At 39.7% G+C, this 72,089-nt stretch overlaps 2 protein-coding genes across 5 annotated transcripts in view; both read left to right on the forward strand.

Moving 5' to 3' along the window:
- The first annotated feature begins 6,187 nt into the window (after positions 1–6,187).
- LOC145443620 (uncharacterized) lies at positions 6,188–55,046 on the forward strand. 2 transcript variants are annotated; one of them, XM_080321557.1, is made up of 3 exons: positions 6,188–6,337; positions 54,042–54,166; positions 54,283–55,046. In XM_080321557.1, the coding sequence occupies exons 1-3, from the start codon at positions 6,222–6,224 to the stop codon at positions 54,363–54,365; spliced, it is 324 nt and encodes a 107-aa protein (XP_080177683.1). In that variant the 5' UTR covers positions 6,188–6,221; the 3' UTR covers positions 54,366–55,046. The 2 variants fall into 2 exon arrangements, with proteins under 2 accessions (XP_080177683.1, XP_080177684.1); XM_080321558.1 differs by lacking the exon at positions 6,188–6,337 and adding an exon at positions 53,220–53,742.
- Positions 55,047–71,513: 16,467 nt separating this feature from the next.
- Positions 71,514–72,089, forward strand: part of LOC145443316 (uncharacterized) — a 19,711-nt gene continuing 19,135 nt past the window's right edge. For all 3 annotated transcript variants that reach the window (XM_080321296.1, XM_080321295.1, XM_080321297.1), the window contains exon 1: positions 71,514–72,089. This exon is cut by the window's right edge and continues 217 nt beyond it. In XM_080321296.1, coding sequence (XP_080177422.1) covers positions 71,993–72,089 — 97 coding nt within the window. In that variant the 5' untranslated portion in view covers positions 71,514–71,992.

The following is a 72,089-nucleotide window of genomic DNA, read 5'->3' on the forward strand; positions in this document are numbered from 1 at the left end:
TGTTATTGCTATGTATTTAGTCTGAATTACATATTTAAAAAGCTCTCATCCACAGTCGTAACCTTCCATGCCATCAAACTACCCGTTAGGTTTGCTACCATCCTGGTTGCGTTTTGTGATATGACGATAAGAGGCTGCGAAATATTTGACCATCATAAGGAGGGGGGCGTGTCTTAAAAAGTTGGAGAACCACTGATCTAAGGTAAATACTTAATATCACAGCGGGATAGCTGCAACAAGATTGACATAATTTGGATCACCAGTGAGATTTTAGATTGCCCACTTCATTTTTAATTATTTCAGTGATGTGCTTATAAAAAACCGATTCGGGCGTGTCTTAAGCACATTCGTTGTCTGTATGCGTGGAATGGGGGTATCTATATTTTATCTACACATAGTAGAAGCGTGTTTGAAGCTAACATGGTTATGATGCTGTTAGCATTGTGTGTCCTGGAACTGAGCCAAAAGTGGAATTAGTAAATCTATGAACAGATCACTGCTCACAGATTTATATTTCAATCCTATTCTAAGAATCGGGCAAACGGCCTTTTATCTTTATAGTTTTGACAAATTGGTTATTGAGGTCCGCCTGCCTATGAAATCTCGCCACTGTATGTTTCTGACGCGTGTACGATATCATCAAAGCAATATTTGGCTTGTTTTAAATAAGCACATATATTGTCTCCACGTCCTCACTATATAATCACATATCAATATTATGTTTTGGGTTATAATCCCAATTTTATATAGTGCGGCCCGCGAATGAATTCAGATGTTGAATGCGGCCCGCGAGCTCAAAAGTTTGCCCACCCCTGCACTATTCTAATTTTATTATGCTCGCGACGGGGCAGTGATCCTCTATGTACAATGCTTTGAGTCCGTCTATTTTGTGCATGTCGACTATGTAGGCTATGTCGCAGCTATATGTCTACAATGGTCGGGGAGATGGATATTAGGGTTGGAGAGGGAAGTATTAGGGTTGGGGAGGGGATATTAGGGTTGAATGGGAGGGTATTAGGTGTGGAGCTGGGGATATTAGGGTTGGGGTGGGGGATATTGGGGTTGGAGGCGGATTAGGGTCAAAGTTGAGGTTAGGGTATAACAATATTAGGGGATGGAGTACCGTAATATTAGGGTTGGAGTGGGGGTCACGATACTCTCAACCCTAATATCCGTAACCCCCAACCATTATCTAGGGAGACCCTCACCCCAACCCCCCTACTACCCTAATCTTGGGATACCCCTACCTTAACCTTGACCCAAACCCACCTCCGACCCTGTTATCCCCTTCTCCAACCCGAATACTCCCTCCCCAACCCTAATATCCCTCTCCCCCAACCCTAATATCCCTTTACCTCCACCCTAATATTCCCCTTCCCCAACCCGACCATAGTCGACATAACTGATACATAGCCGACATAACTGATACATAGCCGACATAGTCGACATGGCTGCGTCATAGCCGACATAGCCGACATAGCTGCGACATAGCCGACATAGTCGACATAGCCGACATAGTCGATATAGTCGACATAGTCGACATGCACAAAGTAGACGGACCCGAATTCTTTTCAGGAAATAACCGAATGAAATTAGGGGGTTGTGAATACTTCATTGCTCCCCAATACAAAATGAATTATGATTCAACCGCAGTTCACAAACTGGAATAACATTATGCTGTTCAATAAAGTAATAAAGTCCCTTTCGTCTCTCATCGGCAGCAAAGGAATGCATGTCGTTGTCCATGTCGAAATAGGGAATGTCGCCGACGTTCGTAGAACTGGCGTTAGTCATTCTTTTGCATCTCTAAGCATCCCATTATTGCGGCACCGTGAAAAGACAAGATGGCCTCAAAGGAATTTGGCGATGCTAAAAACACAGATACAACAGCAGGTTACAACATTGAACATTGAAGTATGGCGGAGAGGATGGCAAAATTTGTTACCACCGATATAATAACACAAAATTGGCGAACACAAGTATATCCAGGAGTGGGCAACACATCCACCCTGTCGCATTTCCAAAAGAGCCTTTTTTAAGCAAGACCAAGATGAACAGAATAACAGAAACACATCATACACACGGAGAAACAATACTTTTTCTGTCATAATAGAAACTGTCACACGCTCGACGATCGTGGTAAAATGAAATAACAAACAAATGTTTCAACTTGGTAAAATTTTGTGACATAACCAATTGAACTCTATTGTGAACTTGAAATCGTCACTTTTCTCGACGCGCGAAGAGAACAATAATATGAAGAGTTGCAGGCCTTTACATCGGCGGAGTCACGATACGAGGCTGTTGCCTTATACTAGTCGGTCAACACTCCGCAATGGAATTGAGTCGAGGTAGATCCCAAACCAAAAAGTTATCATAATAGGCCGAAGAATAAATATGTTTTCGATACCCGGTCTACGATGTTTGAAACGCTGTATAACGCCGAATTTGGGCTTATGGTATAATAAAGTTCTATACCCCCAAGAAGATCTTCTGTTTTGAGAATAACAACCAGAAGATACTGGCCATACCTAAATAAATGCTACAACTTTGTGTCGTGTCAGTGTTATCCGGCCACGGGGGCATCGTTCTTGCTATGCATATCAGACAAAGCAGCTGATGTACCCTTCAAAGTTGTTCCTCGACTCATGCACCCGTGTCAGGTCAAGCTATACATAAATTGCGTGTGTCAACTAAACAAAAAAGGTTATCAGTGTCATCTGCCTTTCAAATTATGAGAAAATTGTTCAGACTGATTAATATAATGTGTACTGACAAAAAAGCGGCCAAAAATTGGCCCATTACAGAGCCTGATTACTAAAATTAGCTCGACAAAATCACGAGTTTTATCCACAGGATGTTAACCACAGATGTCACCCTGTTCACCCTTTTGTACTGGTACACCCCATGTACATTTTTCTGCATCGTGGGGTGCACTGTGCGCACCGGTTGAAGAGCACTAGCCTAAAGAACTGGGCTAGGGACAGTACGGAGTGTGTTTTAAGTCTATAAATTTTAACGTCGCAATTTCTTGACGAATAGGAACATAGTTGCGTATTATCGGAAGTTGTACAGTTTCGAATCGTATGGAACGATCTTGCTCGTGGCTGATCTCGCTCCGTTCTAAGATTCCTGCTGATATGCGCTCGATGGTAACTCAAAATAGGCCGATTTGAACTCCGCGTCGGTGCCGTTGTTTTGCTTTGGACTCCTATCGCTGTTATACCAAAAACGAAATAGGCCAATAACAACGGGAAATGTGTACATACATGTACTTATTATAATTGAAGATAATTAATGCAATTGTTGAATTCCTCATTTTTATGATTGAATATTAGGCGTGAACCTTCGGGTAATTTCCATACCAGTTGGAACTTTTATTACAACATACCGAGAGGCAGACAATTTCGCTGACATATCAGGCAACTTGAAAAACGATAATAAAAAGAAGATTGATTGTTTTTACAACTTCTGATCAAGGTCGCAATCCTCCCTTGCGATGAAAATTCAATGTATTCTATCACAGTAAAAATATGATTATTAATAGTAGTAACATCTTGATAGTAGCGCTTATAAGATCACGGGTTTTGTGCGGCACGTCTGTAAAAGTATAGGTCGAAGTATTGATGTTTGACGAATAGACTGCACTAATTCTCTTCGACACCGCGTGAATTTACATAATTTCGCCATCTGTAAATGTTTTGAAACGATGGATGAATACAATCTAGGTGCTAGCCTACTGTTAACTCACAATTCCCCGATTCAGAGGGAATCTATTCAATAGTATCCGCTATTGAAATTCCCGAAGCATTGCGTTTAAGGAACATTAATTCCATCAAGCAGTGGCGGCTCGTGACAATATCGGGTGGTGGGGCAAGGGCTGCAAGCGACTTTTTATCAAGATGACGTCACAATGGCGTTTTCCAACGTAAACAAGTAACTTAATGATGGTACGGTAACATGAATTTCCCGGCAACAATGATTTTAACGTATGTGCCACGAGAGGTCCGCTGGTGAGCTGTGACTTGAAGTGTGGTAACTGCGTAAACGGCGTACGGAACAAAGATTCAACACGGTTCATGTTCGCATTAGACCTGACTAATTATCTGCAGAAATGGAAATGACTATAACTCGAGAGATAGCGTAAGCCTAATTGGAAAGGTCAACGAATTCGGACAGATACGCAATTGTTATCTCATAGATTGGGCCTGTCCTATTGAATCCAAAACATCATTCTAAAGAACTAAGAATAGCAGCCTCGGAAATTTGGTCTCGGTAGTCGGTACAGCATAAGAGATTTTGGCCTTGAAACTGCAGACTGTAACACGACACATACGTTTTTATTACTGTCTTATAGGTCTGCTGCGAAATCGCCTTTGGAAAATATATTACCGAATAAATACGTGGATGAAAGCCTTAAACTTGGTACACTGTTACATGACATTATCGAGAAGTGGCCTCATGGCCCTTTTCGGTATGGTACACTGTCAAAATTAATGCGAACAGACCAACACCGAATTCTGCGTAAAATTTACTGAGGAATAGGCTGATCAAGTGATCAGCTGTTAGCCGCCATCGAAAACCTAATAACTATCGCGCTTGACAGGGGGTTGTAAGCAAAGGGCTTGAAGACCACAATTTCACGGTGAAATTGACATTGGAGAATATAATATCAAAGTAAATATTTGAATGCAAACTGAGAATGATATCATCATCTCAGTTAACGTTACCGCAGATACACCGGCTTTTGGGTGAAATCCGCAATGTGTTGTAGGCTAAAGTGTCAGATCGGAGCACATCTTTACCATACTCGACCTTGATAACGAAATTACTGCCCTAATCATTGAGTGTCAACCTTGAGACTTGGCACAGCGTTCGATACTAAAATCAAGACATACCGTACAAAAGCTTATGACGGATCTAGGTAAGGAGCATCGTTAAAATCAATAGAGACCAATACCGGCTTTGCGTATAATCTGTTAGCGATAAATGACGAGTCTGCTCTCACTCGAATTAGGAAACGAAATTACCACTAACACAGTTCAGTGACAAACTTAAAACTTGGTACAGCGTTCGATACTAACATTAAGACTTACCGTGCCAAATGTCATAACCGATCTCAGTATTGAACATCGTCAAAACCAATGGATACCATTACCGGCTTTTGAGTAAAATCTGTTTGCGATGCATGACGGATCAGCACACACTCAACTTCGGAAACGGAATTACTACCCTAAACTTTAAGTAGAAACCCTGAAACTTGGGGCAGTGTTAAATACCACCATCACGACATGACATAACAAGTTTCAAGAGTTTTCATGGTGTGAAACCCCATTAAAATCGACCTATACCAGCAGAGGTCGACTAAACGCATATGACGGTAACAGAGTTTAGCTATAGATACGATTGTTACATCACACCTTAAGGGCACAGAGCTATCGTGCCCCGGTTGCTCGGTAATTTTATGAATAGGAGAGAGTAAATCACCGTTTCTTTATTGGGCGCGGCTTTGAGAGAATAGATAGTGAAAGCTTGTTATGAGCGCTACCGGGGCAAGCCCCGGCTAGGCATTCGCAAAGCGAAAACACAGAAGAGAATTCGATTTTCGCAGAGACTTCGCTATATATGGGCGTTTACAAGCGAAAGGACAAGAAGTATACGATTTTCGCTGTGATTTCGGTTTATATAGATAGGTGTGCGTCTATACATGGTAAAGAATTGTTATTTAACAGAATTTTAGGTGGGGCAATGCCCCAGTTGCCCTATAGGACGAGCCGCCACTGCCATCAAGTATACGGTTTTGATTGTAATTGTAAATGATTTCACGATGGCCACAATCGTGTCTTACAATGTTGCGATCCTATCCCATGAATATAACACTGAATTATTTTGTATCCTTTGGAGAATAGCCGATAGAGCAGTGTGAGTAAACGTAATAATATCGTGGTTACAGTTGACGGTAATAGCGACCTGCTCGCGGCAGTTCGTAGGAAAAATCAACCGTCCAAGGCTATTTTTCAACTTAATTTATCCTTCACAATGTCCTGCCTATATGTCTCGTATTGGAAATTTAATTTCCTTCTATACTTTCGTCAAGCGTGACATCGTAGGCTAAAGCTGTCTCAGTTTTGGAAATGCGCATAAAAACGTGGCGCACGGCGGCAGGTGAGCAGAATCGCTTCTGCGCAATAGCTGTATTCTTGGCTATATACTTGGACAATATGAAGTCTTTAATGTCATCAATCTTACTCGCGACATGTGTCGCAATGCTTCTACACTCATTAACACAATGCGAAGCAAGGGTTCGCAGGACGAACATCCAAAGGTTTTATGGAAGGTGAGTACTGGGTATACCAGAGATGTTCACACTTATGTTTGTAAATAAAATAGTCCTGAAACTGCTGATAATAACTATCGCCATACCGGTGACACTACGCAATGTAGCTCGTCAGAGATGGATATGCGGTATAGACTTCTTACAGACGTGTGAGGCAAACTATATTCTAATCACTTCATTATACATTACATGAAGTCATGTTGAAGCTATCTTATTTCGATCAATATGTTTATATGTAAATCATCACTTGATTTCATTACTGCATACTGTATATAATGTGTTCATTTTCTTATTTTAGCTTTGCAAACTCAGTGGTTCGCAATTGCCGACCTCTCATGCGAGCGTCGTGCCACAGAGTTATTTACAAATGCAAAATCGGCGTTTTCCGACGAAAAAGAAACATTAACTCGGGATATGGTCGAGGTGAGATTAAAATCGACTTTTGTGACTTAACTGAAAGAAGCTTTAAGCGTAACCTACCGTATAGAGAATATAGCGCACATTTTAACGTTTTAATGTAATGTTTCTACAATTTCAAAGGTTGGGCTGTGGTCAATAGAAGAAATGTCAAAAGAAGGAGACGAATCCATGCCAATTGCCTCACGTGCAGAAGCTGCATGTGAACACTGAATAACTCATCTACCATCGTATATTTTCATTTAAACCGGAAATATACGTGAATAATATTCACTGAATTTACACGAGAAGCAGAGGACTACTATACGCAGACCTGAAACGATTGACTTCTGAGGAAATCTTAAGTCGGTCAATGAATTCCATTTGGTCGAAGTCATGAAGACGGAAGCAATGGAAACCCCCTGTCCTTACAACTTATTCGATTGGGATCCTAATTTGGACGGCTGTTCGCAAATGATGACAACCAAGCTACTGCAGTAACGTGACGTAGGAGCTGTTCGCCACTTATAACATATATATATATATGTCCAGCTTGCAAAAGGCAGATATAGGATTGATTCGAAGTTATCGAAAGCCCAAGCTGACCATACCCGTGGAGCTATAAAGTCTGCTCCCTGACTTATACGGATTCAAGTGATCGCGAAAATAGTATATGGAAAGATGCATCCAAAAATAGAATGTCGAGAGACTTGTTAAATCTTAAAGATAGATGATAAATTCCTCTTTACCTATCCAACCGGACACTGTGACCATGAGTGTGGTGTTTAACACTCCTCTCTTATTTATTGTTCTTCAAATTGCATGTTTGATATTTGTCGATGTTCATATACAGTGTTACTACTCTCGGGGATTGCGATTCACGCGTATCGATAAGATGGCACCAGTTGTAATTGAAATATATGGCAATATTTATAAAGTAAGTGCGTGATTGTTTTTTACTAGGCCGTATAAAATCGTGACTATTTGAAATGTACCCAGATGTGATGAAATGTAAAAGTGGTGTGGGATGACAAGATTCCACGAAGGTAATATTCTCGAATATAGATTAGCATTCCAAGGTCGAATTTAAGAAAACGATCGCGAAAAATACGTGATAGTATTTTAGTTTTCCAGTATGAATTAGAGTTGATAAGGAAGATTTTTGTTGTTGTGACTCAGCAAAATTCAGAGGCTGCCCGAAAGCTTCCAGATCAGCCTAACCGTTCACCATGCAGGTTATGAAACGTTAAGAACGATTGCCCAATCCATCTTGAAAATTACATGGTATTTCTAATGTCGTAATGTTTCATTTTGAAGTACAACAGAATAGAGTAACATGTATTTAGATTGCGACTTGTGTGTTAATTGATTCTCGAGTTACTACCGAGATAGCTCAGACTTATTCAGTCGGTACAGTTTTCACTTGGTTGTTTTCTGCAACATCAATACTATACTGGACATATGTGGGCAAGTTCCTCAAGAAGTCGAGTGCTGGCCTTGAAAATTTAAATAAAAGGCAAGTACACTGAATTATAAGTAATAGACGATATCATATCGGAACAAGTGAGGAAAATGAAGGTTCAAGTGTCGATGGGCGAGGTCGATATGCTAAAGATCTTGATCCGGCAATATCAAGCTTTGATTGTTATGTATATGTTTTTGTTATGGGGTATTTTTTATATACTCTGCTTGTTGACGAAGCAATAAAATCTCTCTCTCTCTCTGACTAATTATTCAGCAACAGAATCCAGCAATTCCTAAACCTTGCAACCTTGCTCATCCTTATTCCGATTAGCATTGCTACGGATCCGGTGTATTATGTAGATTAGGGTACACCATAGTGCTGAGTAACCGTTAGAAGGGTGTACCATTCCGGAAAAGGTTGAAAAGCACTGGTTTCAATTATAAAATGGGTGTGGTAATCATAGTAGTCTTGAATAGTATATTCATATTGAAATCAACCCGGATATTTTCGGCTGACACCAAGGCCTACCAAAAACAGGCCATGCTGACACTCGTCAGGGGTAATCGTCAGCAACTAGTAGAGAATTCACAAGAACACCGTATATCAACAATCGTAGCACAAAATATGACATCACCAGCATGAAATCTCGAATACGAGAGCGTTCAATGTACTATTTTTAGATGATACGCGAACTCTTTTTGTTGACACAGCCTTGGCTGGTGTATTTTGATAAAAGTCGACTCCAAGGCACACAAATGAAAGTGTGAACGACCCTTTCCGAGTATGCAAAATCTGTCGTCTCGATAATTTTTCGCACCGGCGGGATTATCCAACAAGTGTTTGCCAATTGCAGAATTTATGGCCTTTGATTGTTTCGCATCAATCTTGAGCGGATGAGTTGCGGGCTTCGGTGAAAAGCTCACCCTTAACTCATCCACTCAAGATTGATGCGGAACAATCAAAGGCCATAAATTCTGCAATGGCCAAACACTTGTTTGATAATCCCGCCTGGTCGTTGTGAAGCACAATATGGTTTAAAAGTGATGGTGATATTTCCCGGTATTTACACACGTGTGTTATACATGTCCCAGATTTTCAAGGACAATGCATGTCCCGCAATTCCTTATACAATGTAATCCCCTCTTGGGAAGAAGATACGACGCAATCCCTACTGGAGTAGAAATAACCGATATTCTATGGGTCAACAAGCTTAAAATTACGCGAAACGCTCGGACAATGTGGCTGATAGGCGCAGTTATGTGTCGAGCACGAACTCGCCCGAGCATTCATTTGAGTAATGCTGTTTCGTCTGGATATCGTATGAATTGTGCGAATTGTACCAACAAAGTATATAAGTACATAATAAAACGAATGGTAATCCTATCCATTCCGAAACTGGAATGTGTATTTTCTAATGGCCCACCGCGTATAGTTTTGGAGATTATCTCGATACGAAACATTACCAAGGACAGTTACATACTTCTAAATATGAAAATGCCGGATTTTAATTTCCACTCTAATAATTTTTGGTAACAGATTAGAGAGTAATGGGGACAAGTATGCATGGGAGCCGAGACAAACACGAAATGAGATGGTGTAATCCTTATTGAATATCACTGTACAATGATTTCATGCGCTCTGTCGCTATAATATTTGGAATATTATAGAAACACACGGATAAATACGTGGATAACTTTTTTGATATAGACATCCATTAAAGGCCATCCAAGTCTTCTTGCAAATAACGTGGTATTTGAGGGTTAAACTCTACCAGCATCATATCCATGAATTAATATGGAACCCTCTGTCATACTAAAGACATGTGTTTCGAAACTGTATGTTCTTTGTTCGAGTTATTTCGCGGGACTTTCACACTTTACATGATGAGCAATGAAGTTCACGATGTAATAGTGTGTACTTCCACCTACCTACGGCACTCTTCAATATTCGTTAAAGTAGCATGTTGGGAAATGTAGTTTGTCAGGTGATTGTCATTATAGACACTACACCGACCGCTTGGTAAATAACGTACATATCGTCATTTTAATCAAAACTAATAGCCATTCAAATGCTGCATAATGAAGACAAACCGAATAATAGAAATACGAATGCCAAATGCCTGACGACCAGTGGCATTGGGACGAAATAAATTTCGAAATAGTTTTATAAAACCGTTCAATACCCAGGTCAACGTGTGTGATCTGATGGCGCGACATTTAGACTGGTCATAAAAGCTCGAAACAATTTTACGAAGAACCGATTTCATGTAAGCTCAATTTACCAACATTCATTTCGTCGTCAGTGAATCTATCGCCTTTTACCCGTAAGGCATTTCAATCAAGCTGTGATTGCACAGGGAATTGACAAAATTAAATACCGATATCCACTTGATGGGCGGATGTAAGAAAACAATAATGGAGTATACCGTCAATTGTTTCCATTCTTTGGTTCAAATAAAGACAACATCGCAGTCTCGTCTTGATCATATCTAAAAATTTGTTTTCAAGTCGGTATCGTTGTTTTTATGTCTTCTGTAACGCTCAAAGCTCTTTTTAGAGCAAATTTCATTTTTAGCGTTTCTTGTAGATAATTCGACCAAAATGTCGCTTCTGAAGCTTTCTGGCATTGATCAATGAAACGATGTTTCGCAAAATAGTGGGATGTGAATTCAGAGGTGGTCAAAGTAGTCAAGAAGGCTACTCAAGTAGAAGTAAAAGTGGCGACGAAAAAATCTACTCATGTACGGGTAGAAGTACTTCATTCCTAGGTAACCTGAAACTACTTGAAGTAGAAGTAGAATTGACTGATTTTAAATCTAGTCAAGTAAGTAGTTGTGAAAACGATCGTAATTCGTTCGCATGGACTGCCAAAAGCTGCAAATGGAGCTATGCGGAAGGTGTAGGGAGCTTGATTCATATTGATGCATCCCAGGAGATGTCAATTTTTGACAGAATAAGCAGTCGTCCACATCATGGGATGTAAATGATAGTATTAACATCTATACGCGATACTTATCCTTTGTTTACTCGAACACCCCATTTTAAAGAATATCATGGCATGGCGCCCTCCCCCATATTATAATGCCCCTAGTTCAGTCAAAGAGCAATACGGAGAAGTTGTATCGGATACGGCTTTAACACTTTGCGCGATTAGTATACGTTAATTAAAAATATGGCAGATCTTTAAAATGCCATATAGTGTATAGCTTTATTTTCGGAAAATATAAGGCATTACTACACTTGCTTTTATACTTTAACATGTATGATCTCCTGAGAAAAGAACTGAAACTTTATTTAGAACTCAACGTTTATACTAGTAATGGAAGGAAAAATACAATAACTACTTCTATAAAGCGTAAAATATATTTCATGTCTTTTGTCCATAAAGTTTCAACGGTGGTATACTAAAACAGGTCTGACGTTAAATAAAGTCAAAATCCACTTTTCCACATTAGGACACGTCATGGGCTGCTAGGTATAATAGGTAATTGCTAGTCGAATAGAAATAGAAGTAATGGGGTAAATTTCTAGAAGTAGCAATTTCAAAGACATTCCAAATTTACTGCAGGTAGGTGTAGAAAATAAATATGCGAAAGGTACTCATGTAATTAATTTCAAAAACTAGATTCGGTCGATGAGTCGCCTACTTTTAGCAGTCCATTGGGGGGGGGGGCAGTGCCCACTCTGTAAATTGCAGGGTGCATTTTCGCGAATAACACAGAATGAACAATGATACTTGGAATAGGCTCGATCTTCTAATATAGATTTAGGTACCGTGATATAAGTGTTTTTCCGTCCCTTTGCCATGGACAGTTTCACTCTTTTACGTGATGAAAGAATATCGGTAAAAGTGAAATTAAATACTGAACACCTCTGCTGATAATTTTTCGGCAGTTGTGTGGAAGTAAGTTAGTAAAAAAATGGAAGCACTGCTATTGGCTGCAATTAATTTTAATTTAATTTATTTAAGTTTAAATAAACCAACTTTTTCCCCGAAAAAATTTCTCTCTCTCTCAAATTTCAAGGCTGACCCTCAGGATGGCGTCAGAGAGAGAAATATGATGCTTCAGTGCGTAGTCACTGTTGCCTGGTTTCAAACGAGCCGTCAACCATGGTTGTAAATCGCGCGGTTCGTCAGATATGGAAAAATGGAAAATACATAGAAAATGTACAAATGGGCGTGGTCAGTGAGTGGTCGTCAAGGTCAAGTTCATGATCAAGACTCAATCGGCCCTTACCGTTCAGTTTATGCCATGAAACAACGCGATGTGCTTTCTTTCGTCGTATCCAACTATTTGCAGGCATAGTAAACCTGTTTATGACTCATATGCCGTCTGAATTTGCACTTGAACTTGACCTAGATCTTGAAAATCACTGAAGCGTGACCAAAATTAACAGATCCCTCTCAGAAAACTCTCCAGAACACGTTTTGAAAATTGAAACGGTGAAAATTTACACAGAATACCGTACATGTCGACTTCTGATGTTGTGGCAGATTTTCCGTCAATATTTCCCACTCGGAAAATATCTGGAAATTTCAGGTGATAACCATATTTTCATTTATTTTTTATTCATTTTTTATTTTTATGAACCCAAATTTTTGAGTAAGGTACCAAATGTATCGGAAAAGTCTTAGCTTTTCAGAACACGTAGTACCCGATGTCTATGTTTATGGTATGTGATGATTATTCTTTCTTCGTGATCTCATCATTTGTGTTGATTACCCGCATGTTACCCTACCTATATATTGTATGTTTTTATATATCGCGTTAAGTTGCTTGAGTCTTCATTTAGTTAATAAAAACCAAATTTGCGTAGAGGTCGTAGTACGTTTTCAGTACAATTTTATAAACTAAACGAACGGTGTCGTCTTTTCCGTAAAATACATGGCTGCATACAACGCGAAGCTCATCTGCGTACCAGTGTTGGAAGCGTAGTGCAGTGGTGGCCCGACGAACGGGGGGGGGGGGGGGTCTGGGCGAGACTTGCCGGGGGCCCCCTATAAGTATCTATCCGTAACTTCTGGAGGGCTCCGCCCCCCAGACCCCCCTCCGCATCGCTTATCATTATCTATCTTTCACCACCACAAAGGTTTGCTCAGGTGCTGAATTCGGCCATGTCTATTTTGCATGAAAACTAAGTAATTCTACCGCATGCAGAGACGTGATGATTATCGGGATACGGGACTTTTCTAACAAATGCAGTGATTGGATGATGATTGACACATCTGTACGGAATCATATTCTTGCTTGGTGGGTCGAAGGGGGGCCCCTTCGACCAGGGGGGGGGGGGGGGGTGGGGCGGGCGACCGCCCACCTCGCCGACCCCAAAAGCCACCACTGCACGTGCGGTGGATTCGCAGAAGGTTTTCAACCATTGGAAGCATATGTTGGAGAGCTATATTGAAGCCATTGAGCAATCAATAAATGCCGGCTCTGCATCGTGTGGGAGTGGATCGGATTCACCCGCCCTTGCTGCCATCAATAAGATCGCCATTATTGGTGGATACATGTCTGCTGAGATATTTTCGTATATCGAAGATAAGAAGGACTACCTTGATGCAATGGAGGTGCAGTACATACTGCTAAAATATAATCAAAAAAGCTAAAAACCTTGTCGATAGTCCGCGGCAATAATTATATAATCAAAAAATTTAACACAGTATACAAACTGTGTTTTGGTGGTTTGCAAAGACGATTTCAATATTTTGACGCTTGATGGAAAACTCCAATGTAAATCGGATAAAACATAAGCGGCTTAAGGCATTTTCACGCACTAAAATTTGCGGGTGGTTACCGCGTGTTTTAATTGTAATCCAAAACTTGTAGGACAAGGAAAACGCTTGTTTGCATCTCCTGAATATTCGCAGCCATGAGCGATATTGTTAACCAGGGCATGGTATGGTATGGAATGAAATGGGAATTTTCCATACTCCATACCCACCCCAATCGTTCCATACCATACTCAGAAAATTCCCATACAATAGCAACATTCTTCCACACCATATTTAATACTTTTTCCATACTTTCGCAAATTGCCCTACCTCTCATCTGATATGTGGAAATGTTCCGGCGTTTTAATTCTAATTATTTTGGATGAAATCATCCATTTGAACAGCCCTGATGCACCAATGATATCCCCAGCTCTTTATATCATATTTCGTCAGCAATGTATGTTACCTATAATCATTGAAGACGGAACGTATAATATATACACACGGGATTATTTGGAAGTAACAAGAGAATCTCATGACATGTGAATCTAGTGTCGTAACACACTGCTAGCAGTAACATATTTTACAAAATTACAGAAACCAAAAGTATTGCGAAATTAAAAGATTGGTCCCAAACCTTTTTTCTTTATTTCCCACAACCGGAAATATACATTTCCACCCTTTAAAATTGTTCCCTCCAATAAAATTTGGTAAGACTTCGTTATGTAAAGACTTGCTATTAGTGGAAGCTAAGACCCCCAGAATTGAGCAGCACACAATAAAATTAATGAGCAGTGAACTGGTAACCATAAACGTAATGTTGCGCCTCCGTAAAATGTATATATGTAAGCCGACAAAAAATAGAAAGGATTTGAAATATTTCCAAATGTAGCACGGTAGCATCAATTTATATGTGTAAATGTTAAATAATGCTGTGGTCAGATAAGCTTCCTGCTGTTGACGAACTTATGCGCATGGTAGATATAAGCCGCCATAAGCTACACTTTCGCACGCTACTATAACTCGAAAAGAAATATATCATTTCATTTGTAACGAGTCCGGCTATATGCTATCATTTAGCGAGTGCGCGCATCTCCCGTGAATACGTATTCATGTAGATATGAACTCCTACTGTAACGAATTACACCATTTCGCATACGACTGAATACCAACCTATATGCGGGAGATCGCGTGCCGCGATCCAGTCGATTCTCGATAATTCGAGGCACTGATGATACGAAATGCTGAATTGCAAATGAGCTAATAGGCCTAAATATTAGAGATACGATCGACATTTCACACAGAAGTGTAATAAACAGGTAAATACTGTAAAAAAAATAACAAGTGAGTCTATTCCCAACCAGAAACCCTTAAATTCCCCACACTGCATTAGAGTATATCTTAGGATATAAATTTACATCACTCCAATCATATTTGGACAGTGGTAACACATTAGCTTCATTAGCCAACATCAGGGTGTCCAGTGTCCAATGTCGATTCTTTTATTGGCGATAACCAGATTTCATGAAGTTTAATGCGTGTTGAAGGCCGGCATACCTTAACGTCGCTCCAAGATAAGGTACATATTTTTGAATAACAATTACAATTACATTCTCAGAGTCTACGATTTTAAAACTCCCCTGGTAGTTTACGGAGTAGAAGTTGCGATAAGCGAAATGCAAGTTGTAACGTGACAGCGGTCGAATATCATTCGTTTTTATGATATTTACATTGGAATAATTATTATTAATATTATTTTCCTTCATATGCGCGTAGAGCAATTTGTTTGTCTTCAAATAGATGTCGAGCGTGGTTGGCTATTCATGAATCGCAATATTAGATATGAACATAGACAGTGAGCGATTTTCTGATGTATGCAATCAATTTGACAAATCAAAAGTAGGATCATTGCCATGATTCTGACAAAACTGTCAAAGTATGGAAAAAGCATGGAAGTATGGAAAGAACATGCCATACCATACTTGGGAAATTTCCATACCATATACCATACTTGTACTTTTCCATATTCCATACCGAGATTTCGTTCCATATCAGACCATACTTCCATACCATACCATACCATACCATACCATACCATACCACACCCTGTTGTTAACCGTTAGATTAGAACGATTATTCGTTTAAGTTTGAGATAGTTTCCCATTTCACAAACGCGCAGGAGAGAGAACGCCGAAAATTACATTTTCACCGAGTCACCTTTATCAGGCCTTTTTCTGTATTGCCCTGGGTAATGTTTGCCGACCTATGGGGTTTGGGGTTGTTTGCTTGCTGTATTCATGGTCTTTGTCGACTGTGGTCATTCGCACCAGGCCGATATTCTTCATTTTTTATTCCTTAGCTACCTGACTTGTAGCGCGGTCCACGTCTAGGCTTTTACAAGACACCGCTTACACTGATGAGATGGCGAGGAGGAGCCGAGATAAACCTCCAAAACTTGGGTAGCAATTCTGAAGTCGACCTTGGTTGGACTCGAACCCATAATCCATTGGTGTTGCAGATGTAGATTGTACCACTACGTTGGGGGTGTGTTATTTGACTTGTTTTAGGGGGAGGGGTCATCGCTGTTCTGTTTGGTCTTTTGGGGGAAAATTATTCCCGCATTACGTAATTTTATTGCTCTGTACCGGGAAAATGCCGTTAAATGGCAAAGTAACGAATTTGACATCTCTGCAGGAACTAGGTTATACAACAGAACCTTTCGAGTATCTCATACCCTACTAATTCAACAAAAATTATAAATGAAACTTTTTACTGCAACTTTTGTGAAAATTGAATGAAACTTTTTCGCGATTTTAGTGCAACAAACACTTGCCCTACTAATATTACAAGATAGCAGATCTCATCAACGCAACTAAGGATACGTATTGAGGTGACTCATATACAATGGAAATGGACATATAAACTATCGACTGATTACATCTTCACATCAGCACGAACAACCCACCACAACGAAACGGATTGACACGTCAGTAAAGCTATGACGCTTCACTGTCTAAAAGGCGCAACGATGGCTCAATATAGAACCGCAAAGAAGGCATTCTCGTGCCTGGAATCTCAGATAAATGTACACACGGATGTAAACCGGGGCCATTCGGAGATAGGCAAGGCATAGGAAGCGATATTATTGATCCGAGCGAACTCCATAGGCTACGACTAAGAACGCAATGGGGATTCTATTCGTGCCGTCAAAATATGCAATTGTTCTGCTGGTGGTCGGGGTGGTGGTATTGGACTGCGCGTCAGTTAACGCCATAATTGGAATTAAATTTCGAAAAGGATTCAGAATGATGAACGGGTACGTATCTTACAGCGAAAAAAATGCTTCCAAATAATCAAGTTTGGCCGGGCGGGGTTGTGGATGTAGATATTTCTATCAAGAAAGATCTATTTTACATACTTGTAAAAATGTTCCGCGGGCATTGTGTGATGTAGGCCCTATTGCATATCTGGGATCACGGCGGTCGGTGGTAAATATGTGGTTGCCGACATGTCACTTGATTTAATGGTTAGAACGTTTTCCGATGCTTTTTATTCTTGAGAATATTATTATGTTCTTTATGTACAGTAAAACTGGTAAATACCCACATAATCCGGGAGGCAACCTGCCTCCAATACACGAAGAAGTTAGATCACAGAATTGCAATAGATGGAGAATTGGCAAGGGTTGCAGAAGTAAAGATGATTGAAAATGAAGAATCGAAATTACATAAATTATGTTGTGATATTCCAGTAGAAGTGTAGCTTAGTCCAGTGGCGCATTCAAGGTCTTTTGAAGGATCACCTATAAAGTGATTTTCTGGATCATGTCGAGTCGAACGATTCCCGGAATTTCGTGGATAGGTCTCATGAGTTCATGTTTAATGCTCGTAACAGCAGATGCATCGAGCATCATTACATCGTCATGATCACGCCAGATGCACTCAGTTATGTGTATTTAGTGTTAGGATAAAGTCACAAGTCATATCTAGTCACTGCAAACTCGAGTCAAATCGATTAATATTTTCTCAAAATTTTCGTCTCAAATTTCGAATCATCAAATATTTTCAGCTTATGCCGTTTTATTTCAATGTGCGGATGCAGATGCATAATTGCATCAAGGCTAGCGCTAGACCACGCCGAATCAGTCAAACTTGGTATCGTGCAATTTCTATACTACTAAAACGACATGAGTTTCCGCTGTCATTTATGTAAATTGATGAGAGGCTGCCCGCAGGACATGTTCCGTTCAATATAGTATGGGAGTATACCAACGTGTAAGTTATGTTTATTAATTGAAATGCTGCATGAGTGCTATAAAGGCAGCACCGATTGAAATAGGTGTGAAAGCGAAATCTGTTAGCGGAAAGTGCCGATGGCCTGATAGCAACCTGTATATAGTAGCTCATATATATGTTATGGCGAAAATCTGGTAAATACACCTATCTCCTATGCATGAATTTGCATTGCAAAATACGAAGTTGGTCATGGTGAGCTAATCAGATTAGTAAACATAGACTAAGTTTGGGCTATGTAATTAGCAGGATCTTCAACCAGCTCGTGACAAATTGTGTTCCTATCGTTCGGGATATCTGCAGTAGGATGATGCGCAGATGCATGCATAGTACGTGGCGTGGCAAGAGGAGTATTTTGGATGCTGATATCACGATCGACTTACAACGTGAGTTTATTACCGATAACATTAGAAATGTATCAGTCGATTTTAGTAGGCACAGTAGATTTCCTTATCAAATTACGTTTCGTGCTGATGGAATCGCATCATTGTAAATTTTATGTCTAGTAAACACAGCTTTACACGTTATCCTCACCGGCAGACAGTGGTGACGCTAATGGATTTATCAGACTCTTTAGACCTGGTGTGAAAAGCAATAGTGGCCGAACACCATAAATTACAATACTAACAACAACAGCTTGACACGAGCCCTTGTATATATTTTGGAAATTTACCGGAGTAGACTTATCGCATTCAAAAAAAAATCACGTGCTGACAAGAAAAAAGAATAGTCAGTAATTTAAACATCATTAACGTAAGTAGTTGTACATATATTGTCTGTCACCTTTTACCTAAAGCCCACTCAAATTTTCACATGCGAGACTCCTATTCCAAAATGTTCATGCTGCATTACTTAACCTCAGGTGTTTATTGAAATGATTTGAGAGGATCGTCACAAGGATTTCGGAAACTGTAATATTAAGAGTCACTCAAGCTATAATCTATCATTCTAATAAACACAAAACATTGACAGCGCATGGGTCATTATGATTGTCTTTGAGTGAAATGTCTTATTGTCTGCGAGCGACACAAACAATTCTTCTGCCAATACGCCGAATTCTTTGATAATAATGAAGTTAGAAATTTACACATTAGCCTCAAGAGTTGGATACAGCTATTTTATTCAGCGCTAAACACTCCTCAAACGAATATGAAACTCGACTTGCGACGAAAGAAACTCTGAACCTTACATGAGGTTGTTACTTTTCATTAGGGACCGGGATTCGAGTAAAGCGATCAGAGCGCAGGAGGCGACTTCGACCGAGCTGCAATAGCTGTTTTCGGTGTTTGGCCTAACGCATCAGGTATTGCGCAAGTCTATATGCGGAAATGATGAAGTGCATGCTGTGGATCCAGCAACATAAAGATCTCACATCGCCCCCGGAAAGAGCACTGTGTCAACCGGTCGACTATTATTTATCAAGAGCGGAGTTCGTAAATTTAAGTGGTGCACGGTCATTTCGAAACTTATTATTTGGACTGTGACGACGACCAGACAATGGACCAATCAGGACGACAGATACCGTATTGTTTATTCCAGAAAAATATTTAGGGTGTCTGAGATACAATTGTGTTACGACGAAATTCAATTTCGTTGAATTCCAGGAAACACTTTAAACATCTTGACTGTGTGAACACTGAACAGCCATGAGCATTGTAACGTAGTCTGTGTGATCACGTCACAACGAATCACAGTGCTGCTAGAAAAAATGGCGCCTTCCGCCAAAATCTTCATTATCCCAACGCTCTTCCCAAATATTCATCCTGACTACACCTATGTGTGCGTGAAGCATTGTTTATGTCAAAAATTTGGGGATTTAGCTCCGTTTCATTTGATATTCAGCTGTTTATATTCATACGCAGGCCTCTATTATATGTTCATGTAATTGGACGTTTGTACGAGTTCTTAGTGACTGTCCTGGCGATGTTGGTGTGGATTACCTTAATTTCATGCAACAGAGATCAATTTTGACGCAGATGGCTGTAAAATACATCTTCGATTATACTATGAACAGACAATGAAAGATGTCACTCTTCAGTTGTGCTGTTTTTCGTTTTCATCCATTTTCAATGGCACAGGGCAGGGGTGGGCAACATACGGCCCGCGGGCCGGATCCGGCCCACAAAGGGATTTTGTCCGGCCCGCGGACAGTTTTCCGTCTTACGTGATAATGTGGCCCGCGGCCCCAGTCTTCCGAGATTCCCCACTACTTGCTTACATACATCAAATTTTAGTGACTGTATGTTATTATACACATCAGTGGTGGCTTTTGGGTGGGCGAGGTGGACGGTCACCCGGGCCCCCCCTGGTCGAAGGGTCATCCTAATTGATCAATCATCAAATCTCTGCATTTGTTAGAAAGTCCCATATCCCGATAATCATCAAGTCTCTGCATGCGGTACTTAGTCTTAAAGGTACTTATCCACGCAATAATACAGCGCTTGGCTCAAACCTTGACGTAGTGTGCTGGCTCATTGATAATGCCAGTCGATAGCTTTCCAGATCAGTGTGGGCCTAACTAGCCTGCAGCAGTTGTATCGCTATTCTTTTATTTCACGCTGAATGCCACATAACTTCAACACGAAGGCATGAGCTATAAATTATAGTTAACTGGTTCACTTGTTTTATAATTTGACAATGTATGATAAAAGAAGGCCCAGCAGGAGCTAGAGCAACTCAACATTCCGGCCTCCTTCAAAGCCGTATTATTATAGTGTGGTATGCACATCACGGCCTAATCCCGTTACATATGGAGCATTAATACTACGTTAGTAACAATAGATGCGAAGGGGGGTCTGGTGGCGGAGCCCCCAGGAGCTGAGGTTACATACTTATAGCCCCCCCCCCCCCGGAAGTCTGGCCCAGGGCCCCCAATTGTAGGCCACCACCGATACACTTGTATGCGCACTGCGCAGCGAGCGAGGGTGAAGGCTACGTGTACGTTCGTCGAAGCAAGAAGACCTGCATTATCGGCATTTACGATGTACTCAACCCTAATGTCATTTGTGGAAATCATGGTGTTTGTCGCCTACAATGGTCATTTACACCAGGCCGATATTTCTTATTTTTGATACCGTAACCGTCGACTTGTAGCACGACACACTTCTAGGCTTTTGTAAGACACCGCTTATGCCAGGGGTCGCCAGCTCAAAACGGATCGCGGGTCACTTTTAAATTTCGAGGCCGCTGGCCGCATGAATTCAATAGGCCACACAGTTGAACAACCACGCTATTTCGTAACCTACTAAACCCTATACAATGAATTGATAATGTATCGATTCAGCAATCCGGCCCGCCAAATATTTAATTTTCCTCTATCCGGCCCGCCGACTGGAGAAGTTGCCCGCCCCTGGCACACGGCGTATCAATTCAATTTCAACAACCATTGACACATCTGTGTCCGATTGCCGGATATCAAAATATCTGTATATAATTTCCAAGAAAATGTTTTTCATGCACAATCGAGCATTGCATTTGCCTCAATCGCAAATAATCTAGAGTTTCTAGACAGTCATTGCGATTCGCCTGGTTTCATAAACCTGTTTCAGTGTTTGATATTTAAAAATACAAAAGTGTTTCATGTTTTATAACGAAGATGTTGGCAATCACAGCGGTAAAAACCGAGATTGACAGCAGCAGAGCAAAGAATATAAAGCAAAGTATATATAAAAACACACAATTAGTATTTGTGTAATCTCGGGTAAGTTTACCGCAATATTGCCACTATGAGAACATTCCTGAAATACAGATTATCATTGCGATTGCCACAGTGAGGAATATATCCTAAACATCGTGCCTTCATGCAGAATAATGAATAATATTGAAGGCATTGATTATGTTGGTGTGTGAGATGAAAGAGAGAATCGCCATCAATATGCCGTTGACATGCGGCGTCTTGTATGTAGTTTCTACGCTTAAACCTTTCTGCTTTGACAGTTTTCGAGAAATATGATTATTTATTTGATAACATTCGATGAAAACGAAAGCGATTTCGAAGCGATCAATTATAGAAATAAGGGCTTTTGATTTTAACGAGTCTCCGATCGGAATGCCTACAATGTTATAATTAAACGGTGAGCGCGATTTTAGATCCTGTTTACAATTGCTACCTATATATATCCGCGTCATTGGCGACGATACCTAAATTTCGTTTGATGACGCGGCAAGACAAAATATCATATGATAAAAATCACTAAATCATGTGTTCTATGGGCTTCGATCAAGCGCACACGTTATCACCAAATTGCATATTTGCAAGACTTCGGTCACGTGATTGGTTACGCATAGGAACAGACGACTGGTTTAACAAGCTACTCGCTCGCTCATGCGTCTTTATGGCCAATTTCTCATTTTAAACCTTCGTTTTAAAGTTGTAAAGGTATCAAAATATTGCTGCGATTGTAATTTGAGAGCTGGCTATATGTTCGGTTCGTGGGTCTTCTCCGGTAGTGGTTCTTATACTGTTATCGTCAAAAACACTCTGATTTACTTGGTGTTATATTGTCGTATTCTGGCATGTATAACATTACCACCATGGTCTTGTGTTCAGGTACCTGCTCATTTTATTGCTGCGTAAGTAGCAGTATAGATTAATTATAGAGTTAGTGTTCTTGTATATTCTGCTTGAAAATTATCGATATCTAGCGATTTTTTTTCTTGTAATATAAAATATTTAAACGGGGACACGATTTGGATGTGCTTTACATGGATGAACCCTGGATAAATGTTCCGTCTCGTCTATAGCGTGCATTGGTGACACCAGTGTTGGGATCAAGTCACCACCTTCGAGTCACGAGTCATTTCGAGTCATTGCAGATTTTGACTCGAGTCAAGTCAAGTCAATCGATTTTCGAAGGTGACTCGAGTCAAGACAAGTCACTTGATTTTTGGAGGTGACTCGAGTCAAGTAGAGTCAAGTCAAGTCAAGTCACGAGTCAAGTCACAATTCAAGTCAAGTTGCCTTTTCGAAGAATGAGGCATGATTACGTCATTACATTTTGCTAGCTGTCTGAAATACAGATTGAGTGATCATTGACTCGGAACCGATGAACGAATATAGAGCTAAATATACACGCAAGAAGGCGCTGTATCGCTCACATATGCGTAGAACTGTTATACTGCTAAGTAACTGCATAACCTCAGTTTAATGTTACCAGCCAAAATAGAGAAACGAATCGATATGAGACCCTTTGGACCCGCTGAATAGTATATAAACTATATTCAATTTCAAAACTACTTCAATTTCAATGAAACAAGAGGTTTGGCTAAGGTAAGAACAGAGAACAGACATAGATAATTTGCTATTCAATTACGTTACTACTAGTTAACGACAACGTAAGCTGTAAGCTTCGATCACTTCGTTTGTGGTGAATGTATTTGTGAGAGAACACCGGAGGCTCAGAAAACACACGATCATTGAATGATTCGGCGCTCTCACGGGTTACACCTGCGTATCGCGAACAATCCGAACATATGCAAGATACAGTGATTTCTATCGACACCGATTACTTGATGACTTGAAATTGACTCGTGAATTTTGGTCCGAGTCACGAGTCAATCCACATTTCTGAAACGCCGAGTCAAGTCAAGTTAAGTCATTTTAGGTAAGTGACTCGAGTCAAGTCAAGTCATACTAAAAAGGTGACTCGAGTCTGACTCGAGTCAAGTCATGACTCGAGTCATCCCAACACTGATTGGTGTCACTAGTAGAAAATTTATCACCCCAAGATTAAGTCTATTCTTGAAACCTTTATACATATGCAATCGCTACACGCGGTCAGGATATACGGTATCATGTTATCATGTTCAGGTGCGACTGGTAGTCTATAAATGCGGGAAGTACTTATTCTGATCTCGATATCCCAGTACGCCTGTAATTTATATGGCCGGGAATGAGGTAAACCTGGTTAGTCGCCAACCTTGCCATTGTTTTCATACCGGTCTGGTCACGGGTACCTAGTCTTAGAACTCCGAATTCTATGACTTAACCGAAGCGAACATTGCGTATAGACCAGTTTTTCTCAACCTTTTTGACCTCGCGGACCGGTGAAACTTCAAAACAAATGTTGCTGACCGTTGATCAGTCAAAAATAAAAATTAACCCTAAATTCAATTACATTGCAACTCAATATCATATTGGAAACTTCATTTAATGCCTTTTTATAAAAGATATTTGTATGCGGTTATATTGAAGTTTCTGCAAGGCCAAGCTCGAGAAGTCACGTTAAATAACATTAACTTGACTGTGATTATACTGCCAAGTGACGCTTAATTGCACTGTCGGAGAGTTCGATTAAAATTCTCCGTAGCATTTACATATAACTTGTCTGAAACGAGTTGGTACTTTCAAACAGTTTCGTGCAACACGGTGCACCATTGTGACATACGCACAAAATACACAATGTAGTATCTCTCTTCAAGGGCATAACAATGCTTGCGCCGGGCAATATTCCGCGATACAATGAAAATGGCGTTAGTTAATTGTGTCAGCTTTCTTGCTGAAAGTTGTCAATAGTTTCTGCTTGGCAATTAGGAATAATTGGCAAATCATTAAGCTTATTCCTTCGTAATTCCGACTAAGGTGGCCTGCGCTATCCTGATTAATTATTATCAAATCCAATATTGATCACTATACGCACCGTTGTCGAGCATGAAAGGTTCATGCGAGCTCCATTCGAGATTTGAATTGCTCAAACCCATCTTGTTTAAGTGTATAGCCGCGCTCACGTCAATTTTTCAAATGGTACGTTGTATTCCAAGAAAAAATAGGAATACAATACGCCGGCATATTGCTAATACGTCATGCATTGTTTGCATGCACACGTGAAAACATTGTTGTGAAGTTAAAGGGGCACTGCACTCTAAAAATGATGTGGTCTCAAATTGAAAGACAAAACGAAATAAGAATTTTGGCTGCAGCCGTTTTCTTCAGAACGCCACCGTAATGGAGCTGCAATTTATTGAAATTTCGATAGCAACTTCACGCTCCTGCAGTCACGCAGATATCAAACTTTATATCGTTGTCAGCCGATGTTATGAAGGAAATATGTCGTACACGCCAAGGTGGTTTATATATAGCGTTCAACGGAAGATGTTCATTGTTCAGTCAGGAGATTTATGTCAAAATCGGGCCTAGTGTATTCTATTTCTTTAGGAGATGGGGCGTGTACGACATATTTCCTTCATAGCATCCGCTGACAACGATATAAAGTTCGATATCTGCGTGACTGCAGGAGCTACAGACCCATTATACAATGATTACCACATGTATAGCTCTAGATCCTTGTTCTAGTTCGAGTGCTATATATCGCTGGTGGAGCTAGGATTTTTTAAATATTGGGGCGACGTTACAAATATTAAAGACGTAATACGCCGAAGTCGAGATTTGCAGGGTGCATCCTCACCTTTAGTGACTACGGCGTTTTTATTCATTATGGTGCTTCTGCGTTCGCATCCTCTGAGTGTCTGGTAGTGGAAAAACGAGAAAACCACTAAATCGGCATGTGAGCGTATGACGTTCCTGCCGACTTACACTCGGCTTAAATGTATTGAATATTATATACGGTAGATTTAGTAATGATCTTAAGCTGAAGTAAAACTTTGTTATGGGTAATAAAATATTTGGTATTATCTGATGTCAAAGCATTGCAGAGCAATCACAACATCAATTTGTCATTTTCCGCGTTCTCTCGACCCTTATAGGTCTTGATCAATGCATTCCCCTCATATAGTTGATAATTTGATACATATTTCTTCCGTATTTCATACGCATAGTGTATTTTTTGTCGATCTGACGTTATTAAGTAGGCAAATCTAGTGTTTTATCACGAACACCGAGTGGCAACGCTGTAGTTGGTTAATGAGTGGACTTCCCATAATAGCCTTCGGGTTAACGCTGCGAAATCCCAATTATTGGTCGTGAACTGCTGCGATAACCTCACCGTTGACATCGCTGCCCAACCAATTTCCAACACTAAAAATGCCAAATACCTTGGTGTTTTACTGGATTCGGACATGTCCTGGAAGAGTCACATAGAATCACTCAAACCACAACTATCGAAGCTATGTGGTCTATTCCGCCGCCTTAGCTACACTCTGCCAGTCAGCGTGCTGTTGATACTCTTCAACACTCTATTCCTATCAAAATTACAATACGGAATTCTTTGTTGGGATGCTGCCTGCAAGAATACAATTAACCCACTGCAAAAACTTCAACATCGGATCATCCGTATACTTGCCAAAGCCCCACGGGTGCCTGGATGTGCAACTGATGAATCGCTTCTCAAAAGATTTGGTGTTCTAAACTTAGAAGATATGAGGAAACTAGAAATCGCCAAGTTTATGTATCAGCTCCATTGCGGTCAATGTCCCTCAAATTTCAACGACTACTTCACCTCGGAGACAAAAGCGCACAAGTACAGCACACGCGCGTCGACGAAGAACATCTACCACATGATCAGGACTGAATACAAGAAAACGCATTGCTCTATCAAGTATGCCAGACCCCAATTGTGGAACAGCATCTCGCCGGCTATCCGACAGTCGTCGAGCATGTCCGCATTCAATTCGAAATACAAGTAATTTCTTCTAAATGAATATTAGCCAGTCTTCAGGATTACCGGACCACGACCCAACATCGACCTCGCCCTCCGCCACATACCACTTCATGTTGTCGCTTGCGCCTTATATTCTCTGCATTACTTTTAATTCAGTGTGCATGCCTCTTATTTACTTCGCCTAGGCTAAGGTGGGTGTCTGATCTTAAAGGCTACTCCAAGTTGTTTCGACACCTTTCTATCTTTTCATTGTATCGCAGTCTTGTGATGTTTTCGAAACGATGAAAATATTAATAAACCTGATTGATTGACCGTGAGGTAAATGATACCGACGCCACACGAGGGCTGCTCTGTGCCAGGCGCTAACGAGCCATTAGTGATTCTTCTGACTCTTAGCTCATCGATCGCCAACAAATGACTGGCTATCATTGGCGTAGCCGGGGAGGACGTGGTCCTGCCACACCCTCTTCCTAAAGAACAAAATATACTTAAATATATTTCGTGCATTTTCTTAAATTAATATAAAGTACAGTTATCTGGGTAAATGAATTCATGCCGAAGTTTTTCTTCGCACTTCACGAGATATAGTGTCAATACATTTGGTGGGTTTATTATGGGTACTAGAGATGCTGCGAACGTATGGTTCACGTTCGCGTTCTGTGTGTGAACCTCAGAAATTTAGAGGTTTGCAATCTCAAACGAACCTTTCTGCACTATGAACTTTGTCATAAATCACAATTCTTCACGTCATTTAACATCTTCTGTTGAAAGTCTTTGCACTTTAACTTCGGACCAATCTCTGCATGGCGCGGGCTCCATAAAAAAATTCAACACCAAACGAGCATGCAATTTCCCAATATCAAAATTTTTACTTGCTTTGTTACAAAAGTTTGCACGAAAGGGTCCATGACTCTCTGCTGTGAGCTTAGCGCGCAATCGCACAACATCAATATCGCAATACACTACATGTAGATTGTAGGTAGTCAGCAAAGTATGCTTATTCAACCCAATTATTGAAAATAATATAACGAATACATCGATGTCTAATGTAAAAAATCTAGCAGGCATACGGGATCCATATTGATTTGATAGGTTTCTAGTACCAAAAAAAAAAACAAATTCTCGTGCAATTGGGGTGTTGGCTGCTGTATAACTTGTTTATGGGGTGATATCGGTAGCAAGTACAGAAACCCGTTTTACACTCTGATCAATATCAATGTAGCAATAGTCAGACACCGAACACAATGTCCGATCTAGCCTACACCGTTAAGGCGTAAGCAGGGCCGTAACTGCCGCACTCCAATCCGCCAATTGGAGGGGGCGAGCTCAAAGGGGGGCCAAGTTTTTTCGTGAATTAACACAAATTATAGAGTATTTTCGAATATTTATAAAACTTTTTTCAAATTTGCTCTTCTTGTCGCTTGCTGTTATAATATTAATATGGGTGGTAGGATGAGAGGCTGGGAGGCTGGAAGATTGACATTTCAGCGTCGATGATTACCGCGTCACGACCAATGTTCCCTCTAAGCTGCCCGCACTACAGACACATTCTGCACGCACAGAAAATCTGTGCCGCGCACAAAAAACCCACCCGTGGTTCGACAAATAATTATCACTATGTGTTTCGCAAAGGCACTAAAGCTCATCTGACTAAACTTACGACCATTTTAGATGTACAAATGTAGGCTGCATCACTAATGTATAATCAGTAATTCGCAATCATACGAAGCGACGCCATCTTGGTAGAAACGTCGATTTCAAGCCGAGTGCTCTGAGAAGCATCATCTCCTCTCTCCATCGGACGAGCAAGTTCACGTCCCTATTTTCTGAATTATATTGTATTGCACCCATGAGCGTCGCATTCCCGTGTTAAAAATGATTCGTGAGTGATTTTCGTGTTAGTCTTTTCAATCGGAGTTCGAAATTGGACTGTGAGTTATTGCGTATGCCTGCGAATTGCAATATTGCTGCGCAGAATAGTTACTCAACAGGGCCTTGCAAGCGTTGATCGTGAAATGCTGCAATTGCGCAGTGTGCATTGTAGCTCGGCGTTGAATTACATCAGCTTCACAGCAGCAAAATTCTGATTTTATTCGATTCGTTTGAACATGAATTTTCTGTACTACAATTAACTTAGTCGCCTGTGGGCAGACAGGTAACATTTGCATCAATATCAAATTTCAACTAATTGCGCATTTCGCAGAAATTGGTCATTCGCTCATATAGTTCTTGCTTCAGTCACACTTGAATAATTGTTGCCGAACGTTCTGACACACTCATTGAAGTCGCATGTTACATAGGCTTACCATATTTTGAAAATGCAAAAAGAGGACACTTTTTCAGAAATTTGCAAGATACAAAACCGGAGTAGAATTCCCAAAAACCGGTGAATTTTTCCCACTTTGCGGTGGGTTGACTAAAAAAAAAAAAAAAAGGTCTTCATCTCGCTCAGAGCTGAAATCACCGCTTTTCCTCCGAAATACCCGCCGGAGCTTCACTTCTGCGCTATTTTGCGGCATATCACTCGCAATTTCCTCTATATCTGACCTAAATTTTCAAAAAAGAGGACAAAATCTCAAAAAAGAGGACAAAAGGGCGTCCTCCGAGGACACTTTCAAAAAAGTCAAAAAAGAGGACAAATCCTCTTAAAAGAGGACGTATGGTAAGCCTAATGTTACATGGCATAAAACTCTATATGTCTTGGTGCGTCGTGGCGAGGTAATGGCCAACGCCGATATGTCCATTTCTATAAATCTTGCGTATTTTTTCTTGGGGAAGGAGCACCCAATAATTGAGATATTTACAACTTGAAATCGCGCCGGGCGCGAAATAGTTTTTTTTAAATGCCTAAATTTTCAAAAAATACTATATAATTTATGCTAATTCACGAAATAATTTTGGGTCCTCTTCGAGCTCGCCCCCCCCCAATTGGAGGGTTAGGGGTGCTTCAGTTACGGCCCTGCCCTAATCCTAACCCTGCAACCTGATTCGGAAGAAAGTATCCGTCTTACTTCTATTTTCATCATAGCATACTGTTGTGGGTAATTTTATTTCGCAATGAAATTTATGAAGTCAATGCATCGCTCAAATTTGACGGACCAACACTTGAAGAAAATCCCCGTACTGCCTCGAGGACCTACCAGCCTAACTCCTCACACCTTGCTGCCCAGTTGGAGACTCACAGTATAATAATAACACCACCACTACAGTCAATATTTGATAACCTGCCCTTCATTGTGATTTGTGAATGAGTACTTTCGTATTTTTGATATTTTTGCGCTGCGGCTCTTTTAAAACTACTCTTTTTGTTAGATCGGCTCGGGCATGAAACAGGTCTGGCCACTCAGTGACGTGCGGTGAGGTTCATGGCTGGTGAGGCACGGACACCCCCCCCCACACACACACACACAAACACGCACCCACGTAAAGTAGGGGAGATGTGGTACCGATGGATCACTGGGACCGAAAATACTTTGAAAATTCTTTATGATAATTCCGTGATTACACTCCGTGAACTTGTCTACAATTGCTTGCTGGCAAAATCTTTCCTCACATACAAAAAAATTCGACGTGCGCGAGCTATGGGGTCTCTCACAGATGTTTTTTGTTTTGGGGGGTGTAAAGTAAATTTATATCGACATATACATTTTTCTTTGTAACCTCCAACACGAACAAACCAGCAATCATTTTTATTGTGAAGTGTAGAGCTTGTATCAGGCCATATAATGGCACCTATTATTTTTTTCAGTACTTTCCTTGAGTGGAATTTTTTTCGATTCATGTATAAAATTCGTAGGGTGTGGACCGATGATACAATAGCCAAATCAAGCAAAATAATCAAGCATACTAATCATAAAACAAATGAAACATGCCTACGTACAGAAAATATTTATGTAATAATTGCATATGACGATATGCCCATTTCTATAAATCTTGCGTATTTTTTCTTGGGGAAAGAGCGCCCATTAATTGAGATATTTGACAACTTGAAATCGCGCCTAGCGCGAATTTTTTTTTAAAAAATGCCTAAATTTTCAAAAAATACTATATAATTTATGCTAATTCACGAAATAATTTGGGGTCCCCTTCGAGCTCGCCCCCCCCCCAATTGGAGGGTTTGGGGTGAGACAGTTACGGCCCTGCCCTAATCCTAACCCTGCAACCTGATTCGGAAGAAAGTATCCGTCTTACTTCTATTTTCATCATAGCATACTGTTGTGGGTAATTTTATTTCGCGATGAAATTTATGAAGTCAATGCATCGCTCAAATTTGACGGACCAACACTTGAAGAAAAGCCCGTACTGCCTCGAGGACCTACCAGCCCAAATCCTCACACCTCGCCGCCCAGTTGAAGACTCGAAGTATAATAATAACACCACCACCACAGTCACTATTTGATAGCCTGCCCTTCATTGTGATTTGTGAATGAGTTCATTCGTATTTTTGGTTTTTTTGTGCTGCGGCTATTTCAAAACTACTCTTTTTGTTAGATCGGCTCGGGCATGAAACAGGCCTGGCCACTACTCAGTGACGTGCTGGTGAGGCACGGACACCCCCCCCCCCACACACACACAAACACACACCCACGTAAAGTACCTGATAAAGATACCCAAAACGTGAATAACAACAGCAGCGGGTATAGAGAGCATTTTCATGTACACTGATAGCCATTACAATTCCACATTCTACAATACATGTAGGAGTGGTCGCTATTGTGCTAAATGGACAAGTTTAGTCGGATAACAATTAACAACTACTATCTCTTGAAGTACCGGTATAAATTATTCGAAGTACATGAAAATAGCATCCTCATTTACAAATATTTTTTCAGTAAAAAACACTAGATTTGCCGAATTTCGAAAGAAAATACACTGGGAGACTAGATCCAGTCAAAATACTATCTAGTGTAAAAACACAGGGAGTGGCACCACTGACCACAAACAACGACAACGTAGGCTATGTAACTATAGCTATCACATACCACAATTAAGGATTATAGGTATTGCAGTTGAACACAGCATAAAGGCCACAAACAACGACAATGCAGCATATGCAAGTAGCTATCACATACCACAATTTAACGTAGCTATGGATGGAATATTCATAACAGATACATAAGTAAGGGAATGTATTTGCTCTGCATTACGTATTGGCCGCCGCTACTATATAATTCCTTCAAGACTGTTGGATTCCGAAATCGATAGCGCGTTTCACTGTGTTGCGATTGTCCAATTGTTAGCGAATAGTGCACGAGGCTGATTCGTTTGTGCCTTACCTGGCTATTGTTTCTCTGTGATGGCATTGTCTATAATAAAGCCGAATGTCACCTTCATCGACGATTTTGGGGGGTTCTGGTGCTCTGACACTGTTAATATTTGGTTTTCGAAATCAGTGTGACGATGGCATTTGATTGATACCAGTTATTATTAATAACGAGCTAATTATGATGAATTGCATTGTCGCAGGTGAGGCACGACCCGCCCGTGCCTCACATGTGCCTCACTTCTCCTTTCGCGCTGTATTTTTCAATAATAATTATGCGAATTCATGATGTTGGGTGAAAAAATGTTCAAATTTAGTCATTTATGGACATCGATGTAAAATATCAATAATCATCGACTCATTGAGGGTTTTCACAATTTTCACTTACTCGCCCTGACGACAGGTGAGGCACTGTCTCACCTGCCTCATTGGACCGCACGTCAATGCCACTACTATATATCATCACGCATCGACCAAGCAGTGTGAGCTTTAACTTGGACTGTCTGTTGACTGATCCGCGTATGGAAAATCCGGTCATAGAATTTGTTGTATTGTGTAGACGTATCTGATTCATTTATTAGCTCCCCCAGGCCTGGTGCACAAGACCTTAGTAGTCGAGCACCATAAACCCCTTATACATACATACTATATATCATGTAATCTTCATGTACAGTAGTTTCGCGTTATCACACATTCCGCCATTAACCTGTATGGTAAGGAAACACTGCACTTTTGTTAAGGAACACAATCCTTCGCCATATCGACATTTATCGTAATTTCACCCAGAGTTAGAACAATTACAATATTGTTTTTCAATTACAATTACAATTACTCAATGCTAAAAATATCAAATTACAACTACTGTTAAACATGTATTAATTACAATTACAATTACTTTTAAACAGGTAATTGATTCAGTAAAGAGTAGGGATGGTGTGAACCTCTGAAAGGTTCAGGTTCGTGTGAACGCGAGCCTTTTTGAAAGGTTCTGTGTGAACACGAACGTGAACCTCATGACGTCACGTGACGTCATATTGCTAATTCCAACCCTATCTTTCAATGAAGTGATAGCCTATATTAGCGTACACTGTACCTAGCGACGACTCGGGCCACATCATGTCACAATGCAGAAGTACATGTTGGCGTTTTAAACGTCACTAAATGTTTCAACTGGGGCAATCAAATGATATAATACTCCTATAAAATCAATATCTTCCGTCGCTTTGCCGACAATTTCGACGAGGACTTACCAGGAAATATAAGCTTACGCCTCAACGGTCTAGGCCAGACCGGACAATGTATTCGGCGTCTGAGTAGCCTATCGCTACATTGATATTGAGCTGAGTGTAAAACTGGTTTCTATACTTGCTACCGATATTACCCCATTAACAAGTTTTACAGCTGTAGACAACACCTCAATCACAAGGATTTGGTTCTCGTGATGCAGTAAAGATATGAAGTCAAGATTGCCCGTACCCCTGCTAGCTTTTTTGCATCTGAAAACGATATCAATCTCATTGATTGCGGGTTGAATATAAGCATCATTCGCTGACTACGTATTTCGCTCGTGATGTTGTGTGATCGCAGGTCAAACTCACAGCAGAGAGACACTAAATATTCACAAACGGAAAGCTGAATATTTCGAGCAAACATTTGTTACAAAGCAAGTAAAACTTTTGAGATTGTCAAGGTTCATGCTCGTTTATAGTGTTAATTTTTAATGCTGCCAGCGCCATGCATAGAGTGGCCCGCAGTTGAAATGCAATTATTATGAACCAAAGATGTTATAATGAAGTGAAAATTGTAATATATGAAAAAGGTTCACAGTGCAGAACCTACCAAGGTTCTGTTGTGAACGCGAACCTCTAAATTTCCGAGGTTCACACACAGAACGCGAACGTGAACCTCACGTTCACACCATCCCTAGTAAAGAGGAGTTTTTTGACAACCGTAGCGACGTTATTAGCAACAATCTCAAGCTATTCATGTTTCATTCCTGATATGTAGAATACCCTTTAATTAAAACACTCGAACCCACGTATTCGAACTATTCCAAATCATGAGTGCTGAAAACTACAAGCACAGAAAAATGTTTCAAGCGACTTTTAAGAACCAAAGGTTTGAGCGACTAACAGCGAATAGGCTACAGGACAGTCAATGAAACGTAATCAAACGATTAGGCTACTCAGGATAGTCAGGAGTCAGGATAATGAAATGTAATGGGTAAGGCGTCAGCGATAAGGATGATAAGGTGCGTAAAATTAAAATAAATGCAAAAGGAAAGAACCTCCTGATAACTAAGAAGTACAATATTTTGGTTCGCATTCACATTTTCACTTACCCGGAAACTGTTAGATTGCATTTGATGAACATTAGGGTGCGAAAAGTTTCTGGCCCCAGTAAATTAGGCCAAGATTGGAGGTAAGATTGGGATAACATCTCTACAAATGCGTGATCAAGTTTGATGAAGCCTTGGTTGGAAACTTGAATGGACGCTCCCAGTTTGAGAACCACTGGTTTAGCCTATATTGTAATTCACAAAGTTTTCTGTTGCTATCGAAGTATGGGAAACAGTTTAGCGTGACTGAATTATCTATAGTTATAACGCAGCACGCATAGAATACGGATGTAAATAAGCTAATTATTACATTTCGTGACTGTTTACTAAGGCCTTAAGGCACCTCGTCGTCATCCTGGCCTGTACCGAATTTTCACTGGTGCGACGAATAAATGATTGATTAAATGATTATTTTATGTTGTGATTGTCAGGTCTCCATGAAAATGTAATTGAGATTGTAATTGATCAAAATTTTGATCCAATTACAATTACAATTAGAATTACACAAAATAGAAATGCTTCAATTACAATTACAATTACATGAAAAAATGTAAAAATTACATTCAGCTCAATTACAAATTCCAATTGATCCAACTCTGATTTCATCAAGCGTATTGCAACGGATCTCGCCATTATTCATTTGCGCAAAATACTCCACGACAAACATCGCTGCAAAGCTTCATTGTAGATTCTCAGAGAATAATTTTGATAGAGACTGATCATCTTTTTATCAAAGTGTTATGACACGGTGTTATATTCTGCGTTTGCTGACTGCGAAGATTGTGTTTTGACCTTGAGAGGGCGGGTCGTTACCGATATACTCTCAGCTGATTGATCACCGCGCGTGTTCTAACATTTGCAGATGAGGAATTCGGATGTCGGTGTATTTCGTTGTTACAGATTTCTAGGTGTCCTGATACGTGAGTCATCGATGATTGGCGATTGGCGAATCCTATGAAATATGATGGGCTGATTATAATGAGGTTCACTGGGCTTCTGGGTCACGTGACTCACGTGAGCAACATCAACTTACCAAGGCGCTGTCAGGTCACGCGAAAACAAAGCAGAAATGCCCTGCGCAAACAAGCGTGATTCGTGTAGGCATCAGACGCCTTATCCATTCATACTGGCCTAGTTCATCATGATGATCGTCATCATTTAAATCAGGGGCACTATGACAATTTCAAAGGTGGTCAGTAACGAAGTACTGCTACTTTTTCGAAGTACTCAAGTAGTTTTCCTATACTTCTGGTACTTACTCAAGTAGATCTTATTTTCGCTACTTCTACTTCTACTTCGTACTTTTTTGTGATCTACTTACTTACTTTTCGCTATTTTCAGTTTGTCAAGTAGAAGTAGTTTAATCCTCCAATCAGGAAGATAGCCAGAGGAATTTCAGGGCTGTTTTCAAGGAGTATCAACATTTAATTGTCATAAAAGTTGAGTAAAGCCCAGAATTTTCGTCGCGCTCCGCGCTCAGTGGATACGGAGTAACCAGCATGATTTCACGAAAGTTTTGGTGAATATAATTTAGGTAACGGGTTGGCGTGGTTCCGCTCACACCGCATTGTCGCCCTTTGCCCGTATGAAACATTTCATCACAGTATATATATGGCTCATCATAACTTTTGAAACTGATGTTTAGCAATCTAGCATTTCCCTTATCAAATCGTAATCTAGCAGTCCATGGCGTATCCTAATCTGGAAAAGTGGAATCAGACTTTTCTCAGTTTTAGAGCTGTTTTAGCTTACCACCTTTGAAACTTTATGGACCAAAGACATATGAAATACATTTTCCGCTTTTAGAATTAGTATTTATATTTCACTTTCAATTCTCAGTATCATATATTTTGAGTTATAATTGATATCAGTTCTTTTGTCTGGATAACATACATGTTGAAGTATAAAAGCAAGTGTAGTGATACCTTTTATTTCCGGAAATAAAGATACACAATTTGGCATTCTTACGATCCACCATATTTTTTATTCACGTTTTCTAATCGCGCAAAGTGTTTACTCCGTATCCTATACAACTTCTCCCTATTGCTCTTCGACTAAACTACGGGCCTTATAATATGGGGGGTACGCCATACCATGATATTTTCCAAAACGTCCTGCTCGATTAAACATAGGATTAGTATCGCATTTCCATATCAATATCATCATTTTTATCCCACTATGCGGACGAATGCTTATGCTGTCGTATATTGGATACCTCGTGATATGCATCAATATGAATTAAGCTCGAACCTTTTCGCATAGCTCAATTGACAGCATGCGAACGAATTACGATCGTTTTCACAACTACTTACTTACTTGAGTAGATTTAAAGTCGGTCAATTCTACGTCTACTTCAAGTAGTTTTAGGTTGCTTGTGGAAGAAGTACTTCTACTTGCACTTGAGTAGATTTTTTTCGTCGCTACTTCTACTTCTACTTGAGTAGCTTTCTTGACTACTTTGACCACCTCTGGACAATTTTCTGCAACTGCGATTTTAACGTTTATGTGACAAGCAAGAGGAAAGTTTATTCAGAATTTCTGAAAGCTTAAACCACCATGCTTTTACATTGCTGAGTAACTCTAGTCGGCCCATCTACACTCTTTATCTACTGCCGCGGTGATGAGAGTAACTATAGTTACATATACGTCACAGGCTGTAGATCTCAGATCAGTTTTACCAGAACCAGTGCCATCTGTTTATTTGAAGGCTACTGGGTTAGCGACGTTGCAATCTTCGGTGTTTGCTTATGTACAAGGATATGAAGGCTATAGTTTAGGGGACTCGTCTGGTACGGTAAGGTCGTATCCAGCAGTGCAAAAAAATGTGTGAAGAATATTTTGCTCTTTCGATCCACTTACACTTGTGAGCAAGGATTTTCAAGAATGTGCATTCTGCTTTGTGCATGATGAGCAACAAATTTCGTGCCAGATGTTCCGTTGAACATAATTTACCAACACTTCTCGAAATAGATTTACTCGTGGAGTAGCGTCAAGCATCCATCAAATTAAATAATGTTTGAAAGTTGTATTCTCACCTTTTGACTTTGCGCATCCTGTCAAGTATTCATTCAAATTTAGATTAACGATCCTCAATTAACCGTCATCTGTCTCGTGCAAAGTTTAACTGTAGGCTAGTGTGAACCAAAGTTGGATCAATTGTAATTTGTAATTGAGCTGAATTACATTTTTTCATGTAATTGCAATTGTAATTGAAGCATTTCTATTTTGTGTAATTGTAATTGTAATTGTAATTTGATCAAAATTTTGCTCAATAACAATCTCAATTATATTTTCATGGAAACCTGACAATCACAACATAAAATAATCATTTAATCAATTATTTATTCGTCGCACCAGTGAAAATCTGGTACGAACCAGGATGATAACGAAAGGCCTTAAGGCCTTAGTAAACAGTCACCGCATGCAATAATTAGCCTATTTACATCGGTGTTCTATGCGTGCTGAGTTATAACTAGATAACTAGATAATTCACGCTAAACTGTTCCCCATACTTCAGTACAGGGATATCTTGAAACTCTAGACAGACTTCTAGATATCCCTGCTTCAGTAGCAACAGAAAACATTGTGAATTACAATATAGGCTAAACCAGTGGTTCTCAAACTGGGGGCGTGCCCCCTTGGGCGGCATGAAAGCATCTGAACGGGGCGCGACGCTCCAGTGAACTTAAATCTTTTCCGCGCTTGGCCCGATTCACCTCCGTCTTGATGCTCGGTGTATAGTCGGAATTTCGTATTGGAGAATTCTCTCATCAACAGCCATAACCTTCCATACCATCAAACTATATGTGAGGATTGCTAACTTTCTGGTTTCATTGTGTGCTATGACCATAAGGGGGGCACGGAATATTCACTGTCATAAAGGGGGGCGTGTCTAAAAAAGTTAGAGAACATGTTTAACAGTAATTGTAATTGTAATTGCATTTTGATATTTTTAGCATTGAGTAATTGTAATTGTAATGTAATTGAAATATGCAAGGAAGTAATTGTAATTATAATTGTAATTGAATAAAAATATTGCAATTGATCCAACTCTGGTGTGAACTGCACAATTTGCTCGTGTCTTGAATATGACATCATATTAGAAGCAAGTATTAAAATACGTGGTTGTTGTTCGGAAATCCGCTACTATACGATTTTGCATGAATGGCAACCGAAAATCTACTTTCACAAATAAATGTGTTGGCGAACCGACTAATACGGCGTAACACTTCCAACAACGCCTTTGGGTAATACGGCAACATGAGGCATGTATCAAAATAAGAAAAATATGTGCCAATAAGCATATCGCGTCCAGCCTATTCATTTCTATCCAGCAGCTCATGTTGATCTTCTGGTATATGGGGGTTATGTCTACAAGGTTTCAACCCCTTGGGACGTACTGGGAAAAATAGCTTGGACTGCGACTGCGAATCTTCATGTTCACTAAAGTAATGAGCATGACAACTTCAACTCCAGGAAGTTTGCAAACATTGCGAAGTTTTTGCGGATAAGCACTGTAAAGTAGAAAGTTGTTTAGGGATATTTTTGCGACAGTTGCACTAGTGAAACGGTCATAACGACTCGGCGAAATCGGCACCGGAATATATTTTATAAAATTGCACCTGTACTTGGGCTCGCGAAGATGCATGTTGCTAGTTTGAATGTAGCCGTTTGAGATTGACTGTACTATGATTATGCGACCGCTCAATCCCATCTTCATTTTAAAACTACTTATTTGAGTACTTCTCAGGGTTCCATCTTCCACTTCCATCTGTAGTAGGTTTGTCATTTCTTGGAAATCACACCTTCTACTTGTAATTTCGTAGAAATTTACAACGTGATGATTTACCTTGGCGAGAAAATTGTAAACTAGGTTGGAGTGTAATTAGAGTAGTGTGTAGTTAGAATGCATGATATACCCCGTTATCGGGCGGGTATTGGTCAATGCGGTTGCATGCGGAAATTCTCCTACTAATGTTAAGAAACGGCTATGAGCGACTTAGACATAATTGATATCCGTTATTTCAGCATTGTTATACATAATTTGAAGTGAAATATTCAAACAACTATAAAAACGAATTTACAACTGTCTATGATTGTCTATTATATAGTCGTGGGATTTTCAGGGCGCTATAGCCTACAGCAGGGGTGTCAAACTCAACTGGCGTCGCGGGTTGGATTCAACCTTCAGATCGCTCGCGGCCGGACCAGTTAAATTATTTCAAAGTTGTGCCTTAAAATCCATTCCCTCGTTTCTCACGTATACTTCATCAATCATGCCTTATACAATCGTATATTATATTAAATTACGGATTACAGGGGTTCTATTCTCGCAGCACATATGTTGGCAAACAATGGAATTGGCAAGAATCCGATGATTGGCCGGTTGAATACATAACGCATACATATGCTGACATATTAATATGTTTCCTTTGCGCAGACGTAGGAATTGCTTCACTATTATTTAATCGCAATTCGGGTTTTTTTCTGGGGCCGGTATCTTTTGAGTCAGAAGCGATTCATCAGTGCGACCACATAAATTCGAAGTATAGTTTTGTGTAACTATTTCCATTCTCCATGTAACCTGCACATAACGGTCTCTCATTGGCGTTTTCGCTGCTGTAAATACCTCATTTTGGTCAATATCTCCATAAAACTATGCGCTCAGTGTGCACTGTGCAATTTTATGTCTTCCGGAATCGGGTGTCAATGACGTATTCTTAATGGTGAACAGAATGACACCTGAACACCGCTGTCGGCGTCGGGTGGTTATAATGACATCTATGAACATACTCGTCATTTGCAGTCTTGAGGGATTATTTAATCGGTGTATTTATTACTAAAAATATCAACAATTGTTAGACATATACTGGAGAATACATGCATTTTTTTCAATCTATTCAGTATCGCTTCGCGGGCCGGATGAAATGGTCTGGCGGGCCGGATGCGGCCCGCGGGCGTATGTTTGACACCCCTGGCCTTCAGTGATGAAATAATAGGATATGTTTAATAGAAATACTAATTATGAATTCACGCGCATTACGCGAAACAGAAAGTAATTCATATACGTTGTTGTTTTATCATCCAAGGTGTTTTGGATAGGCTGCCTTATTAATTTTACACCAGGCCGATTTTTTTCATGATACCTAGGATGTCGACTTTTAGCACGGCCCATAGTCATTCTTGACTTTTGTAGCACACCACCTACACGGATCGTGTATGAATCAACCTTGTATTTGTAAATTTTGACCAATACTTCGGATTGCTGCCCGGTATCGCGCTGTGAGCGTCGTAAAATCCTTCCCACGGTCAATATTTGGACTTGAAGATGCCTATACGGTTGTTTATATTAGGGAGATTGGGATCTTTGTGCTCTGATCGTTCGCCAATACTTGAAACATGATCGCCCGATTAAAAGATTTAAAGAATTATATGAGCCGGCAAACTCGCATTGATCCTAGCCCATGACGTGAAATGAGATTTGCAGTTTGACAATTGACATGTTAACCGACAAAAATAGCTGCTTTCGCTATGACATCGCAATGCCATACTGAAACGGAGAAAACATATAAGGCTCTTTTGATGATGTGTTATGGCTCTCTGATAATTTTTTATTTGGCGCTTGATTCGGATCTTATCTATCGATATTGGTGCATTTTCAAAACGACCAGAATTTATATTATTTTGGTATCCGTGACCTGTCTTTGTGAGGTCAAGACAGTGGCGAATGCAAAGGGGTTTTAGGGACTCGGAACCATCTATTTCAAAATGCAAAAAACATTTGTCAAAAATTGCCTGCTGATAAATGCTAATTTAATAGCAGTCCAATATATAATAGTTTATTTCTATATTAGGATAAACACGATACCTTGAAGTTTTCGAATATTCTACATCGGACAAATCTAATCCAACGAGCTCGATACGAAGTTTCTATACTTGTATGCCGTATTTCGCGTTACCAAACATCGGATTGCACAACATGCTGATGGATCATAGTGAAAAGCAGACATGGCGATAGGCGACGCCTTATGATAATGCAGTTTTCAAATCCGAATTGTTTTCCAGATCATGTCAACGAGAAATGAGCTTGTTGGGCAGCTAGCAGGCACTGTCAATAAAATGCAGGGTTGTTGCGCCAGACGTGGACAACTAGATAATTCTTGTTGTCTAATTTCGCTAAATTAGAGCGAAATGCCACTAATCTAATTTTAATCTAATTCTAATTCTAATCTAATTTGGAAAAAAAACCTGTGTAGCTCCAATTCTAATTCTAATTCTAATCTAATTTGGAAAAAACCTGTGTAGCTCTAATTTTAATTCTAATTCTAATCTAATTTGGAAAAAGCCTGCGTAGCTCTAATTCTAATTCTAATTCTAATCTAATTTGGAAAAAACCTGTGTAGCTCTAATTCTAATTCTAATTCTAATTCTAATCTAATTTGGTAAAAGCTGTGTAGCTCTAATTCTAATTCTAATCTAATCTGGAAAAACTTGTGTAGCTTTAATTCTAATTCTAATCTAATTTGGAAAAAACTGTATAGCTCTGATTCTAATCCTAATCTAATTCGGAAAAGCTGGAAATTTTCTAGCTGTCCAAGTTTGTGTGGCGCATCATTATCAGTTTAGAAAAATATCCGTCGTTGAAGTTATTATCCGGTTTATAGGAACGGATTTAACCATAAGCAAAACTGTGGTGTGGTTACACTTGCGCACGCTGGATGTGCTACTTGGAAATCCGCCAATCTGTAAAAAGAGTGTTACTGAACAACAAACAGTCGATTCCCGCGTTAACTGTTGTTTTTTGTTGATTTTGCTTTAGAATGTACTTGATATTTTCCCCGAGTTTCGAAAAATATCATATGACTTGCATAAAAATACAGCTAAAAATATGTAGCTAGCAAACGGTTTCCGACTACAGTCGCTAAGGTAAAACGTCGCATGCCCAACTGCCGTTTTTCTTTGTGGTGGCTGATCCTTTTCTCTCATCCTTGTCCGTATACGTATGAGTAGGCTATTCCATTGGTAAGCGTATAGGACAGTGGTTTTCAACCTTTTTGTGTGCGCAGACCACTTTTGGACCGTCACGGACCCCCGTTGATCTCCCAAAGTTTTAGTTCACATAGAACTGAATTGTCGTGCAGCCGTAATCTGTCTGGTGCAAATATTAACCATAGGTTAGTGATAAACAGCAACGAAATGTATTCTTCTGAAAATTACATCATACTATTTATGTAAAAATTGGGTAGACTTTTATTAGTTTAAAGCGAATTCTGTAGCTGCATTGAAATACGTGATCATGTCTTGAAAATCCACGCCATCGATTTGATATGCACGAGTGTGGAAAATAAAATGATATAGGTGGCGGGACATGTAATGATGACACGGAACGTTTCCGACGACACCTTTGGGTAAGATCGCAACAGCTATGGCACCAAAATTGAGAAACAGATTTATAATAAACATATAACGTCCAGGCTACATTCATTTCTATATAGCAGCTCATCTTGAAGTTATTCTGGAATAGTGGTTCTGTATAATTGCTGATACGAAACTTGTCATCTCAATGAGTTCGCGGTCTATTCGATGAAATGCGGATTTCAGAATTGATCTTCTTCGGTAGGTATTGCTTCTCGCTAGAAAATGTTGACGGTATCGCTGACAGTTATTTTTCGTTGTGTCCCATGACCTGCGATGGTATACCAAGTCCGACTTCTTTACGGATATAAATACTTAATTCGCAACGGCATGGTATGACCGCGTCCTGAGTTACCTCCTGATCTGACAGCAAAACGACGCTTACAGTTGCCTCAAATTAGGTATTGATTAAATGGATATAGAGTTGAATAGTGGAAGAGTCCCATATCGGTAAGAATAGAGGTGGCAAGAAACGAAGTAGGCCACTTCTACTTTGTCGGAGTAATCGAATAGATTTCCTTTACTGGCAGTACTTATACTCAAATAAAGCTAATTTTCCGCCTCTTCTACTTCTACTGGGTCAATTTTGGTAACTTATTCACTTATATTTAGCTATTTACAGTTTGTCAAGTAGAAGTATTTTCGTCTTCTAGTAAAAATAAGTAAGGAATGGAGAAATTCAAAGACATCTCTTTGAACCGTCTGCATGTGTCAGTTTCCAGATGTTGACGGTCCCCGAGAGCGTATTTATGACCGCTTTTCAAAATTACTCACTTACTTGAGTATAGTTTTCAAAGAGAACAAATTATATTTCTACTTGTAATAATTTTGGGATGCTTCTTCTACGCTACTTCTATTTCGACTTGAGTAACCTTCTCGCCTACTTGACCACTCGCCTACTTGACCACTCGCATCGCAGATTGGGTCCGTATATTTTGTTCCAAAAATTCCGTTGACGCGAAGGATAAGAATTAGACATAAAAAGTACACACACATATCCTGAAATTGTTTCATCTCCACGGCGGGAGTATGATTTTGAATGCTATTGTCCTGTTAACAACTTTCTTTATGTTATTTGTGAACGAGAAAGGCGAAGTCGTGTTTGTCCAAGGTTGTTTGTCACAAATACGAGCTTGTGAAGAACCAGTCGTTTACATAATATCTCCGAATCCGCATTTTGGAATAAAAAGATGAAACGTTGACATGTGTGATGTGCACCACTATATATACTGTCTCAGATAATTTCCTAGAGTGACGCAAGATCTTGTCATTTTTTCGAAATACAAAACAGTAATGAATATATGAAATCCGATTTCAAGAGACGGATAAGCGAAAAATGAATGAAACTGCAAGTGGTGCATATTTCATGTGTAATGATATCGAAAGTCGTTATCATGACGGAAGGATCAAATAATTCATCATATGCATGGGTGGTAAAATCCGGTCAATGATTAGAGATTTTCTAGCATCACATAAGATGTAGGTTAACAGTGTGCTTCTCAGGTTGGACCAAGTCCACTACAATTTTCCTTAGAAGAAATTAACAAGTGTTAGTGTGCAGTTGTATATTTTGAGGCGATATGACCCGTGCACTTTCCACGACTTGTAAGTTACGATATACATATCTGTAACGAAACGAAATGCCCGATGGTGTTGTACGAAAGTATGCTATTTTGACTTTATATACTCACTGTTGATCGTATAAATTTTTTGCCCACTGATCAAGAGAACATTCCTATGCTATTAAAATCGATCCTGACACGGTTCCCTGTTGAGATACACATAACGCACACCCAAAAAGATGACGGATTGACAATTAAAAACGAAAGATAATAAGGGGTAAAACTTGCTCCATTGACGAAATATATGTATTATTGCTGTTGAACCGACTATTTTGAGGGTTCCAACCATCCCATATCGATATATGTCGGCTAAATCGGGTGGTAATTGTCAGTAGGCTAATACTATATGTTTTTTGTAAAGTAGGCCTATTTACACAATTATGGCATAATTTTACAACTTTAAAAAACACCATTTTTTTCGAAATGCCTTTTTCTAAAACACTGCTCAAAACATGTTTTCAACAAAGTATTTTAAAACGCCGTTTGTTTTAAATGCAGCCCTAGGTCCACAGACTCCTGGCTAATAACCCCTAGAATAGAAATGTCCAATCACCGAATAATCAATTAGTGTTACAGCTGTGGAGTGGAGCGTACCACTATCTTACTCGCCACCGGCGATAATAAAATGGATGAAGAAACCAAAGATCACCCAGGATGTATAACTAGCTATACATAACGGGAGCAACTGGACGCCAATGGATTCCATGTGGACTTGATTAGCTAGCTATATACGCTACGCAACGCAAGCAAGGACCTTTTGATATTTAGGCTATTCCGGGCCTGGCCCAATATAGCACATTACACTTGCAGTTGCAGGATATAAGAGGCCGACGCCTACAAAACAGACATCACGACTGACTCAATGATTGTTTGCGATCTCACTTCTTGATCAGACGCCTCGCCATACAAGTCTAATGAAGTCGCATAACAGGCAAAAAAAACAATTAAGGGCCAAGTGACATCGTCGCAATGTATTTATCCACCAACGCAAAAGAAGAAAATGAGGGTGAGAGCAGATGATTTTATCAGAGCCATCTAGGATTGAAAAACTGAATTATGATGTCAGTGTATAGACGCATTTGTGAACAGCCTTCATGGATATCCAGTCTTTGCATCGTAATCGTAATAAGTTGCTTTCATTGCTTCTTTTTATTGTGATTTCACCTTGAATAATGAGCGAATACACATTTTTTTCCGATGTCGTGTTCGGAGTATGAAGGAATTTTTGCGATACTTTAGCATCGCGTTGCTCTGCGATATAGATAAGGATGTACGCTAATTTGCATGCAGGCATGTAATCCTGATTTACACGGACAGCGTGTAGGCCTACCGTGTAACTGGTAAAATTACAGTCTCGGTCGCAAATCTACAGGAAAGCATGTAGATTGGATCAGACAGAGGTGACTGTGACATTTCCGTCTGTCGTGTACAGTGAGATTACGAGATGGGTGTGAGTTAAATTTACCTTGACTGACGGTAATGTTATATTACCGCGAAGTGTCTGGCTACCGTGCTTCCAAACATTTCGCGGTAAATGGAGGTTATTATTTTTTACAGTGTGGATAGTACGATGCTACTATGGCATTTACAATCGCATTATTGCAAGATTATTGCCGTTATTGTTGATACTTGCAAGTTTCTGCACAAATTAACCTCATTCCTGGCTCATAAACTTTATTCATCTCTTTATTTATCTCCCTTCAGATGCTTTCCCGCCCCCAGTTTGAGAACCATCTGCGCAAAGTTCCTAGTCTGACGATCGCAAAATTAAGGTCAGCAGGACTTTGAAATCTCAACCCAGTTTTATTTTTACAACAATATTTAACACTATAGGGTGCAATAATAATTATAGAGTTGAAAAGTTCATACAAACATACACGTTAAGTCAAAAATATTTGAATATTTGAAAGGTCTCGTGATCCCTGCCATTAGCTACACGTTACATAAATACCCATTGTTGTGCTGGAATGTCAAACATTGTTATCTGAGTGTGTAAACCTGTTGGTAAATAACTCATAAATTATTTGGTTATATAACAATAATTCAACCACCCCGTCTCGTAAGTCATCATCATCGACCACCACACAATGTCACCATTTCTGTTTCTCCAGGCCACTATCGTCATTTTTAATTCGGTGTGCATGGTGCCTGATATTTAACATTTTATTTTTTGGTCACGGTCAAGGTGGTTGTTTAATTTCATTCACTATTTCAAGTCGATTCATTCCCATCGCATTGTATCGCAATCTTGTGGTGTTTTGAATTGATGAAATTTCAATATACATAGCCAACCTGAACTAGATCATATTTTGACCACACCAAAACTGTTGAATTCATATATAATCTCCAGTTCACTTTGCTGCTGCGTATAGCGCTGAGCCAGGAATACATGAAACCGCATCGTAAACAGAGAATGGAACTGTAAATCAATATTCAAGCCTTTTACGAAAAGCTTCAAGACTTCAAAACCAGTGTCCTTCCTTTGTGAAGTATGGTCATTGTCTTCGATAAATCGGAACAGCACAAAAACTTGTAATCGGCGACGATACGAAATAATGGTTGCCAATAGCTATCTATATAGTCTTCCTCAATTTGGCACCTTGATATAAAAAGAGAGGAATTAGCATCGCCCCCAAATTGTACTTTGAACAGACACATGAATATAATGCAAATTATGAAGTTATAATTTTATGTACAAGGAATCCATGGACCCATCACCTCGACACTTTAAATCTCGAAAATCATTTTATGATCAGCACAACCATATGATAAGGATAAAATTGCTAAGTTTCGCGAAAATATCCATTTTACTGGTGAACTTTTGTTTAGCAAATAATGACTTGTAAATAAGAGTTCACTTCACAATAGTTTTGCAACCCGACCGGCGACCATAACCGAATTTCTTGCCGCGTTTGCGATTGAAAATGGGTGTAACTGTACTCGAGTTTAAAGTTCGTCTATATCGAATGAGCGATATTGTGTATTGCGGTTGAATTGATGTCATGTGATGAGGTTCCCTCATTACACAAATAACACGGTAACTTGACGGAGGTCTGTCTGCTCCCCAGTGTTGAAGAGACCGCATCGAGCGGTGACTAATCCCAAGGTCAAAAGCGAAGTATTTGTGGTAGGAATTGTTGGGCATTCTCGAGACAATACTCTTCTGTTGTTGCATACGTATATAGATCCTATCCTTAAATAAACAACTAATGTTTATTCGCTATATATATATTGCTGTCTTTGCGTGAGGGCTACACGGATATTTAAAAATTCCGACATTGACACTCAAGTACTCATTAAATATCTCGCGAGATTACGTGGGAGGCAATGAGCATTCCGCTCATTCTACTTTCATTATGTCGACGATGACATTGATCCTCTGTGTATAATGCTTTTCATGACATAACCACGGACATTAGAGGGGTGGTGAAGACTCCCCAATACAAAATGAATCATGATTCCGACGCGGTTCACAAACTATAGAATACCATCATGCTGTTAAATAGAGCGATAACGTCCCTTTCGTTTCTCATCGGCAGCAAAGGAATGCCTAACGAGGAAATATCGCCGACGTTTGTCGAAGTGGTGTTAGTCATTATTTTGCATTTCTAAGCATCCCGTAATTGCGACACCGTCAAAAGACAAGATGGTGCCAAAAGAGTTGGCGCTGCCTAAAACGCAGATACAAGAGCAAGTTACAAAATTGTACCTTGACGTAAGGAAACTGCGGGAGAGAAAGTACATATTTGTAACAGCTATAATCAGACAAAATGGACGAGTACATTACAAGCATATCCACCGGCGGGCAACACGTCCATACTGTCGTATTTTCGGAAGAGCGTTATTTAAGCAATATATATCAGCATGAACAGAATAACAAAAACCACATCATATATACCAACTCATTATTTTGACAAATCATGCTATGCGAGAGGACAAATGCATCATGGCATCGTAAAAACTGTTGCGTTATAATATTGCAGATAGCGGACACTTACGGGTAGAATCAGGGCCTATACCCTACGATACATATAGTATTTCTAATTAACCAAAGATTGATCTGATATCAGATCATTTGAGCAGTGTAGCCTAATCCTGGTTTCTGGTATAGTCCCGATAAGTAGGCTATTGTTCATCTCATTGACAAAGTCAAATTAAATCAGCGTTACATTTGCAATCGGAACTGATCAATAACAACTTAAATATAGTAAATATTGTGTCATAGTAATAGCAGTGATTCTCGCTCGACGCTCGTGGGGTAATGAAATAATTAATTGTTACATCTTAATAAAATATATTGTGACAAAACCAATTGAATTTTAGTGTCAACACGTGAAAACGTCACTCTTCTTGACTCGCGAAAAGAACAATAATATGCTGGATTGCAGGCCTTTACATCGATGGAGTTACGAGGCTGCTTCTTACTGGTCGGTTGGTTAACAGTCTGAAATAGAAGCGAGTCGAGTAGGTGTAAAGCCCGAAGTTTTGTAGGCCGAACAAAATATGTTTTCGATACCCGGTCTACGATGTTTGAAATGGTGTATAACGCCGAATTCCAGGTCCTATTCTAGGACTGTTTAGGCCCGACTGAAGCGGTCCAATGATTTTTTTTCTGTTTTGAGTATAAGAACCAGACGATACTGGGCGCACTTCAATAAATGCTACAGCTTTGTACCGTGTCAGTGTCATCCGGCCACGTTGGGCATGGTTCTTGCAATGCATATTAGACATAATAGTCGATGAATTTACCTTGTCGTGAAAATTCGCTTCTTCGCAGCGCGATGTTTGGTAGGCTACCACGCATAGAAAATAAACATTCGTTGGAAGTTTGTTTCTACGATACAATCAGATATCGTGAAATAATTTTAAAAACGGTCGTTACAGGTGCGAAACATTAAATATTTAACGTTTTGTTTGTTCACGACATGATTTTAATCCCGTAATCGTACTTAATTACTCTATCATTAGCCTACCTATATGTCACGTTTACGAGTCCAACATGAGAGACCTGTGGCATCTATTTATTAAACTCCGGGCATTGCATGTCTGTATATTGCGTTCCGTGCAAAATACTAAAATACTAAGAGCCAAAGACAATTTCAAACCTTCAGAATATAATGTGATGTTTAATCCGCGCGAACCCCTGACGCGTTCACTACATCGTACAAACCGTATGAGTAATTGCCTTGGTAATCCGATGTAATCTGACTTCACACGTATCACTATGTGCTTTCCACGACAGGCGCATGAATTCAATTTCTTTGATGTATTAAGTGAGGAACACCGACAGTCCATTCTGGGAAATTTGAGTTGAATTTACCACAATCTCAAATAGAAGATTCATCGTGTACCAGTATCTTTAACACATCATCTCTATCTCATAATTGGCGGTAATTACAAACTCCTCGTGGTACCATTAGCAACTATTAAGGCATTATCCAACGCACTACGCCCTATACTAAGCTTTCTATAATGTTTGCCTAGAACTAAAACGATGATTTCTCAAACAGGTCTAAAGCCACCCAAACGGTGACATGCTGTGTATACTTGGTTGCGCAAGGCACAAGCAGTTTCAGACATTACATTAGCGTACCTACCTTAGGGCGAAGCGGGTCGACAAATTCTCTGGTCCGAGTCCGGTACGACTCACTTGCAGGATTCTAGAAATGACCGTGATCCTGTCCGAAAAACTCCGATAATAATTATCTACTCACAGGATGGTATCGAATATTGATTGAAACAATGCGAACAGGAAATTAAAAACTCATAAAGATCAAAGCCAACCCTTATCTGAAATAATTATGCCAACTTGCACTTAGCATGTGGTTTATTTCCATGAGAGTCTCATTTTAACTATTGATTCAAGGGTGGAAGAGGGTAAGGTTGTCATATTCTTAGTAAAAAGTACTGATCCGGATCCGGCCGAACATGAGAAAATTTGGCAGGATGTCCAATCCGGCTCCAGTCCATGCTCCGCCTTACCTATTAGAACTAGACATAGAGCAATCAGGTATATGGTATGGGACGGGTCATATAATAAGCCCTACGTGTTATCAACATCAATCAAGTTTAGTGCTAATACCAGTGTTGGGATGACTCGAGTCATGACTTGACTCGAGTCAGACTCGAGTCACCTTTTTCGTATGACTTGACTTGACTCGATTCACTTTGCTAAAATGACTTGACTTGACTTGACTCGGCGTATCAGAAATGGGGATGGACTCGTGACTCGGAGCGAAATTCACGAGTCAATTTCAAGTCATCAAGTAATCGGTGTCGACAAAAATCATTGTGTCTTGCATATGATCGGATTGCTCGTGAAACGCTCGTGTAACCCGTGAGAGCGACTAATTATTCAATGATCGTGCGTTTCACTGTGCCTTCATTGTTTTTTCCCAAATAAATTGACCGCAAACGAAGTGATCGAAGCTTATAGCTTACGATGTCGTAAACTAGTATAGTAAAGTAATTTAATAGTAAAATGTATATTTCTGTTTTCTGTTCTTACCTTAACCAAATCTCTAGGGTTATTGAAATTGAATTCGAATGTAGTTTATATAGTCATCAACCATTGGCGCAGGCTCGAATGTATCTTATCGATTCGTTTCTCTATTCTCTATTTTGGCTCGTAACTAGAAACTGAGGCTAAGCAATTACTTACGTAGTTTAGCAGTTCTACCGTATATGTGAGCGATACAGCGCCTTCTTGCGTGTATATTCAACTCTATATTCGTTCATTGGCTCAGAATCAATGACCGCTCAATCTGTATTTCAGACAGCCAGCAATATGTAATGTCATAATCATGCCTCACACTTCGAAAAGCCAACTTGACTTGAATTGTGACTTGACTCGTGACTTGACTTGACTTGACTCGACTTGACTCGAGTCACCTCCAAAAATCGAGTGACTTGACTTGACTCGAGTCACCTTCAAAAATCGATTGACTTGACTTGACTCGAGTCAAAATGTGCAATGACTCGAAATGACTCGTGACTCGAAGGTAGTGACTTGATCCCAACACTGGCTAATACTAGTTGGTAATTTGAAATTCATATCATAGCACAAAGTGAAAATGTCCTGTGTACTCCGACTCATTTGAATTTCTTCACAAAGCACTTATAGAAGTCATTTCTTGCATTACTCCTATACCCGAGAGTTAAACGGTAATTATAAATACGGAAAAGAATCACAGCATCGGTATTTTAACATTATTTTCCGATCGAGATCCATAATGCGAATTCAATTTTCGAAGGTCATGGATGTTCCGAATGATTTTTCTATAGCACGAGCTTTAAGCGATGATGCGTTACTGGAAAAATTGAAATACAGTACTTCAGCAATGGCAAGTAAAGACAAATGATAAATGATAGCTACATGCTTTCCATGTACGTACAATGTATTGTAAAATGTATGTTTATACAATACACGAACCATTAGCCTGGTTAAGATGATGTTGCAATATTCTTTCATGTCACACCGAATCCATGATTCTATTTTAATTAAGTGATACGCGTCCTGCTCTTCGTATGCTTATAAACGGCTGAAAGTACATGTTCAATATTTTCATGATATCTGGTTTGGAGTTTGCGATATCACATGGCCTGAAACCGGCTCCGACTCAGGGTAGTGCTATTGAGCCTATTTTCGGAGTGGTGTACCCTTCAAAGTTGTAGCTCGACTCATGCATCCCCTGTCAGGTCGAGCTATACATAAACTGCGTGTGTCAGCTAAGCAAAAAAGTCATCACAGGATATATAAACTTTTGTACTGGTGCACCCCATGTACATATTCCTGCATCGTGGGGTGCGCCGTGCGCACAAGTTGAAGAGCATTGACCTAGAAGACTGGGCTAGGGACAGTACGTCGGGTGTTTGAAGTCTATAAAATTTGAACGTCGGAATATCTTGACAAATGGGCGTATAGTTGCGTATTATCGGCAGTTCTCTCGTTTCGGATCGCACGGAACGATCTTGTTCATGGCTGATATCGTTCCGTTTCGATCTAAGATCCCAGCTGTTGCGCGCTCGATAGTAACTCAAAATGGGACGATTTGAACGACGCGTAGGTGCCGTTATTTTGCTTTGGACTCCTATAGCTAATATCACAAAAACGAAATGAGTCAATAACAACGGGAAATGTGTACACTGTACAGTGTACAACTGTACAGTACATACAATACAAGCACATATTATAATTGAAGACTATTAATGTAATTGTTGAATTCCTCATCTTTTTGATCGACTATTAGGATTGACCCTTCCGGTAATTTCCATACCAGTTGGAACTTTCATTACAACACACCGAGAGGCAGAAAATTTCGCTGACATGTTATCAGACTAATCGAAAACGACAATAAAAAGTAGATCGATTGTTTATGCATCTTCTGACCAAGGGCACAATCCTCACTTGGGATGAAAATTCAATGTATTCTATCACAGTAAAAGTATTATTATTACTAGCAGTAACATCTTGATAGTAGTGATTATCATATCACAGGTGTTGTGCGGCACGTCTGTAAAAGTATAGGTCGAAGTATTGATGTTTGACAAATAGACTGCGCTAATTCTCTTCGACGCCGCGTGAATTTACATAATTTCGCAATCTTTAGATGTTTTAAAACGATGGAATTTTGAATGCGTATGAAAAAAGGAATCGATACTGAATTCACAGTTAGTTAGGAAACTGTATGCTGAGACTTCGTAGCCGCCGGCGACGAATCACATCAATACAATTCGGTCCTCGCATACTGTTAACTCACAATTCCACGATTCAGAGGGAATCTATTCATTAGGATCCGCTTAATTACATTAAGTATACGGCATTTTATTGTAATTGCAAATAATTTCACAATGGCCACAATCGCGTCTGACAATGTTGCGAACCTATCCCAAGAATCGAACACTGAAGTATTTCGCTTCGTTTGGAGAATAGCCCATGATGCAGAGTTAGTAAACTATCGTGGTTACATATGACGGAAATAACGACCTGCTCGCGGCAGTTCGTAGGAAAAATGAACCGATCAAGACTATTTTGCAACGCCTAATTTCTCCTTCATATTTTCCTGCCTATGTCTCGTATTGGGTATTTAATTTCCTTCTACTTTTGTCAAGCGAGACATCATAGGCCAAAGCTGTCTCGGATTTGGAAATGCGCATAAAAACGTGGTTCACGGCGGCTGGTGAGCAGAATCGCTAGTGCGCAATAGCTGTATTCTTGGCTAGTTGGACAATATGAAGTCTTTAATGTCATCAATCCTACTCGTGACATGTATCGCAATGCTCCTACACTCATTAACACATTGCGAAGCAAGGGTTCGTAGGACGAACATCCGAAGGTTTTCTGGAAGGTGAGTACTGAGTATACCAGAAATGTTCACAATTATGTTTGTGAATAAAATAGTCCAGAAAGGGCTGATAATATACCTATCCCCATACCGGTAACACCACGCAATGTCGCTCCTCGCCTCTCGGAGACGTATATGCGGTATACACTTCGGTGTAAGGCCAACTTTATTCTAATCACCTCATTATACATTACATGAAGTCATGTTAAAGCTGTCTTATCTCGATCCATATTTTATATGTAACGCCTCGCTTGATGTCATTACTGCATACTGTATATAATATGTTCAATTTCCTACTTCAGCTTTGCAAACTCTGTCGTTCGCAATTGCCGACCTATCATGCGAGCGCTGTGCCACAGAGTTATTTACAAATGCAAAATCGGCGTTTTCAGGCGAAAAAGAAGCATAAACACGGGATATGGTCAAGGTGAGATTAGATTGGACTTATGTGGCTTAACTATAAAACCTTTATGCGTAACATGCCGTATAGTAAATATACAGCACATTTTTATGTTTTAATATAATGTTTCTCTAATTTCCAAGGTTGGGCTGTAGTCAATAGAAGAAATGTCAAAAGGAGAAGACGGATTCATGCTAATTGCCACACGTGCAGAAGCTGCATGTGAACGCTGAAGAACTCATCTAACATCGTAAATTTTCATATAAACCGGAAATATACGTGAATATATATGAGAAGCAGAGGGACTACTGCGCAGGCCTGAAACGATTGACTTTGAGGAAGTCTTAAGACGGTCAATGGATTCCATTTTGGTTGAAGTTATGATGACTGCTGCGATGGAAACCGCCTGTCCTTACAACTTATTCGATTGAGATCATAATTTGGATGGGTCTTCGGAAATGATGACAACCAACCTACTGCAGTGACGTGACGGAGGAGTCACTCGCCAGTTATAACAAATATCTATCTATCTGTCCACCTTCCTAAAGGGGTTTATCGTAAGCCCAAGCTAACCATACCCGTGGAGCAATGAAGTCTGCTCCCTGACTTATATGGATTCAAATGATCTTGGAAATAGTATATGCAAAGACGGCTGTAGAAATAGAATGCATGGAGTGACTTGTTAAATCTTAATGATAGATGATAAATTCCTCTTTACGTATCGGACACTGTGACCATGAATGTGGTGTTTAACATTCCTTTCAGATAATTTTATTTATTGTTCTTCAAATTGCATGTTTCATATTTTTCAATGTTCATAAACTATATTACTATTCTCGACTTGATTACGATTTACGCGTATCGATTGGCACAATTTGTAATTCAAATATATGGCAATATTTATAAAGGAACTACGTGATTGTTTCGGATTGCAGGCTGTATAAAGCCATGACTATCTGACACGTGTCCAGATGGGATGAGACGTAAAAGTGGTGTGGGATCACAAGATGCATGAAATGGTAATATTCTCGTACATAGATTAGCATTCCAAGGTCGAACTTTGGAAAACGTGCGTGAAAAATATTCGTGATGATATTTTAGTTTTCCAGTATGGATAACTGTTGATAAGGTGTCAAGCGACCGTAGCTATATACAGTTTAGGCCAGTCCTCTTAAACCCGATGTACCGTACACTCCAAGGCAGCGGTTGATTAGCGGGGATTCCCGAGTCAGTGTCAGGGTACCACTGGAGATTGAGACATACTCACCTTATACATATGATTCATGATAACACCGCTGTCTTGGTCATCATTGTCTGTAGCAACTAAGGCGCGTTCGGTAGTCGAGGTGTGGCCGTTGTGGCGGTAGGTCGTGTGCAGTTGAGGTTCGGGGCTCGAGATCCAAACCCGCCGTTCTGAAATTCACATTCTATATATTTCCAATAATTATCAGCTATCTTCCGTCATCACGCTGTCTCGCATTTCACACTGGTCTCTCAAAGGGAATAGCAGACGTTACACCGAGTTGGAATAAATATTAATTTATACTGTTTTCGTTTTGTGTAAAAATCATATTTTAATATTTTTATTCCTGTAACACTTTGTTCATATACACTGCACAGTTCGTTTTGCGCTCCAATATTATATTACAAAAGTATTCTAGTGTGCAGTTAGGTGTGTAATGAGGTAGATTTTTGTTTTTGCGACTCAGGAAAATTCTAGGGTTTCCTGAAGGCTTCCAGATTAGCGAAACCGGGACCGAAACAGCACTTCATCACCTCCCCCAAATAAAACTTTAGTATATGGCTATGGCCCCCATAGTCTTGGGCACCAAGACCCCATAGCAGGTTAGAGTTTTCACCGCTGCTTGTGAGTAACATTTAATATTCTCATTACTGAGTCCATTTATTCCAAGTTTTCTATAATTCAATAATATCGAAAATGGCATATATTGCTATAAAACTTTTTATTCTCTCTCTGCTCACGTAATCAGATTTACCTGTACAGCTGAGTGCGGTGTTGTCTTAAAAATGTCGGGCTCGTAAATAACAATTAACTATATTCGGGCGGGCCCGTTGTTAAAATGACTTCGTTACACGATGTTATTTCGTGGCCTCTTGTCTGCTTAAATCGCCCAAACGTACTAAACTAAAAGACGCACACGACTTCAAGTTGATCTTTTTTCACTGACAAATAATTTTTCTCTGCTGGGTGGCATTAGCCTTTTGGGGATCAGATTGGCAGAACAAGAACATTCGGCACCAGCCATTTAGGCGCTTATGGACATGGACAATTGAACGTATATGTATATATAATGAAGTTTTCGGTCAGTATAAGAGCAGTCCTTGCCGGTCAAGGTTTTCTCGCTGCTGATCGTTCTGGCCTATACTCCTCGGACTCTTCTCGAACTTTTACGCATGTTACATGGCCTAACACTTCATATGCTTCGGTTACGGCCGGCGCCGAAACGCCTATTTCTATAAATAATGCTTATTTTGTCTCGGGGGAAGGGTACCCCAAAATCAAGATTTTTGGCAGCATGAAATCGCGCGTGGCGCGAAAAAACATTGAATGAAGTTGCATAAGTTTTGAAAATAATACTCCATAATTTCTGTTAATTCACAAATGATTTTGGGCCCCCTTTGAGCTAGCCCCCTCAATTTGAAGGCTTGGGTTGCGTCAGTTACGGTCCTGAGCATAAGGTTCACCTTGCAGGTTCTGAAACGTTATGAACCATTGCCCCATCCAGCTTGTAAATTACAATGTAATTCTGTTGTGCTAATGGTTCATTTTGGAGTAGACCAGGATGGATTAAAAAGTGCTTAGCTTGCGACCTGTGTGTTATTTGATTCTCGAGGACCAACCGCGCTACCTCAAACTGCTTGAGTCTGTACTTCCTGCCTGGCGTTTATAAATAGTGCAATTTGCATTACCGCTATTTAAATTACAAAGTACAGTTTTCACTTAGTTGTTTGCTCCGACATAAATAATACTGAACAATGGACATAATAGGTAAGGCATGCACATTGAATTTAAAGTAATACAATGCGGTAACATAGAAGTAATATACGATGACATGTGGCAGGTGTTGATGGGCGAGGTTGAAATTCTATGGATCTTGATTCAGCAATCTAAAGCGCTGATCAATGTGTATGTGTTTTTGTTTCATTGGTAATTTTTATATATTCAATCTGTTCCGATTGACGAAGCAATAAAATCTCTCTCTCTCTCTCTGACTAATTATTCAGCATTATAATTGAGCATTTCCTAAACCTTGCCCATCATTATTCATATTATCATATCCACGGATCCTGTGTACTATGTAGATTTGGGTGCACTATAATGTTGAGAGGCTCACCGTTAAAAGGGTGTACCATTCCGAAAAAGATTGAAGCGCACGGCACTGGTATAGGTCAATGGTTATAATAATACAAGTGGTGTGTTAATCATTGTAGTCTATAAACCAGAGTCACTCTTCGTGAAGCAGTCCTGACAAAAATTCGTCCTATGATGTCCCGGTCGGTGAGAAGCACAATATGGTTTAAACGTGATGGTGATATTATACAGTATTTACACACGTGTGTCTGTGTACACTGTATGTCACAGTTTTTCAAGGACAATGTGTGGCCCGCAATTCTTTATACAATGTAATCCCCTCTTGGGAAGAAGATAAGACATAATCCCCACTGGAGTAGAAATAACCGATATTCATTGGGTCAACAAGCATGAAATTACGCTTATACATCAGGACAATGTGGCTGATAGGCACAATTAAGTGTCGAGCACGAACTCGCCAAAGCATTCATTTGTGTACTGCGGTTTCGTCGGGATATCGTACGAACTGTGCCAAATTGTGCCGATGTAGTATATAAGTACGGATGGTAATCCCATATCCATTTCGAAACTGAAATGTGTATTTTCGATGGGCCCACCGCGTAGTTCTAGAGATTATCTCGATACGAAGCATTACCAAGGACAGTTACACATACTTCTAAATATGGTAATGCCGGATTTTTTATTTCTACTTGAATAATTTTGGTTAACAACCGGAACAATATGAGATTATAGAGAGAAATTGGCGCATACTAATATTATATAGGTATGCAATGCATGTAAGCCTATACACAGACACTCAAAATTATATGGTATAGGTAGGCTAATCCTTATTGAATATCACTATACTATACAATGATCTTATCCGCTCTATCGCTGTAATATATGGAATATTTTAGAAACACATCAATCGTGGATCACTCTTCTCGTACACTCATTGAAGTCCATTCAAGACTTTTTAACTAGAGCGTGGTATGTGCGGGTTAAAATCCACCAGTACCATATTCACAAATTCATAAGGCCGCCTCCTGTATCATTGTGAACTAAGAGCATGTTTTTGAAAATGTGTTTTCTTTGTTGGAGTTATTATCCGGGACTTTTCACACTTGGCATGATGAGAAATGAAACACACGATATAGTGTGAACATCCATCTATACGTCATTCTTTCGATACTCGTTTAAGTAGCGTGTTAGGAAATGTATTTAACTGTCATTATAGACATTGCGCCGACCGAATGGTAAATTACGTACATATCATTATCCTGACTTAAAACTAATAGCTAGTGAAATGCTGCATAATGAAGATCTACCGGATCACAGAAATACGAATGACTAAGGCCTCGCGACAAGTTGCATTAGGACGGAGCAAATAAGTACGAAATAGTTTTATCATAAGACGGTTCAGCACCAGGGCGTGATCTGATTGCACGACATTTAGCCTGGTTAGAATTTAGGAAAGTTATTTGCGGATCGAAACAGTTTTACGAGTCTTACAATTACAAGAAGCCCAGAAGTGGGCCGTGCTACAAGTCGGCAGATACGGAATCAAAAATAAACAATATCGGCCTGGTGTAAATAGCCATAGTCGACAGACACCATGAATACTACAAACAACAACAACAACAACCTGTAAGGCATTCCAATCAGTCTGTGAGTGCACTGGAAATTGGGAAATTTAAATATCAATATCCATTAAATGGGTGGATCTACAAAAGCAATATTGTAGCGCCGCCAATTGTTTCTTTTCCTTGGTGCAAATAAAGACAATACAGACAAACAGTCTCGTCTTAGTCATCTATCTTGAAACTTGTTTATCAAGTCGGTATCGTTGTTTTTATGTCTTCTGTAACGCTCAAAGCTCTTTTAGAGATTGGTGAAGGCAAATTTCATTTTTGGCGGTTCTAGTAGGTAATTCGACTAAATTGTTGTTTCTGAAGCATTCTGGAATTGATCGATACAACGATGTTTAGCAAAATAGTGGGATATGATAAAGATTATCAATTGAGGGGTAACGTATTGTAGTTGACTCTGTCAACGTGAATTGGACTTTAGCGTATTATTAGGACTATCATGTGTGGCCAACATACATTGTATCTTACATCTTGTAACTAGTCAAAGCCAGTATCGTTTTTGTGTATTGCGCAAGTTTTAGAAAGATATATCTGCCTTTTTCGTACCGCGACTATTTCGCGATCCGTATCCCTATTGGCCAGACTTCACAACCTCTGTTACGTAAAACTAAAGTTCTACATTGATATCGCTGCCCTTTTAGTGTCGCGAGTATTTCGTGATACTTCGTGATCCGTATTCCTATTGACTAAATACTGCATGACGTTTCCCGCAATTCGTTTCCCTCATTGGCTAAAAGTTGCAACCATTGTTTCGTACTACTGTAGTATAGACTTGATCATTTGATCACGTAATGTCAGACTCATTTTAACCGCTACTAGGACGGACGTCTTTACTTGTCGTTCCACGTATTTCTACGCAAATACATACGTGTCAGACGACTGCTGTGATTTGAAGAGCTTGCAACAGTACCGGTACAGGACAACCTAGGACCACACTACTGCTGCAGTATAGATAATCGGAGGGCGTCAAAGTAGCAATCAATGCTAATCAAATAGAAATAGAAGTAATGGGGTAAATTTCTACTTAATTACACGCAGAGATAGTGATTTAAAAGTATAGAAATATCAATTTCAAATACATGCCAAATTTACTTCAAGTATAGGCGTAGAAAATGAATATGTAAAGGTACTCAACAAGTTTCAAAAGTAGATTTAGTTGATGGATCGCATCTTTTAGCAGTCAATAAATGAATGGGAAGTGACCGCTCTGGAAATTACAGGGAGTATATTCGCCACTAACGCAAAAACAACAACGACACTATATAGCAATAGGTTCAACCTTCGAAAGTATATTCACTCCGTGATACCGGGGTTCTTTCATCCCGTTGTCACGACAGTTTCACAGTTTACGTCATGAAAGCATATCCCGAAATTACTTTCTACTTTACCAAAGAGAAGTAGAAGTAGACGTATAGTCTAAAAAAATAAATACTGGAGGGAGTAGCATAAGAAGGCACAGCGTACCAGAGTACTGACCATTGACCATCTCCTCTCATAATTTTTCGGCAGTGGTGTTAAAACTAGCTGAGTAAAAGAACGGAAGCACTGCAATTGGCTGTAATTAATTTTAATTGTTTTATGTGGGCATTGTGATCTATTCATGGCTTATATGATTGTTTATTTATTTCCTTCCCGTATGCCGGATATCGGGGTTTAAATCAGGATCGAAAATATATTTATAATGAGTTAATACTATAATATAAATATGTAGTTTGTGCTTGCATGTAGCATGCAGTTTTATGTAGGCTTCTCGCAATTTATGGTATCATATGGGTCGAAAGAGGCGATTCTGTTAATGTTTGTCGTCGTCCACCATTTATTGCGATAAGCTAAGAGGAAAAGTACTCCACGACATAGGCCACTTCATGTTTACAAGCCAACGCGTCCAAAGTAGTTGTTCACCACAGAGAGACAACGCGTGATAAGTGGTATTTCTGCGAAGCGTCACGTGGTATAATCGGCGGCGTTCATTAATGTTTCACTTGCTCTGCACGAAATTTTTCTTCTACACTCGAGATCTACGCTGCCATCTGCCGGATGTGCGATATGAAACATGACTTTTTCGTTCTGCGAGATATCTGGTCATCTTCAATTATCACGTTTCTAATTCGCGACGGCGATACCCACCGATACGTGCAGTACATACTGCTAAAATATAATTTAAAAAAGCTGAAAACCGCGCCGATAGCCCACGGCAATAATTATGTAATCCAAAAAATTTACTCAAGTAAACAAACTGTGTTTCCATGGTTGGCAAAGGCTATTTCAATATTTTGACTCTTGATGGAAAGCTCCAAAGTAAATCGGAGAAAACATAAGCGGCTTAACGTATTTTCTTGCACTAAAATTTACGGGCTGTTACCGAGTGTTTTAATTCTAATCCAAAACTTGGAAGACAAGGAAAACGCTTGTTCGCATCTCCTGAATATTCAAAGCCATGAGCGATATTGATAACCTTTGCATTTAAACGGTTATTCGGTTTGCTCAGGCAGCAGAACCGTTCTATTATAACTATATCATTTTCACTCGGCTTTTCGGTATGATATAGAGCGGCGGTTCTTATACATTTTAAGACGCCGCCTACTTGGCGGCATTTGCGCCCCCAATCGTCAAATCATAAACGTTAAAAGGGACAGCGGGGATGTTTGCAATGCACCAGTGTTAGGATGACTCGAGTCATGACTTGACTCGAGTCAGACTCAAGTCAACTTTTTCGTATGACTTGACTTGACTCGAGTCACTTTGCAAAACTGACTTGACTTGACTTGTCTTGGAGCTTCAGAAATGTGGATTGACTCGTGACTCGAAGCAAAATTTAAGAGTCAATTTCAAGTCAGCAATAAGTAATCAGTGTCGACTAAATCACTTTATCATGGGTATATTCGGATTATTTGCAATACGCCGGTGACACTTGTGAGAGCAACCAGTCATTCAGTTATTGTACGTTTCACTGGTCCTCCATTGTTACATCACAAATATATTCGCCGCAAACGAGATGATCACGCTTACGTTTCCGTAGTAGTAAGTAGATTAATAGCAACGTATCTCGGTTTCTTAGACGGCTCAGTGCTTGCATTGCGCAGCGCTCACCTTTACCAACCCTCTTGTATGATTTAAATCGAATGAATGTAGTTTATGCATTTATATTCTCACGGATGCGTAATGGGTAGGGTATTGTACCATATCAATTGGTGTAAACTTCTCGAGGCTTCGTATTCGATCCTCTATTTTGTCTGATAGTAGCTGGCTGTTGCATCTAACTATCCACAGCTACTCACGTGTTCTATTAGCAGCTCTGCGTGTGCGTGTGCGATGCATCGCCTTTTTGCATGTATATTTAACTTTATATTCGTTATTTGATTCAAGATAAATGGCTAATTAATGTCTTTCACACTGCTGGCAAAATGTAATGACTTTGAATCATCAGTCATACTTCGAAAATTCAATTTGACGTGAATTGTGACTTGACTCGTCACTCGTGACTTGACTTGACTCGAATCACCTCCAAAAATCGATTGACTTGACTTGACTTGATTCAAAATCTGCAATGACTCGAGATGACTCGCGACTCGAAGGTAGTGACTTCATCCTAGCACTGCAATGCACCGCATGATATCTTCATAAGAATTACTATCATTGTAGAAAATTATTTGAGTAATAGACGTTAACGCTGTTTCTTATTCCCGTTATCATCAACGGTAAAGCGTGATTGGGTCATCAGATTGGCCACATTTGAATGTATAGGTTGTAATAGCAGAAATGCATATGTGCTGGCAAGATCTTATAGTCGCATCGACGAATGTCCCAAATTGAGTCTTCTTCAGCATTTGACGAATGTCGTGGTACGCATAGCGAGCACAATTTACTGAGGATCCATCATTTCTCGCGTCTGTGTCGGTGGACCCCATATAAATATACGAAGGTAATTCATACGATATGGCGTAGAACAGACGTTAGGTTGACAACCGTATGCTGGTCCCAAGACTGACATTTAGGCGGGACTAATATATTGCTATTACTGCCCTAGGTGCCACTGATATTACACCAAACAGATGCAAAGGCTATTACAAAATTATAAAAAATAGCACGAAACATTAGGCCAGACGTTTGCAATACTGTCACATGCACCCTGCGACAACTTTTTGTTCGGTCCACGAAAGCCAGTAAAATCAATAAGAATTTTTGAAAATGATACACAATATATCCACTTTCTGCCTTGTCTAATTCAAACTTTCCCTCGATATATTTATTTTATCTTGTAGTAGTTTATATTTTGATGTCGGGTATAGTAATCATGATAGCATATTTTAACAAGTTGTCCTTACCAGTATACTGTAATGTGTAATCTGTTTGAAACGGATTCGCGCGTGCTTCATTGATTCGTTCGCGACGTGTAGTTAGTTTAATTGAAACTCACCCATTCTGAGCTAACAACCTAAGAGGCGGAAACGTGAAGATGACTGCCGTGAACCGAAAATTAGGTCCTTCTGGCGCCGCATCTAAAAGTAATATGTATGGCATGTATTGAATATGTTGCTGCATTTATCGACTGCCATAAGCAACGACGCTTTATAATGATACATGGTATAATCACAGTCAAAAATATATGACTCTCAGGTGCTAATTAAATCAGCAGGATTGGAAAATGTGTGAGCTAGCACTAAGTGACGTCTACTTTAGAAAAGAACGTGATGAAGGCATGCAGGTGTTATATCCGCCAATAAAATTTTAAAGCACTGCAAGCCATTCGTGGATGCTCAGTTAATTAAAAGTCGTTAGATTATTGCTGTCACTATTCATGGTGTCTTGAATCGGCAAATCTGTTATCGGGTCGCGATACTTAATTCTCATCAATGCGAATCTTCATTCTGTGACAAGTGTCAACAGAACGAAAACCAATTTTCATCCCTAATTTTGTAAAGTTCGTAAATGATGATGGTCAATAGATTCCAGTCTCATTAATATTCATGACGCGTGTGGATTATGAACAAATAATTCAATGAGAATAATATTTTAGTGTACCTCTTTTTGTTATATGTACAATATATGGAATCTCCATTTCTTCGGTCCCCGAGAATGAAATAAAAACTGTGTTTTGGGTGTTTTAGATTTATTTTTTGGCTTACAACACTGCATGTTCAGTATAGTGTGCCCCACGTACAGATTGAAATTCTGAATGCGGCCCGCGAGCTAAAAACTTTGCCTAATATCCCAAGATTTTACGTAACTCGAACGAATTGATTTTAGGCGCTAGTCGTGTGTAGTGCTTTCGGTAAGACCGTAGATAATTGTCATTATATATTCGACGTCACTGGAATAATTATAGAGTTTTTGCAGGAGAAAACTGTTAGAATATACATCTGATCGACAGCTAATAAATAGGTTTACCTGAGTAGAAATCAATGCGAGCAGTGTACACCGCATCGGCTCGATTTGAAGGTATATAATTGAACGTGATACATCGGGTGCGTATGAAAGTGAAAGAAGGAGCAAACTGCTATTTTCCACAGACCAGATTGCCGCTTTTCATGTCACATTCGTCTATGACGGAAAGTGGAATTTCTAAATACAGCCAATCGATCAACCTGCTACTGGTTAATATCGCTATATAGTGATCAAGGACCACGCTTTACCAGTATTTATCAAGTAGCATATCTATTGAAGACGTCAATATAAAATGGATGGAGCCACAGGCATCGATCACGACACTGTTAGGGTTTGAGCGTTTTCGTGAGATCATGGCAATTCCATATTCAAGACAAATCCTAATCAGAGTCCAAAGAAACCATTGATTCTAATCTGACCGTAATAGGGCTGAACCTTCGAATCCAAGTTTGATTGCATCTCCTCGTCGAAGACCCTGGTTCAAGGTTTCGTCATACATTACATCAGGCGTTCTTTTTGAGCGCGGAGCCCTAAATTTTTGTTTTGATTCTGTTGAGATTGTTACGGCCCAAACAGCTGTACTTAGCTAGTCGTCTTGAGTCTTCATATTGTGTTCTATCCGACTTCTGGGGGCATCCCCCCTTCTCGGACCCTTTTTTCTTCAACGCGTCATTTCATCACTATTAACTATACATATACAATCAACAAACATGCAATCTTTCCGTAGCGAACCTAGTCCAGTGTTTCGCGATTCACGAACGAACCGCAATATGTTACGGCCAACAAATTTTGTTCTTTTGCACATGTCCTTTTGACACTTGCATACTTTAATATCAATTTTATCCTCTCTCAGCCCATGTGATCGAGGAAATAGGGCTCGTAATTGTACATTTTTAGACATACTCATGCTACATGGTAAAAACTATATTCGGGCGGTATTGAGGGTTTCCAGGGTCTCTTATTCACGGATTCTAAAATATGCTGCTTCTTGACATGAGTAATGAGTATATCCTCTACCTACAATGTAGATATTTCACCCTAATCGTTGGATTGACCAATCCAGGATTTATTTACCCGGCTTCTAGCCGATTCCCCACGATTTTTACTGGCCGTTCATGGACTCCAGTTTAAGAGCCCGTGCATTACATTACCATGACCACCGACTAACATGACTGCAGCTTGGGAAATGGAGTATATGTTACGCTCACAGTGGAAAATGGGTTGGGCCATGGCCTACATAGTTGACCATGATTGAGTGCATTATGGTTTAAATATATCAAAGTTATGTAACAACCCGGCTGTCGGTGACACGACTGAGCACGATTGCACATGATGACATCCATCCTGTAGCTATAGTTTGAGTGATTACTAAAGCGGGAGAAGATTGGCCTGCTCTTGCCAACGAATACCGCGATGAGAGTCTTCTGCGAACACAGCAATCACTCACGTAACAGTACTGTGTGAATTGACACTAAGGGGAAAACGTATCTGTGCGTGAGTAACAAGATGCTTCGAAAACGTTTTCGTTGCTTCGCGGATAATTAAAGATCGTCAGCCGCTCATAGGTGACATGGTGATTTTGTATAGGCTTGCGGTGGACAGGAATGAAGAGCTAATGAATCGATATGAAAATGAAAGGTACGAAGTAATTTCTGAAATGAAACTGACGAAAACCAATTACGTTCACATCCACTATCTTAATTGCACACCAGTTGTTCTTAACTTTTTGCAGTCTTGGGCCACTTTCGCACCGAATATTTCGTGACCTGCTAATAGTTCCGCTCTAAATTGTGAAAAAGTCTGTCTCTGCTGTGCAGTAACGACAAGTAAGCATGATTATGAACCCGGTGAACTGCACATGATTTAGATCAGTGGTTGTCAACCTTTTCGACCTTTCAGACGGGTAAAACTGAAAGCAAATGCTGCGGACAGGGGAGTTTTCACAAATCGAAATTCACCGAAAATGTTATTGTGACAAATGTATGCGACTCAAAAGTCTATACTTCAGTCTTCATTTAGTGCTGCCGTGCTGATAGTAGACCTGTTATGCGTGGCTCTATTGAATTCTTTGCAAGGCGAAGTCATCTTAAAAAACGCTAACTTGATTTTGGTTGTTCGGTTTCTTTAAAAGAAATGTAACTTTGCAGTTGCTAGCCGTTATTACACGGCCATAAGTCGTTAACTTGGGCTGTCGAAAATGAATCAATATTGTTTAAAATGTCTTCTCATAGCATTCGTATATGACTGGTATTACGAGTTGCAGACTATACTTGTGAGCAGTCTCGTACAAAACGTGCAGATTTGAGACGTACACCAAGCCCAACGTAAACCATGAAGTCCATACGACACTTTGTAGAAAAACATACTGTGACAGAATTATAAATCAATCTAAAATTTGATGTTTCATTTCTACTAGACCAGTGGTTCTCAAACTGGGGGCGTGAGAGCATCTGAAGGGGAGGAGAAGCAGCGGTCAACTGGAATTTTGTTCGCGCTCGGCGCGATTTACCACTCTATTCATACTTATTTCTCTCTATATAGTCCGAATTTCATATTTTAGAATTCTATCATCAACAGTCATAACTAGGGAAAGCTTTTGTTGCAGTCAAATTCGTGAAAAGCTGCATTTATTTTTTACAAAAGTTGCAGTAAAAAGTTGCATTTATTTTTCACAAAGCTGCACTAAAAAGTATCATTTATTGACAAGTTCCTTGAAATTATTAGGGTATGAGATACTCCAATCGATCCGTATACAAGGTACTGTAGCAAAACACAATGTTGGCGACTTCAACAAAATCAACAGCCTAAAAAATTGACCTAGTGAAAATATAATTTTAGGCGGTCTAGCCTGAAAGTACGTCAAATCAGAAATGACTTCAGATTTAAACGACAGTGAAATAATCAAGCGCTATATTTACATATAGTGCCAAATATTTCCAGTAAAAAGTTAGTTGCATGAAAAATCGAAAAAACTTGCAAAAATTTTCATGAAAAATCGAAAAAGTTACAAGAAGAAAATAGAGAAAAGTTGCAAAAAGTTGCAATATAAGAGTCCCCCGAACAGCTTAAAACACCATATTACATAACTTCTGAGTATATTTAGGAAGCTGCCGGAAGGTATAAAAAAAAGTTGCAAAAGTTGCAAAAACTTGCCCTATAGTCCTAACCTTCCATGTCATCAAATTATTTGTTGTTGTTGCTAGCATCCCGGTTGGATTTTGTGATATGACGATAAGGGGGGCGAAATTTTGCACTATCATATAGTTTGTCGTGTCTAAAACAGTTTGACAACCACTGTACTAGATAATCATACAACTTCTTGTATTTTCGAATCCAGATGTATAATTCTAATATATTTTGCGAACCAGCGGAATGGTTGCTACAGACTGGCCTCAGTCCGCAGACCGGCGGTTGAGAACCACTGGTTTAGATGACACTGGTAACAATTCATTAGTGTTGTGCGTTGGTTGTCGGCTGTATTTTACCCGAATTTGAACTCGCTAGCTGTGGGCACCCAGGCACCCCATAGTCAGAACGGAGAATTTGTCGATCCTCCGCACAATCATTCGAATGGCCCCGAGCAGGGCTGAGGACAATGATTCGAGCGCTTAAATCTGAATCCTGTACTAAAATTTTATGCTCCTCGCCACTGAAAGTAAATTATTCAACGAGAATAATCGTTTCGATGCTATTTTCCACTGTGAAAACTTTGAAACCTTGATTGGCCGTATCGTAAGGTCACCATACGTTCTCCTTTACGAGGGATTTGTCCTCAATTTTCAGGAAATTGAAAATATCCTCCGATGACGCCTAAATGTGCTCCTATTTGGCAATATGTCTACTTTACAGAATTAACAGCTAGCTCACTGGACACTGGACAGGTTCAACCGAGAATCGAGATAAATGACGCGAAATAGGTCATTCTGACGTTCGAGCGGGGTAATTCGGGAGTCGAATCATACTGATGACTTTTTTAGTCAACACCACAAAAGTAACGTAAAAAAGCGGGTAATTTGGGAGTCGCGTCAACGTGATGACCTTTTTTTTCAGTCAACACAACAAGATTTCCAGTAAATATTTCAAAATCAGCTGATTCCATTTTCGGTAAGCAAACTTTTATGATTTTGAAAAGGTGTTCTCCGTTGCGGATTCCAAAATATGGAAACCCCACCGTATCGCAGCATACGAAACATACAGTGCAAAGCTATGAGCCTTATCGGAAATAACATTTTTTCGAAGTCATGATCATCCCACAACATTGTCACAAAGTGCAATGAAATCGGTATGGTCGAAAAAATACCGAAGCATCTTTAATGCAGGGTTGTAACCAAGTCACAAGGCTCCGAGTCGCATGTCAATCTCACTTTTATAGTTTTGACTGAGTCAAGTCGAGTCATTTTCAATTCAACACCGAGTAAAGTCCGAGTTCAAGTCATCGAGCAAAGGGTCGAGTCCGAGTCATGGTATTATGACTCGAGTCCGAGTGCAAGTCACTTTTTGTAACTCTGTTTGGTGATATCAAATGGTTCGCATTTGTAATATACTAATTTCCCTCACTTTTAGCGGTTTCTGGTCGCGTTTACAAGTACCAGTACCAATGGACTGAATCCCAATAGGGGGGTTACGTTACTATTCTTCGAAATTACAATGAAATGTCGGTCTTGGTTGTCTGAGTCTCGAGTCATAGGACTTGGTCCGAGGCATGCGCAATGACTCGAGTTCAGGTCGAGTCAATACACAACTTGACTCGGGTCGAGTCGACTCATTTCCGTATTCTGAGAAAATGACTCGAGTCAAGACGAGTCACCAGAAAATCGTGACTCGATTGGGACTCGAGTCGAGTCCAGACATGGGGTAATCGCGATTAGTAATCGTAATCGATTACGACGATTACAGCATTTTCAAGTAATCGTAATCGCAATCGATTACATTCGAAAAAATTCCGAAGTAATCGTAATCGTAATCGACTACTTCCCATATCTAATCGATTTCTTTGCGAAAGAACGATTACTTTTTATTTGTACAAGGACTATGAAATGAACTGAATATTCGAGAACAATGAAGAGATGTTATACCAGTTACGTGATAGCATAAACGTCTGATTTTCTAATGCCATTGCTCATTATTGCGTCAGAAGTAACCTATTAGCTTTGCTAGTCATTGCTTACGAAGTATCTACAGTATAAATAGATAGTCGATGTACGTACATTAGTGTGATTGTAAGAACGCCCGCCGTGCTGTTTATCAGCTTATTAACACGTTCCACACGCCATGGTACCTCGCAGCAGGATAATTATTCACCACTTTGCCTAGTTTAAAATAGTAACTTGTGCATTGATGTTTGGTTATGCTTAGTTAAACGCAGTTTGAACGTTGCTGATTGGCGAGCAGTAGGCCTATGTCGTAGGCTACGTACGTACACCGGACAAAGATTTGAAATTTTGTACTGGTCAAATAAAACGAAGCATTAAACATCAACAGCTGCTGATATATATCATAACCGAGCCGTTTTTGCCGTTTCTCGTAACGGCAGCTTGCAGTACATTATCTGTATTAAGTTGAAGGCAGTGTTTTATGTTCTCTTCATCTTATTCTCATATGAGATATGACTCTACTGCCGACAAAGCCATGGGCTTATATATCATGTTAGCGTGGAATATAGCTAGAATCAGAACCAAAACAGCAATTCGTCCCCCAGTCCAAACGTTGGTCTCTGGCCCCCATAGGGTGGTATTTTCAAGTTGAAGACCTAATGTCGTCAATAACATTGGTGATTGCATTATGATATTATCAATAATCTTTTATCCTCTCTCTGCCTACGATGGTCAGATTTACGTCTGGTATCTTGTTGCAATTACTTCAGTGTATGTTGTTAATTCATGGCCTTCGGTCTGTTATATAATCAAAAGATATTGTTGTATCCCAAACGTAGCAGACTAAAAGAAAAAAACTTTCGTGAGACGCACACACATATTGTCATGTCTTTAATGCTCCGCGGGCGCCCGGGAGTGGCATTTGTATTGTGGGATCAGATTAGAAGGATCAGACTATAGTCACGTCCACCCGGCGCGGCTATTGACAATGAGCACATACCCTAAGTTTCGGCCAAGGTCTTTCTTTGGTGGCACACTTCGTGAAGTCGCGTGTTGGTCGAAACTGCATGTCTTTTGGTGTGTCGTGGCACGGCATTGACTGTAACCTAAATGCCTATTACTATAAATTAGGGTTGCTTTTAAAACAAAAATCAATTTAAAGCAAACATGTTTAAAAGGAGGCCCCTGTTTAAAGCCCTTGTTTAAAACATGCTTTTTATTGCTTCTTTTTTTAAGCAGATTGACATTGACGATTGAAAATATAGGGTAAATATAGCTCCTTTGACGAAATATCTTTATTATAACTGTTGAACCGACTATTTTGAGGGGTACGTTCCAACCCTCCTATATCGATGTATGTCGGCTAAATCGGGTGGCAATTCTCCTTAGGCTCATTCAACATGTTTTTCGATAGCATTCACACAAATATGGCATAATTTTACAACTTGAAAAATCACAATTTTTAAGTTAGTTAAATCTCTCGAAAATACTCTATAATTTATGTTGGTTTACGAAATACTTTTTAGTTCCCTTCGAGCTTGCTCCCCCCCTATTGGGAAATTTGGGGTGCGGCAGTCATGGACCTGGCAAGAATGCAAATCGTTGGGCGCGATAAATCGTCCACTATAAAAATGGGCGATAGCCTATGTAGATTATGACGTAACAAGCAAATGACGCATCTTTTTAAAGGAAGTTTGTTATCTCATTAGGCCTTTTCAGCGCAATCCATATATTGTCTTCCAATGTAACTACTAAAATGCAAAATAAATGTAATCGTGAGTAATCGTGATTACTTTTCCAATGTAATCGTAATCGTAATCGACTACTTCCTGATTATGCTGTAATCGTAATCGTAATCGTAATCGCGTCATTCAGAAGTAATCGTAATCGCAATCGATTACATTCATGAAGTAATCACCCCATGTCTGGTCGAGTCATGACTCAAGTCATTACAACCCTGCTTTAATGTGATGGATAACAGGCATTATATTCATTGTGGTGGCATGAAAGGTACGTCTTTGAACTCTGACATATTATATTCTGTCATGACGTCATAATGAGTGATACTTGAATACTCGCATCGACTCGAAGCAGACATAATACGTGATGCAGAGTCGACTCAAGTATTCGATATCGCCCAGCCCTAGCCGTGTTTAACCTGCCTTAGTATATCCCACGTAAATATAAAAATCACAACACCAAGCTATTTGAGTAGGCATATAGCATAAGATATCCTAACCAATAAGCATTAATATAATACAAGATAGACGATTTCATCAACGCAACTATTGATACGTATTGAAGTGACTCATATACAATGGACATGGACATATATAAACTATCGACTGATTACATCTTCACATCACCACGAACAAACCGCCGCAACGAAACTGATTGATAAGTCACTAAGGCTATGACGCTTTGCTGTCTAAAATACGCAACGATGGCTCAATATAGAACTGCAAAGAAGGCATCCTCGTGCCTGGAATCTCAGATGAAATGCGCATACG

The sequence above is a fragment of the Botryllus schlosseri genome, chromosome 7 (assembly GCF_051294905.1).
Source record: "Botryllus schlosseri isolate E-star chromosome 7, Bs_hap1, whole genome shotgun sequence".
In the NCBI taxonomy this organism is placed as follows: Eukaryota; Metazoa; Chordata; class Ascidiacea; order Stolidobranchia; family Styelidae; genus Botryllus; species Botryllus schlosseri.

Bases quoted from the DNA above. Each gene is read 5' to 3' on its own strand.
- LOC145443620 (XM_080321557.1), top strand. From the start codon at position 6,222: ATGAAGTCTTTAATGTCATCAATCTTACTCGCGACATGTGTCGCAATG. The intron at 6,338-54,041 runs GTGAGTACTGGG...TTCCTACTTCAG, and splicing joins ATCCAAAGGTTTTATGGAAG to CTTTGCAAACTCTGTCGTTC. The intron at 54,167-54,282 runs GTGAGATTAGAT...CTAATTTCCAAG, and splicing joins AAACACGGGATATGGTCAAG to GTTGGGCTGTAGTCAATAGA.